The 72,089-nt window shown below is 42.3% G+C and overlaps 2 protein-coding genes and 1 long non-coding RNA gene across 6 annotated transcripts; all 3 read left to right on the top strand.

Moving 5' to 3' along the window:
- The first annotated feature begins 3,994 nt into the window (after positions 1–3,994).
- Positions 3,995–28,297, top strand: LOC147085031 (platelet endothelial cell adhesion molecule-like). 3 transcript variants are annotated; one of them, XM_085979736.1, is made up of 15 exons: positions 3,998–4,109; positions 4,522–4,636; positions 7,809–7,838; positions 9,097–9,348; positions 10,360–10,620; positions 12,183–12,437; positions 13,475–13,753; positions 16,990–17,268; positions 18,265–18,546; positions 19,376–19,477; positions 19,968–19,998; positions 21,981–22,072; positions 23,059–23,115; positions 23,896–23,961; positions 27,984–28,297. In XM_085979736.1, exons 2-15 carry the CDS (start codon positions 4,606–4,608, stop codon positions 28,028–28,030), a joined length of 2,064 nt encoding a protein of 687 aa, XP_085835862.1. In that variant the 5' UTR covers positions 3,998–4,109; positions 4,522–4,605; the 3' UTR covers positions 28,031–28,297. The 3 variants fall into 3 exon arrangements, with proteins under 3 accessions (XP_085835864.1, XP_085835862.1, XP_085835863.1); XM_085979738.1 differs by lacking the exon at positions 19,376–19,477 and having other exon boundaries at positions 3,995–4,109; XM_085979737.1 differs by lacking the exon at positions 7,809–7,838 and having other exon boundaries at positions 3,999–4,109.
- Positions 28,298–39,472: 11,175 nt separating this feature from the next.
- LOC147085032 (Fc receptor-like protein 5) lies at positions 39,473–51,660 on the top strand (the record flags this gene model as incomplete). Its single annotated transcript, XM_085979405.1, has 7 exons — positions 39,473–39,539; positions 40,037–40,297; positions 47,186–47,443; positions 48,494–48,772; positions 49,561–49,839; positions 50,720–51,007; positions 51,551–51,660. Coding segments are annotated over exons 1-7 (1,542 nt in total), but the record flags the coding sequence as incomplete, so codon positions are not given.
- Positions 51,661–51,678: 18 nt separating this feature from the next.
- Positions 51,679–60,063, top strand: LOC147085033 (uncharacterized). Of its 2 annotated transcripts, none has more exons than XR_015075899.1 (3): positions 51,679–51,829; positions 58,818–58,919; positions 59,444–60,063. It is a non-coding gene; the product is annotated as an uncharacterized LOC147085033 (long non-coding RNA). The 2 variants fall into 2 exon arrangements; XR_015075900.1 differs by lacking the exon at positions 51,679–51,829 and adding an exon at positions 58,510–58,624.
- Positions 60,064–72,089: the final 12,026 nt, after the last annotated feature.

Genomic DNA, 72,089 nt, shown 5'->3' on the forward strand with positions numbered 1-72,089 from the left:
GACTAAACAGGAAAGATCGGCGTTGGCTATTGTTGAACACACAGGGGGAAGGGGTCGAATCAATGGTTGAAAGGGTGAAGAAGCACGAAGTTTTGAACTTAAGCATAATGTGAAGATGCCGTGTTTCATTTTTTGAACATGAGCGCCGGGTGTGATACATTTGTTTAGTAAACCTTCCTGTATCTACCATGTCTAGACTCACTTAAAGTGATGGAAATGGCCTCTTGTATGTTTAACGCTGGTTTATGTGAAACTGTTGCACCAGTTAATCTAGGCACAGTAACTGACTTACAGGAATTCAACAGCGGTACAGGTGATTTACTAATAGTTTGAGTCAAGCACAAGTTCAGATGGATGAAAGCATAAATGAAGGCAACGCTATTGATTAGAGGGGAGAATGATATTGAAGCATACTTAATCGCTACTCACTGATTGTTGTGGTGTTAATGATTCACAGCATACTAGGTTCCCCACAGCAAGAGGAAGGCAGGATTGATGCTTGACCCATGGCGTTTTTAAAGCCTTGAAGAAAGACTGGGGAGGATAGTATTTTGTGATTGAATGAGGAGGAGAACTGATGATTCGCAGACAGACTGCATTCTACAGACTCGAACAATAGTATTATCCTTTGCACTTAAAATCGAGAAAAAGGGACATTGACGAGGTTTCATTGGTTTATCACGCATTAGTAACAATATTAATTTTTAAATAAGAACAACGAAACTGCATAAATATAATGATCATTGCTATTCAGGTTGTTGCTAGATAATTGATATTCTGGTGATGCTTAGGACAGTAGCGGAATTATTGATTGTCAGCCAGCCTGCTCAGGGATATGAATTGTCTAAATAAAATAGAAGCAGATAAAGTGAATGAATTGCAGGCAGGTTGTGGATGAAAGTTATTACCAGCTTGCAAATACTAGGACACCTGATGTATATTTTCAGAACTAGCAATGTAGAGGTTTGATGCCAGAATGAGAGCAGGAACTAATAGCGAGACAGGAGAAAGCGACAATATTGGAGTTTGAGCTCTACTTTGCACGGGATTTTATGGTCAGCGAGCTCCCACTGGCAGAATAGATAACAGATTGAACGGAGACATTGCTCTATTCATAGATTATTTGGGCAGGAGACGTACATGTTGATGGACTCATGTACTCTGAAACTTCGCCAGGAAATCAGAGGGATACTGTGGGGAAGTGAGTGTGTGTGTGATATTGATAGGTAATGGAAAAGCACGATCGGGGATTTGCATACACTGAGACGAGGTAATCTACTGCTGGGTGACAGATATATTGTAAACGTAAACCCCTGGTGATTTCTAGGCCTATTGCTCGGGGCATTACTTGTGTACAAAGCAGTGCTTTTAATAGTGAATGACAAATGTCCTACACCAGGCGATGAGCCACCATTGTCACTGCACACAGGTTTGAAGAAGTCTATTTCTGTGATTTTAATCAGGGGAGAGTTATTACTGATGACTGACATTCTGGTGTGGGGGGAGTGTCTGTAATTAAGGCATGTGTTGGTTACCAGCTTCACTTTGACACGGATATTCAGAGTTCACCCCTTCATTGGAAAGTTTCTGACGTACAATGAATAGGTTGCAGTGTTAAATAAACAACTGAGCTTGTTTTATAATTGTAGACTCTGTTTCGATTGGCAGCTCAGAAAAATCTAAAGAGCTAAAATCAATTAATTGCTCCTTATAACGAATAAAATTAGTAAATGTATCCTTGCTATTGAAATGCCAGGTGGTTTTTAGACATCTCTGCTGTGCTTCTGGCCCAACTGAAGGATTTACAACCAATGATCTATTTTCAATTTCGATATGCATACTGCAATAAATAATGAAATGTTGCGATAACTTCAGAAGGTGGCTTTAATTATTTTACAAACTGAAAGCTGACCAGTACCGGTTCAGGTACTGAATGGCATAATCAAAGGGCAGGACCTGTATAGGTCGCATATGCATCAGTCCCAGTATTTCATGTAGTATTGACAGTCCTGTACCAGCAGGACACTGTAGGTACTAATCACAGAGCTGTACAAAGAAGGTAGCGTGGTTAATAATCACAGATCAGTATCAATAGACTTGTGCAGGTAATAATAAAAGCATGCACCTATATGACAGTGCAGTTGTTAATCAAAATCCTGTACCGGTAGGATAGCGTTGGTATGATCAGGAATATGTATATTTTGCAGTTTATGTACTGATACCAGGTCTGTAAAATTAGGGCAGTGTCGGTACTAATCACAGACCTGTAACCAGACGGCACTGTAAGTACTGATCATAGACCACTACCAATAGGACAGTATATGTACTAGTTATACACGGAATAATCATAGTCATGCACCAGTAGTACAATATAGATATTAGTCATAGAACTTTTCCAGTAGAACAATGCCGGAGCTAATCAGAAAAGAGGGTATTATAGTTAATAATTACAGACTAGGACCTCAGCACAGGTACTAATCACAGGCCTGTACCAATAGGACAGTTTCGGTGCACATTAGATAACAAAACATATGCGATCCTGTGCTTCACAAAGAGAGGCGTAGAGTGAAAAAGCCAGGAAGTTAGGCTAAATCAATATAAATCACTGGTTCGTCCCCAGCTAGAATGTTGTTTCCAGTTCTGGGCACCGCACTTTAGGAAGGACGTGAAGTCTTTGGAGAGGGTGCAGGAGAGATTTATTAGAATGGTTCCAGGGATGAGGGTTTACAGTTACGTGGATAGCCGAGAGCAGCTGGGGTTGTTCTTCTTAGAGCACAAAAGGCTAAGAGGAGATTTGATAGAGTTCTTTAAAATGATGAAGTATTTAGGTAGACTAAACAAATGACTGAAGCCTCCATAACCAAACGGCAGATAATTAAGTTGATTGGCAAAAAAAGCAGAGGCGACATGAGGAGAAACTTTTTAACACGAGTGTTTAGGATATTGAATGCATTGCCCAATAGGGTGGTGGATACAGATTCAATAGCAGCTTTCAAAAGCGAATTGGATAAATACGTGATGGAGAAACAAACTGCAGGGATATGGGGCAAGAGCAGGGGAGTGGGGCAAACTGGATTGCTCTTCGAAAGAGCCAGAGCAGACTCGAGGGGACGAATGGCCTCATTCTCTGCTGTACTACCCTATGCTACTATAAAATAATAGACCCGTGCCAGTAGCACAGTATAGATGCAATTTGTAATGCTGGGGCAAATGTTTCACAGTCATACTTAGTAAATGTATTCACAGGCTTATACATCTGCTTATGGCGACACTGATATGGCTAATAGATTCATACAACACATGCTCAGTAATTAGAATGTTGCACCACAACAATAACAACTTGCATGGATAATTTATTTTAATCATATTCAGCACTGTGTGGGTAAGATGTTCCATTGCCCTGCATGCCTGCAATTAGATGGCTAAACTTATCTAGAGTGCAAAAATTAATGTTAAAATATAATTAGATTATTCGTTCTGGTAGAGCAAAGTTAATGGTTACCTGGAGTGAGCCGGGTGGTGGGATTAGATTGGGCAGCTAAAGCAGATACACCAGATGAGCCTGTGTTTAGGCTCCGGCAATTTGTGAGTTGAATCACCTCTTTGTAATACACCGGGTTAAACTCTCGGGACTTTAATGGTTAATGGTGCCAGAGTGAAACACTTTCAGTGGTCACAGTTCCCACTGGTACCAGCCCATCACCTCGGTTCCCCCTCTACCGTTGTGCCAAGCCAGCTGGGGTGACCGCTTCCGTAAGACCGTGAGAAAAACAAGCCTTCCGCCTGGGACCACAGACCAGGCCAGTCTCTGTGTTAACGGTACAAGCTGCGGTTAGAATAAATCATGTTTTAAACAGATTCCAGAGATGTCTCCGGCCTGTATTCCAAATGTTCGCTTCTGATAAGAATTTATTTTAAAACTGCTTGAGCTCAGTTCACTTTTCAGCGTTAGCGTGGACTCGCCATCGCGGTTTAAGTTCCCCTTTTATCCACTGTGGTCAGAAGTCACAGTGATCTCAGTGCGCAGTCGCCTGGTGCATGGGCAGTGAGCTCCACAGCTGCAGAGTGCTCCCGGGGAACTCGCTCCAGCCGCTGTCTCCTCATTCCCCGTAAGTACAGACTCGGGATCTGCGCGTGTGGGCGTTTGGTACTGAAGAAGTAGAACAGTGTCAGCGGGTACAATTGTCGGGAGCAGGACTGGGAAGCGGAACAATGCGCTTGGGAATAGATTGTTCTGTGTTTGACGGAATCAATCTGTTCAGGCGCTCAGTTGAAATGTTCACCCAAATCTGAATAAATAGAGGCGGCATTGAAACAAAGAAAACAATGATCCATGGGTTTTTAATATTTCACATGGCTCTCTTAAAGGCGAGCGACTATCTGCAAAGTGGAATAATGCAATGCTTTAGGGAAAGGGCAGGGGAGTGGGACCAATTAGCAAGTTCTTTCGAAGAACCGGCACAGGCATCAGGGCCGAATGACCTCCTTCGGCGCTGTATGATTTTTGATTTCACTTTACAGATAAAAAGAACTGAAAACAGCTGATCCGAAGCGAGCGACTTCACAGAGGGAGGGGAGCTTCTGCTCGCATCACCCGCTTTCGAAATGAAACACATCTGTTGCCTTCTGATCTTCTGTAAGTGAATCTCAAATATTACCAGTGCCTTTGAAAATCTGCATCACTCACCCCGGACCCACAATCAGATTAATAAGGCTCATTGTCTAAAAGGCAGCGACGCTCTAAATTGATATTGACAGTTTCTGAAAGTAAGACATTTATTTAAAATGTGTTGAAATATCATTTGTAGGTTTCAGTTTTAAGCTGAATTTAGTGCAACAATGCTACGTTTGATTATGCAGGGTAACAGGATCTTTCTGCTCATCTAAAGAGATCCACTTTACTATAACAGGTTGCTTCTAAACAGCATAATATTTTTGCTTTACCAATTATCTAGCCTCACCTGCAGAAACTGCTTTCAAATTTCTAATTCTTGTAGTTTTGCTTATAAGTAGGAATTAACAGTGTTATGCACTTCATATCAAGTGTCAGCGTTGTCCCAGTTGTTTCACTCTTACTAAATGCTATTAATAAATGCGGTGAGCTTTGCAGTGCTTGGTCTCTGTGGCTAGCTGTTAAACTTGGTCTAAAGCATTGCTTCATGATTTTCTGTGGCCCAGACTGGCTTCTTGTTAAACATCTGCTATAGAGAGACTGGTATAAAGATAGATTTATAGAGAGATAGAGAGGGAGAGACTTTCACACAAACACAAACACACACACACAAGCAGATAACTAAAAATGCAGAGAGAGACCGAGACACAGATAGAGTCAAAGGGAGAGAGAGCAAGAGAGAGAGAGATTGAGATGGAGTCAATGAGTCAGAGTGAAAGAGGAAGATTAGCACACGAGAGAGACAGTGAAAGGGATACCTCAAGTCATAGACACAGATGACTGAGGGAGAGACACAAAAAAGAAGCAGAGAGAGGACATGAGGGAGAGAGAAGGAGGTACAGACACAGAGTTAGAGACACAGGTACAATGCAACAACATGCAGTGAAACAGATAGGCAATGAGAGAGAATAAGCGTCAAATAGACAGAGAGAGAGCAACAGAGAGTGACATGCAGACAGTGACACTGACATAAGTTAATTCAGAGAGAGAGTGAGACCGAGAGATCTACGGGCAAAGGGATGAAGACCGGGAAAGTTTTACAGAGAGAGAGTGAGTCGGCGAAGGAGAGACAGACAGAGTGAGAGACAGACAAACAGAAGGCAAACATGCAGGGAGGCGGTGGGCTAAAGATCCTTGAGAGAGACCGAGAGGGGGAGAGGGGGCAGAGCGAGAGACACACAGATAGGGACAGAGCGAGACAGAGAGAGATTACAGTCTTTTTTTCAACTCAACTATGCACAAACACTATGATTATATTTTTTAAATTACTGGTGAAAGGGAGAACAACATACAGCAATGTGTTAACCGGGAACCATTTTTAATTTCAGGCTCGTTTAATATCTGCTGCCTAAACTGGAGTTAACAAAGCTGAAGAAATAACATTTACTTTGATTTAACTTGAGCTAAACTGACGGCTTCAATGATTTTGGCAGCGAAATTTATAATTGTGGATCTTTACTATTAATGTCTGATGCAATTTACTGGAATTTAGACAGAAGTGACTCCTTATGGTCAAATGCCATTGAGACTGCCTTGTTGTGAGGTTGTGACGTCAGCGCTCTGTTGTCTTGTTAGCCACTGGACCACAAGAACAGAAAACAGGAACAAACAGTGTCTGCATCTTTAATGTACCACCGACTCTTTCACCATAACCTCATCTAATTTAATAACATGGCGTTAGTTGTGGGACCATGTTAGCCACAGCTAGTTCCACAGCTTAATGCGGTAAATCTTAAATGATGATTAGTAATGCTTAATTTGTTTGTTCTTGAGCTTATAATCGCCCCCATGTTTTATATGTTGCTCAGCACATAAACCTTGTTAAAATAATTGGCCAAATTGAATACTTGTAACACTCACCCCATTGTATCCTAGCTGGACAAAAGGCCCAGGTTCTACATGTTGAGCAGTGACATTCAGAGACATCTGCATTGATCTTTGACCCTTTTGCAATTATTTTTGCAAAGTTTGCAGCAACAGGCATTGCCTTAGTAATGTGATTCCTCTGGTCTGAGGCCCGACAAAATCTTTCTGCAGCCAGCTGCTTGATCATGCACCTTCTTCACGACGAGCAGTAGCAACCCAGTCAAAACTTGTGATGCTGATTAGGATAAAGACGATTTAAATGAAGATAGCAACATAAGAACAGGAGTAGCCCATTCAGCTCTTCGAGGCTGCTCTGTCATTCAATTATACCATGTTTGATCTGTACATCAACTCCAATGACGCCCCTTTGCTCAGCACATATTGTTACCCTCACTCAACTAGAGGCAGCCGTGGCTCAGTGTGTAGCACACTCGCCTCTGAGTCAGAAGTTTTCTGGATTCAAGTCGCAATCCAGACACTTGAGCACAAAAATCTGGGATCAAATTCCAGTGCAGTGCTGTAGGAGTGCTGCACTGTCGGAGCTGCCGTCTTTTGGATGATACTTTAAAGCGAGGCCCCGTCGGGGAGATTATCCCCGGTGCCCTGGGCAATATTTATCCTTCAATTAAGATAAAAAAACAGATTATCTGCTCATTATTATCATCACTGTGAAAATTGACATCTACGGTTCCTACAGTGACTACACTTCAAAAGTATTTCATTGGCTGCAAAGCGCTTTGGGAAGTCCTGAGTTTGTGAAAGACGCTCTAAAAATGCAAGTCTTTCTTTTTTTAACTAAAATCTATCTTGATCTCCGTATTGAAAGTTCCAATTTACACCCAGATTCCACATCATTCTTAGCGGAGTGAGTTGAATTTTGTGAGAAGGTGCTTCCTGATTTCCATTTTAAATGGCCTATCACTAATTTTATTCGAAATGTTTCCTTCTCCATGACAGAACAAACACACTCAGTGGCTCTCAGAACAAGGACTCATTAAAATCTTTGTCAGTTTCCTTTCATCTGGCAGCAACTTTTCCATGTAGTCCTCAGACAATTAGGATCATCAAAATAAATCTTATCTTTGTTCATGAGAGGGTCAATTGTCATAGTTCGGCACGCATAGACTGGTGGTAAATGTGGTGCTGCATGTTTTATGTCCCTGCCGAAGTCGAATTTCACCCCCCAGTTATTTCCTCTTAGCAGCTGAGGTCAAATTTGAAGATGCTCTCAGTTCATGAAACATATTTTACATTGTCTTCTCTCTTGCAGTGCAAATTATTCATCAGGCGACAACACAAGGTATGATGACAATAATGTCCATTTTTGATAATCCAGTTTGTGGAATGAACGCTTCCAATTTATATCTACAGGGCAGCAGCAATCCAGCAATGGAGTAATTGTCAGCTGTTCGCCCGAGCGAAAAACTGACCTTCTGGACTCGCCACCTATGAGACATGCTCGAACATCATTTTCATTGATTGAGTGGAAATGTAAAGTGGGCGGTTTCTCCAATGGTCGTCCAATCAGAACCCCAGATTTAAGCCTCAGCACCAAGCTTAATGTTTACCACAATATATTAAAGACAAAATGATTTATAAATTGGTCTGGGTAACTGCCAGCTCAGTCACCTGAGGATTGGAAGAGAGCAATCATAATTGAGTAATAAATGGATGGATAAATAGAGAGCTCTTTGATGAAGTAACAGCAAGTGCTGATGAAATGAGTGCTTAATGAACTTCCACATAACAGACCTGTGAGCAAATTTGAAACCCATGTGAATAAGGGGAAGTGGCAGTGTGGATAAGAAATGGGCTGAGACTAAATGCAGAGACTAGTTATGAAGTGAATGTTCAGTGGTGTCTCGCAGATGTCTTTATTGGGTTCACTGTTCTGTCTGATAATTATATATCACCTGGATTTGGGTATACATGTGCACAACTACAAACCTTGCAGAATCATGAAGCTCGGAAATGTAGCAAGCATTGCGAAAGATAGAAAGAGACTTCAGAAAGAGAAAGACAGACGGCCGACGTAGGCAGATACAATATATTGCTGGAAATTGCAGAGGAAATTTACTAATATTGTACCAGGGACACGGGATTTCAGTTGCATGGAGAAACGAGGGCTGTTCTCCTTTGAGCACCGAAGTTTAAGGTGTGATTTGATCGAGCTGTTCAAAATCATGAAAGGTTTTGGTACAGTAAATAAGGAGACACTTTTAAATGTTATGTTAATTGTTATAGTTGAAACGCCTACCGGTGACAATGGGAGGCGATTGTGCCGCCCAATCTTTGGTCCTACTGAAAATGGTAGGGTGCTGAGTGTCTGCGTTAAAGCAATGGTAAGACTACCGACCCCAGTTCGAGACGGTTACCACCCGATTTCACCAAGTTAATGTCACCTCTTAAATAGAAATTTCGATCAATAGACAGCCGTTAGGTAGCTCCCGGTTGGGACACTGAGTAGAAATACCCACTGTATTGACTACAGTAGATAGTGCATAGATTAGAAATTTCAATATTTCTAATCATAAATTCCATTTATTGTCTTTCTGCAGCTCCTGGGCCGGAAGTGCTGGTTAGTTACCCCAGCAGTGGTGTGGTAAAGGAAGGAGAGGAATTTAAGCTGCATTGTCGATACAGTGGCAAAGTTACTTCCACTCATTGGTTTAAAAATAAAGTACATTTAAATAAAACTCACAGTGAGTTTTATGAATCGCTTGCGGACAGTAGCAGTGGAGGCTCTTATCACTGTGCCCTGTTGTCAAACAAATGGGAGAGGAGTGAACCTCTGGAAGTGGTCACCATCGGTAGGTGAACTTTGACACTTAAAATCATAGAAAATAGAAAAATCTACATTTATATGGCATCTTGCACGACCTCCGATTGCACTTCACAGGCAATTAAGTACTTTTCAATATAGTCACTGATGTAATGTGAGATAAGTGACAGCTAATTCGGGCAGAGCAAAGCTCCCACAAACAGCAGTGTAATAATGACCAGGTCATCTTTTCAATTCTATTGGTTGAGTGATTGAGCTTCCAATTATTTTTGTGGGAACTTTAACGCCCACCTAATAGGCGATACAGGGCCTCGGTATAATATCTCATCAAAAAGGCTCCGTTTCCTTCAATAATGACACCGGGAGTCTCTGGAGTGGGGTTCAAACCAACGCCTCACTATCGCAGAAGCGTTTGGGCAGCAAGTGAGCCACACCTATTGTTAGTTATTGACTGCTGAGTCAAACCGCTGGAAGTGGCCACCATCGGTCGGTGAACTTTGACCCACAGTCAGCTCAGCCTTTGTCCCGAAAAGTTAAGTTTTTAAAGAGGTCTCTCAGTAAATCGTAAGACAGTATATCAAACATGTTACATACTTGAACAAAATTGCCAAATGGTCACTGGGATGAAGCGTGTGGCGAGTCCACAAAGCTGAGGTCACTTTTTCCTCAAATCCCTTCAACCAGCTCTGTTCTAAACAATCCCAGCTCCTCTAGCCTCACCACACCTGATGAACAAATACCAGTCGTTCCTTGAGAGAGGGCCGAGTTTGTTGCTGATTGGTAGAATCGGATTTCGAAGTAAAAGTTATTTGATTGACATTTGAAGGACCACATAAGGGGGTGTCAGCTGAACTTAATAAGGGACACGTGACTTTCTAATGCCACACTTGTCGCTGGGGCTTTTTGCATTATAGATGTGGTGTTCGTTACTGAAGTGATTACTATAGCTGCTCTTTAAAGGAAATAAATATAGGATGTCATACCTGTAGTTTAACATATTCCAGTTTGTGCTTACTTAATATTTCTTACATATTTTCAGCTTCTGATATGTTTTTAACTCTTGAAGTAAATCCAAGGGCCGCGCTGACAGGTGAAAGAATTATCCTGAATTGTTTGGTGTCTGACCAGAAAGGGAAAGGATACTTCCTGTGGTATCAGAAAGAAGAGATAATACATGGAACTTCTCAATCTCAGTACATCATAGCTAATGCAAAAATTGCAGATGAGGCATCTTACCGGTGTGAACGCAGAATAGGCTACAGGAAGTGGGTCTCACTGGAAGTAAACATCACCATAGCAGGTTGGTCACTGGCTTTGTTGTTTTCCTCCGAAACGTGCTGCTTGTTAATTTGCTGAAAGATGGAAAACGATTCGAAGAATATTCTTTGGCTAGACAATTTCTGTTGAAATTGGTAAATATTGGCAAGTACTGGGAAAACATTACAAGCTGGGCACTGTAGGCAAGTCTCTGGTTCGCATGTGGCAAAATAACACACTCCGTTAACTCTAAGGGCCCCATGAATCCATAGGAGGGGAGGCCTCCATCTCCTGAGAACTATCGGGAAATGTCGTTGGAGGTCATTTGCGTTTCATTTCCGTGCTCTCACGCTGCTGGGCGATTTCATGTGCATCCCCGTGCTCATATCACTAGGGCTGCATATGGGTTAGTAATAACAGTGTCGTTAGAATGTGGAACTCGCTCCCACAGGGAGTAGTTGAGGGAATTGCATTTAAGGTGAAGCTAGATAAACACATGAGGGAGAAAGGAATAAAAGTATATGTTGATGGGGTAGATGATGAAGGCTGGGAAGAAACACGTGTGGAAAATAAGCACCTGCATGGACTTATTGGGCTATCTGCTGTAAATAATGTGTACAATGTTCTTTGCGTCAGGAGGAGCTGTTCCGGTCTTCCACTAAATTTTCCTATCCATTTAGCTATGGCGGACCACAATAGAGGGGCCACCTGATAAACACTGGTGGTGGAGCTTTCGTCAGAATAATCTGCCAACAAAAGTCTTTTTGAGGATCCAAGGGCATCCTAAATAGAGAATATATTATACAGCTTTTTGACTTAAATACAATCACCGAAACTCCCGCCTGCCGATCGTAGGTCCTGGGGGACTTTGAACTGCTAATTTTCAGCCGCAACCTGAACGTCCCATTTCAGGCTAGTGGCAGTGCTCCAGGGCCAAATGATGTGCGCCTGTGACTGCCGTATGCAAAGCAACGTAAGGCCATCCCAACTTAAACGGATTTGCTGCTAATGAATGGGAGATTGTAGCTGAGTCAGGCTTATAGCTGAGGCCTGGAAGATTTGGCGCACTTTTTCCATTATGTTCACAACGCACCTCTGGCACCCTGTGCCCGCTGGGCGTCTCAGAATGCAAAATGAGCTGGATGCCCTCCTTACCGACTCTGGTGGGGTGGGTGGAATGCTCCTCAAAGAATCTGGCGGAATTTCCTTCTATTGAAATCAATGGATAGCATATATGGCGGGTTCAGTATGCTATAACTGATCCTTTGCGCCGGATTTTCGATTCCCTTATCTGATTAGGCATTGCTTACCCGCTCTACCAACATAGATCATTTTCAGTGTTCCAACCTAGGAAGAGCTGGGCCAAATGGTGGGGAAGTGCTGCACGAGGAGGGCAATATCAATAAACCGCAATTAGAACCATCAGTTAATTCATCACCAACTGTCCACTGCTTCCTTTCTGTTCTGTATTGGGCCCAAACTTGATTGGAGTTGGGATTGGGATTATATAACGTGTCCAATGTATTCGGGCTGTTGTAGAAGCAGTTCTCAGTTTGATTTAAGCATTTGTTGAACTAAACCACGAAATTCTGCTCCCGCTATTAGATGGCGATGTGGCCTTCCATGTCGACCCACCTTCGGGTTTGGAAGGAGATGTTCTGATTCTGAATTGTCGGTACAGAAACTATTATTTGTGGAAAGATGTCGGTTTTTACAAAGGCAATAGAATAATCCACTCAATGAAGTTGAATAATTGGAAAGCTCTGCATAGCATTAGAATGAATAGATCAAAAGAAAGCGGATCGTACCATTGTACTATTGACGATAAGATTTCTCGAAGTGTTCATGTTCAAGTTTATGGTATGTATGCAATAATTCAATTGGTGATATCCCTCTTTAAAATATATTCATCTTTAAGGTCCGAGAAGTTCTAAATCTGTACAAAATTATACATAATTCTGTGATTCCGGAAAAATGTGTTCGCGTTAGTTCATAAGATGTTTATCTAACAACGTGCTACTTTAGCCGATATATAACCCAGGGCGGGTCTCCTCCCGTGCCAGCACCAGCAGCTTTCTTTCTCCTCCCACCCCACCTCAGAGGTGAATTTGGCGGCTACCCCCATTACCACCATGTCACATCTAGAGGCTGACGGGGAGTTTGCTCCCAGGAAACCGAAATATGATGCTGCCTCTGTCCTTAACAACCACGATGAGGAGTTGACAAAAAGTACCAGCAGGTCCTCGTGAGCCCCTGGAACTTCAGTGGTGAGTCCGCTGACGGACTTTGTGGTAGGATAGAATAAGCAGTCTGCTCCTCTCCACTCTCTTTTGCTAGCATCACTTACGTGTCTGGCGTAAGCATCGTCACAGACTCCTAATAAACTATGGGAGCAGATTCCCTTGGATGCCCATGTCATCGCAGCGGGTGTGTTATATCATCACTGATCCATCACCCTGGCCATGACAATCCGGAGTCTTTGTAATTTCAGATGCTGACAGCTGAGCGGGGGGCTGGCTGGGGACAGAGCGGTGTAGCTGTGAACATTTGTGGAGTTCACCGTGGTCATAGTATACGGTGAGATGCAACAGAGCATGGCTGAAAGAGAAAAGATCTATGGGAGGTTTCCTGCTGAAAGATAATTCTTGCCCAGCATGGAATTCCTGTTTCAGCAGAATATATTAAGTAGATTAAGTTCTCCGCAATCAAATAATCGAGAGGAAGTCCATAACACCCGCCCGCTCCAGTTTTCCACAGTACAGCTGCTGGTTACCATGAAGTATAGCCGCCCCTCGTGGCGATTCTTGGTATTGCCTTGCTCTTATTATCAATCACTGCTAGGTGTTTAACTCAGTGATAGGATCCGTTATCTGTCAATCCAGATTCTGTTTTCACAGAACTCTTCGCCAAACCTAAACTGAGGACTGAGCCTGCAGTTGAAATATTTGAGGGAGACCAGTTAAAATTGATCTGTTTTGTTGAAACAATGGTGTCCAGTATTGGGCTGCAATACTCGTTTTACAAAAATGGCAAAGCTCTGAGCTTGAATGCATACAACAACTTTAATCTCACTGAGGCAGCTTCTTTGAAAGACTCGGGGACTTACCTGTGTGAAGCAAATGTTTTATACCGTGGTGTGAAAAAGAAGAGCAATGAGGTTTCCATTGTGATAAAAGGTAAGGACAACCAGCTGTAATTATTGTTCATCTTTCATTTAAACATTTCTTCATGTGATTTATTTAAATCAACGTACCAGAGGAATCCATTCTGGTAAAGAAACATAGAAACACTGAAGCTAGGAGCAGCAGTAGGCCATTCGGCCCCTTGAGCCTGTTCCATGATTTAATGAGACCATGGCTGATCATCTAAATTCAGTACCCTGTCCCTGCTTTCTCCCCATATCCCTTGATCCCTTCCACCTTAAGAAATATATCTAACTCCTTCTTGAATATATTTAATTAATTGGCCTCAACTGCCTTCTGTGGTAGAGAATTCCATAGGTTCACCACTCTCTGTGAAGAAATTCCTCCTCATCTCAGTCTGAAATGGCTTACCCCTTATCCTTAGACTGTGACCCCTGGTTCTGGACTCCCCCGCCATTGGGAACATCCTTCCTGCATCTAGTCTGTCTAGTTCTGTTAGAATTTTATAAGTTTCAATGAGATCCCCTCTCATTCCTCTAAACTCTAGGGAATATAAGCCTAATCGATCCAATCTCTCATCATACGTCATTCCTGCCATCCCTGGTATCAGTCTGGTGACTCTTCGCTGCACTCCCTCCATGGCAAAAACATCCTTCCTCAGATAATGCGACCAAAACTGCACACAATACTCAAGGTGTGGTTTCGCCAAGGCCCTGTACAACTGCAGGAAGACATCCTTGCTCCTGTGCTCGAATCCTTTCGCTATGAAGGCCAACATACCAATTGCCTCCTTAACCACCTGCTGCACCTGCATGCTTACCTTCAGCGACTGGTGCACAAGAACACCCAGGACTCATTGCACGTCCCTTTTCCCAATCTATTGCCGTTCAGGTAATAATCTGCCTTCCTGTTTTTGCCACCAAAGTGGATAACCTCGCATTGATCCACATTCTAATGCATCTGCCATGCATCTGTCCAATCACCCAGCCCGTCCAAATCAACCTGGAGTTCCTCAGCATCCTGCTTACAGCACACACACACACCCAGCTTTGTGCCATCTGCAAACTTGGAGATATTACACCTAGTTCCCTCGTCTAGATCATTAATATATATTGTGACTATCTGGGCTTCTAGCGCTGATCACTGCGGTACCCCACTAGTCAATGCTTGCCACTCAGAAAAAGACGGGTTTATTACAACTCTTTGCTTCCTGTCTGCCAACCAGTTCTCTATCCAAGTCCCAATCCCATGTGCTTTAAATTTGCACGGTAATCTCTTATGCGGGACCTTATTGAAACCCTTCTGCAAGTCCAAATGTGCCACATTCACTGGTTTTCCCTTATCTGTTCTGCCAGTTATATCCTCAAAAAATTCCAGTAGATTCGTCAAGCATGATTCACCTTTTGTAAAGCCATGTTGACTTTGTCCGATCTGGTCACTGTTTTCCAAGTGCTCTGCTGTTACATTATTCATCATGGAGTTTAGCATTTTCCCCACTTCCGATGTCAGGCTTACCGATCTTTAATTCCCCTTTTTATCTCTACTACCTTTTTTAAATAGTGGGGTTACATTAGCTACTCTCCAATCCATGGGCATTGTTCCAGCTTCTATCGAATTTTGGAAGATGACCAGCAATGCATCTACTATTTCTAGGGCCATTTCCTTAAGTGCCCTAGGGTGTAGATTATCAGGCCCTGGGGCTTTATGAGCTTTCAATGCCATCAATTTGCCTAACACCATTTCCCTACAAATAGTGATTTCATTCAATGTCTCCCTCTCATTAGACCCTATGTTCCCCGACATCTCTGGGATGTTAGTTGTGTCCTCCTTTGTGAAGACAGTACCAAAGTATGTATTTAATTGGTCTGCCATTTCTTTTTTCCCCATTGTAAATTCCCCTGATTCTGACGGCATGGGACCTACGCTTGACTTCACCAATCTTTTTCTCTTCACATATCTTATGACGCTTTTACAATGAGTGTATACGTTCCCTGCAAGCTTACCCTCATATTTTATTTCCCCCACTTAATTAATCGCTTTGTCTCCTTTGCTGAATCCTAAACTGCACCCAATCCTCATGTTTGCTGCTTTTTCTGGCCAATTTAGATGTCCTCTCATTTGATCTTATGCTATCCCTAATTTCCCTTGTTAGCCACGGTTGAGTCACCTTTTTGTTTTATTTTTATGCCAAACTGGGATGAACAAATCCTGTATTAAGATCTACCCACAGGTTTAACACGTAATAAATCAATTTTGAGTGCAATCTGTTTAAATCATATCGCCACGTGGCACTTATACAATCCATACATTTGCGAAAAACCGCAAAGTTTGATGACCAGTGCCCACTCCCAGTGGGTAATATTAGCTTCCTGTAAGAATGTGGAATGGGCGGTATTTGATTTGCCTCCAATTATATATCCCGCCAGTTTTTGCCTCCCAACATTTTAATGGATAGGGAAATCGTGCATGGTCTACAGTTGGCACAGGATACGATGCCGCGCATTATACCCCACAGTCATGAGGTGAAGTTACCTCCTCTGTTTCTGTCTGGCTGAATCAGCACAGGGCAGTAACCGGTCAGGAATAGCTGGGAGATAAATCAGACAATGCCTCATTTCTTACTAGTCCCGGAAATCTTTTATAGTTGAAAACGCTTGGGTGAAATTTAAAGTTGAGAGCACAGAAGCGGATCAGCAGACAATGGAATAGAAATTGGCCTGTGTTTATAAAGGGATGACCAATCTGCTACCACGGGTGTTGCACCCAAACCAAACTTGAATTTTCACCTCCTTCCATTTCAGTAAATGGGGAGGAAAAACGCTTGAAGTCACTAAAGTCTGTGCCTCTGAATTCCTCGGGATTTCTTTTCCATTCAGTTAGATCCAGCCAATCATAACTCTAACTTTGCATTTTCAATGGAGCAGGCAATCTGAACACAATGTGACAGTTATCGATCCTGTGTCAGCAGTGGATTTCAGAAGAATTGTAGTGTCAAGAACTGAGCTTTTAACAATAACGTCCCAAAATTTGCAGCTGCTGCAACAATGATGAAGGAGACGTCACTATCTAACGCCTGGGCGCAAAGCATCGCCTGGGCTGAGAGCAGGGATCAAATTCTGGAATAGGGGAGCATTGGGATTTTTTGGAATAATCTCAGAGGACCCACAGGATTTGCCTTCCATTCATTGTTCTGCTGCACAAACACGGAAATTGTTAAGTCTGTGATAGACGAAGAACCTGTCAAATCCCTATTTCATTCTATTTTATAGAGGCCTTCTCCAACCCTACGTTGATGGCTGAGTGTGACGCTCAATTATTGGAGGGCCAACAGTTAAAACTCGCCTGCTTCGTTGAAATATTTCGATCCAATTCTTCTTTGAGATTCGTATTCTACAAAGATGGACAACCTCTCAATTCAGCAGCAGAACACAACTATTACATCAAGGAGACATCTAGGCCGGACGATTCGGGGATTTACCGGTGTGAAGCAACTACTTTGAACAGTGAGGTGAAGAAACTGAGTAATGAGGTTTCCGTTTCAGTCAGGCGTGAGTAAAATTTAAGATAATTGATTATCACTTTTAAAGAGAACCTGAAAATCATAGAAAACGGGCAGCGCTGATTCAACAGATCACCAGGGAAGTAAAATGGTTTGCAGCAGGGTAGACTTGAGGTACTGGGACTAACACTACCGGGTTAGCCATGGCTAAGGGTTATTTCATTAGTGTTGTTTACATGCCAATTGCGAGATAGGGCGATTATGGACAGATATTCTCTGATTACAAAGACAGGAAGGAGGGATCAGTAATGTATAATTATCATTAAAGCAGGAGGGTAGCGCTTAGAAGAACCTTCTTTACATAGACGAGTGCTGGAACATAGAATGATTTGTCAGGTGGAGCGGTGGAGTTAGTTACCATTGCATTTAGGTTTGAGTATTGTTTATGGTACTGGAACAGTGCATGGCACCTGCCTTTGAATAGCAATGTGAAGGGCAACCAAGTGTGGTGTATGATGAGCGGATAATTCCACATCCTGCATTTACACCATCTTGTAAAGATTCAAAATACCCCGAGTTGTTCCTTTTAAAATCAGTGCAAGTTGTACTGTTGGCTCATTGTCACCACCTCATTGAGGCCGGTGACAAACGAACGCTGCACATGAGTGTTTCAGTGCATAAACGAACCTACCAGAAATAATCATCATGTTTGATAGCACCAAAATATTATCGTCCACTTGCTATATTCCCGGTTTGATATACAATCCTGTTGAAAACGTTCAATTTTGGATGAAAACCTACTATTTGGAATTATGTGCAGTAACTTTAGTTAGAACTAATATTCGATATCACTGATGGTACAGCACAAGGGCAAATCTGAACTAAATATTTTCACCAATGCATTTGCAGCTGATCAGCAATTCTTGCACTAGTCTGATTTACATATCTGATTTAATCTATGTTAGTACTCTAAATAATTTCAATTTTGAATTGTCACTTGCAGAATTAGTTCTCTACATCTTCAAAATTATTTGCTTTCCTGTAGCTGGTGCTTCTCTCACTTCCATTAACGACAAAACTGAGATTTCAGCGGGGGACCGTCTCGTTCTCCAGTGCCTGGTGAAGAGAGGCACTGCACCACTTTTCCTCTGGTACCTGAACAACCAACAGTTAGGAAACAACAGCGAATCTTATCAATTAAACACGGACGGGAGTGAGCTCATTATCAATTCATTCCAGATAGGCCACGGAGGTCGGTATCACTGTGTAGCGACCTATGAAGGAATATATAACACAACCAGCAATTATATCAACGTCACGATACAAGGTAACAGAACATTGTGTTTGATCTGATTTTATGAATTACTTTTCTTTCGGCAAAGTAAACAGTATATTGCATTTGCATGCTTTATATTCAGAAATGACACATCGCACCTCAGGTGAAAATTTATAAGAATAGTTTCTGATTAAGTAATTGAACTTAACTAGGTGAAACTCGTTCTGAAATAAACTAGCAATATTTCCCACGGGCGCATTTGAAGTTGAAATCGATAAGGATACAAAGCAGAGCCATGATCATAAAGCGACAGTGAGGGGAATATTGGGAGGGGTGAGCAAAAACCTAGCTGCAAATATGGTTCCTGTGAGGATGTTTGAAGCAGGCTGTAGTAGATGTGGTTTAGGAGAGTAGAGCCAAAGCACTTTCACTAATTGTCTGACAAAGGAATCGTGTACTCCCAATAGGCCACAAATCAATTGACTGAGGGCTGTATGGATGGAGATAAAATTGGAGGAGATTTTTTTAAATGATAAGGAACACGAGGACCAGGTGTTTAAAGTTGTTTCCTTCGAGTACATGAAGCTAGATGGGAAAAATGGCGAGTAGGTTTTGGTGTGGGACAGGGACGTCTGGTTTAGTTGTATTTTGTGGACGGCGGCGTTAGGAGCCCAGAAAGTAAGGCATTGTAATAATCGAGTCTAGAGCTGACAAATCCAGGAATCAGTGTTTCAGAATGACGGGGCTGAGCTGGGTAGAAATGGAATCCATTCAGTGCAGATTTTAAAAACAATTGTAATTCTTCCTATGGTGCGAGGTTGAATTTGTACTGCTTGGAACGGTTTGATGTGATTCATGGAACAAGTTTGTTTGATTCCAGCACAAAGTCAAACAACCGCGATCACAGCAACAGTTATTCCAGTTTTTCTGATCGCTGCCCTGATTGCACTGGTTTTCTTCAAACTTCGGAAGAAGAAACAAGGTGAGCAGTGTCTTACGGGCAGGTGATTGGCTCGACAGCCACGGGATGGGATTCATTACCCTCCATATTGAGTTGCATCATTCGAAATGTAGCAGAATGATTTGAGAGGGAGACGCACATTTTGGGCGGGAGTGCAAAGAGTTATTTACATGGATGAGTTCGGTTGATGAATTCAGCTTACAGGTATAAATCTGTGCGAGGGGGAGAATAATAACAGGCACGTGGTTCGGAAGAGAATGTGAAATCTGCTAGATGATTTGTAATGATTGGTGATATCTTAAAGTTTTCCGTAAGTTCTTTGTGCATTCGTGCTCTGTTTTATTTAATTATTGATATAATAAATGCACGTGTGTAACAGTTTTTAATTATTAGCAATGAATATGCTTACTGTCTGAAGATTATTTAAGGAAACCCAAACCATCTCTAGGCAGTAAACGTGCCATAGTTATTGCACAACTTGCTGAAATATGTCTCTTCCTATTTTATCCAGAGAATTCCTCAAGTGTTTCACAGCCGCAGGGGTAAGTCTGCAAAATCTTTCTATTAGTCCGTTGTAACTATATCCATGATTTTACTGAAAGCTGAAATTCCTCTTTGGCATGGGTGCAAATTATACGCCCCCAATTGGAACTGAATATTGGACTGGACGTAGACGGTCGCTAGTTGCACTACAGCCAGTTATGCCTCCGCGTACAAATGGAATTACACCCCATAGTCTCTGATATAGCTCCGATGGAGACGGTTGGAGTGTTTAATGGCTAAATATTCTATTTTTTTGTTCTTGCTTTTTAGTTTATCAACAGGTCAGTCAGCCTAACATAGGTATTGGAAACAATTATTAGGGAAAAAATAAACATTTATTTGGAAAGACATTGTTTAATCAAGGAGATGCAGCATGGATTTGTTAAAGGAAATCATGTATGACTAATTTGATTGAATATTTGATGAGGTAACAGACTTTTGATCAAGATGGTGTTGTAGATGTTGTATATATTGACTTGCGGAAGGCAGTCATCCGAGACTTGTTAAAAAAGATGTAAACCCATGGGATTAAGAGAAATGGGCTCGGTGACAGGAAGCAGAGAGTGGTGGTGGATGGATATTTCTCAGACGGGGAGGTGGTTTTGCAGTGGTGTTCCCCAACAGTCATTTTGGGGTCCAGTACTCTTCGCAATTTTAATGACTGACCTAGACAAAGGTGTAGGGAGCAACAGTGTAAATCTGCAGATGATACGTAACTTGGCCAGGTAGTAGATTGTGATGAGGATCGTTGTAGTCTTCAGGGTGACATAGACAGGAATGGTTAAATGGGCAGAAGCATGGCAGCTGGAGTTCAACCCGGAACTGTGAAGTGATGTAATTTTGGAGAACTAATCTGGAAAGACAATATACAACAATAGCCACGATTTTGAAAAGTGTAGATGAGCCGAAATAATTTGGTGTGCATATACACAAATCCTTAAATATGACAAGGCAAGTGGATAAGTTGGTTAAAGAAGCATATGGATCACTTGTTTTTTTTTAAATAGCGACTTAGAATGTAAAAGCAAAGAGAACATGCTAGAACTTTATGAATCAGTGTTTAGGGCTCAGCTGGACAATTCAGGGTAGCAACTCATCAAGGCTTCTTCGGCAGCAGCTCCAAAACACGCAAACTCTTCCAACTAGAAGGACAAGGGCAGCAGGGGCATGGGAACACCACCACCTCCAAGTTGCCCTCCAAGACACACACAATTCTGACGTAGAAGTATATCGCCGATCCTTCATCGCCGCTGGGTCAAAATCCTGGAACTCCCTCCCTAACAGCACTGTGGGAGTACCTTCACCACACGGACTGCAGCGGTTCAAGGCGGCGGCTCACCACCACCTTCTCAAGGGCAATTAGGGACGGGAAATAAATGCTGGCCTTGCCAGCGACGCCCACATTCAAAATACAAATAAAACCACACTTCAGGAAACATAGTAAGAGGCAAAGAAAGGATACAGAGGATGCTTACAGGATATTACAAGGGATCAGGGACTTTATTTACGAGCAGTGGTTGGCTAATTAGGACGTGGAACAGAGAAGGTGAGCCATTAGAGATTTTCAAGGGGATGAGAAGTTTTGTTAGTGCAGATAGAGAAACAATATTCCCTCTTGGTCAATAACTAGAGGTCAAAGATTTAACATCATTGTATAAAGATCTTGAGGGGAGATGTGGAGAAATATTTTTCAATCAGAGAGTTGTCGGGATGTAGAATGCTCTACCTGAAAATTTGGTGGAAGCGACTTCCATCAATAACTTTAGCAGTGAGTTGGACGGATCGTTGACTATGAGGACCTTTTTAGGGCTGCGGACAAAAGCCAGGGATATGGGACTAAGGACGATTGCTCCTTCAAGGCGTTCTACGTTCTGTATATCTACTTCTGAATGTTTCTATGATTCGGTAACATTTCGTTAAAAGTGAACTTTGCGTTGTTGATGCATGAATCCTTAATATCTGAGAACATTTTCGTGCACAGGGTGGCAACTGAAAATAGATCTCTAACCCCGAGTGAAGAAACATCTGCGACCAATTTCGAGTGTGCAGTTGTGGGATCAGGCCGAAATACTGGTAAGCGTGAACTGACACATGTGAAAAATATGGTAGATTGTTCATGGTAACATTGGTTCTGCCGCTAACCCATCATATCTCCGGTGGAATATCGGTAATAATTCAGGGAAACGATCATTTCTGCATGACTTGCGGCAATATTCCAATGACGTTGTGACAGGACATGGTGGAAATCACCCATGGACATTGGAGTTTTTCATCTGCAAGCATTCAGCATTCTCTCATGTTAGATTTCCATCTTATTGTCTGGGCATTAAGCATCGCATGGGTCGAGCATACGCAGGGAAATAGTTTGGGGCGCTTGACACAGTTCTATTGAACCATGTTAGTGGAAAGAAAAGCTGGTGGGTTCCGTAAAGGATGTGCCTGCTGCTCCAGCAGACTGAGCAGTCTGCGCTCTTTGCAGGTGACGCTAACTGTTCCTACGCCAAAACAAAAATCTACCCCTATTCCCTTTTAATTTTGAATTCATTATTTCCTCTACACCTCATTTTTCTTTTTTCTGATGGTAGTGGTTCTCAATCGGCCGGGATTGATAGGTGGCCATCTGGGTGCTAGTCCAAAGGTTTTTTCTCGGAACCTGATAATCAGACATAAGGAACAATATCTTGAGTACTAAATTGATTTGGGGAACTGTCTCCTCCCCACCATTACAAATCAACTTTCCAAGCAAAGGATGTTGGAACTGGTCCTCAGCCCGATATCTGGGTGCCTGGAATGGAGAGAATGAGAGAATGTGCTTCTCACCATCACCCTGTTTACAAGCAAGCGACTCAGCCCAGCCCTATGGCTTGGGACCAAAACACTTCATGAATTTGCTCACGGGCCGATGGATCAGCTTGTATTGATCAGGATAATTAGTTGATTAATTTTAATACCAGTAAACACAGCAGTAAATTTCCAATCATGAATTGTAGGTTGTGTCTGGTATCTAAAGGCTTCCTTAATTAACTGTCATTGACAGTTTCCATTTTTTCTCTCTACAGCTTCTATTTCCAATCAGATAATCTACAGTGTAGTCCAAGACAGGAAATCTATGGAAGGTACGGATTCGCCTTGTTACTTGGCTGGAGGGATTTGTATATCTCATAGGGCTTCATAACTACTGTGAGGGTAGCGACTGTCTTCAGACTGTGAGAAGTAATCTGGGAAGGGTCTGAATCGATTGATGCATTATAGGACTGGCACCACAATTACAGTATTTGTAAATGACAAAATCACTATAGACACTTTGTAAGTTCCATCTCTCGGGAGTAGTATCCTTAGAACCTGCACAGAAACTCCCCTGTTCTGGTTTTTAGTTAACTATTGTGTGGAACATCGTAATTGGCCGGACTCTTAATGTCACCATAAAATGCAATGATGATAACAAATCTTTAATATAACTCGATCGATACAGTTGAAGGCAAATAACGTGTACATTTGGCAAACATAATCCATTCTTGGAAATTTAAATCAATGCTGTGCAATTAATGGTTATATAACTGATGGGAATGACATGCTCTAATCACATGCACTATATTCATGTTATGGATACTGATACGATATTCTCAATTCATTATCGCTGTCAATTAATTTATACCAAGCAATCAGTCAGTCTAGCTCTCTAAATAGGTATCCATGTACCCATCAATATCTTTCTATCTATGTGTCAATCTATCTTTATATCTATCTTCCAAATATCTATGTATCTTTCTATCTATCACTCAATGTCTTCCTCCCTATATCTCTATATATATCTATCACCTCTCTATCATCTATATATTAATCCATCTTAATGAAGCGTCCTTATTGTCTTGTTTTCTCTTTTTGTTTCTGTTCAGATGATACCGGAACTGCTGCCCATTTAGTGTATTCGGAGGTCACGATCATAAAGTCACGAGGCTGTGGTAATTTCTGTCAATTGTTCGCAGCTGTTGCTAAGTGAGATGATAATTACAGTTCTAGATAATGTTGGGATATTCCTCTGCTTGATATAGTGGGAATGAGGCACATGGACTGTAAACTAAATAGTGGGGGGGGGAGGGTTCAGTTGAAGGGGAATTTAGAAAGTCAAACAGAAAGGAGGAGGTAATAGTGCAAGGTAGCGATAGGGGTAATGATAACCAGAGATTAACAGGAGGAGACAGAGCATACAGACATAAACGTGCACCTGCAAATAGTTTCAGTGTAGTTAAAAATGGTATAAAAATAAATAAATGCTCTTTAACTGAATGCACGCAGCATTCATAACAGGATAGATGAGTTGCGGGCACAAATCGAAATAAATGGGCATGATCTGATAGCCATTACAGAGACGGGGTTGCAAGGTGACCAAGGCTGGGAACTGAATATTTAAGGGTATTTGACATTTTGGAAGAATAGGCAGAAAGCAAAAGGAGTTGGGTAACTCTTTTAATAAAGGATGTGATCAGTGCAGTGGTGAGAAATGATATTGGCTCAGAATATCAAAATGTAGAATTAATTTTAACGGAGATAAGAAATAATAAGGGAATTAAATCATTAGTGGGAGCAGTCTATAGCACTCCTAACTAGCTACACTGTAGGACAGTGTATAAATCAAGAAATAATAGGGGCTTGTAAGTAAGGTACTGCGATAATCATGGGCGATTTTAATATTCATATAGATTGAACAAATCTAATTGACAAGGTTAACCTTGAGGACGAGTTCATAGAATGTATTCGGGATGGTTTCTTAGAACAATACGTTGTGGAATCAACCAGGGAGATGGCTATTTTAAATCTGGTAATGTGTAATGGGGCAGGATTAATTCATGATCTCCTGGTAAAGGATCCTCTTGTGAAGAACGATCATAGCATGATGAATTTCTAATTCAGATTGAGGGTGAGAAACTTGGGTCTGAAACTTAAATAAATTCAATTCCAAAGGTATGAAGAAAGAGTGGGCTAAAGTAGACTGGGAAAATAGATTAAAGTGTAAGACGGTAGATAGGCAGTGACAGAAGTTTAACGAGATTTTTCATAACTCTCAGCAAAGATTTATTGCAGTGTGAAAGAATGACTCCACGAGAAGGATGACCATCCCGGGCTAACTGAGGAATTTAAGCGTGGTATCAAATTGAAAGAAAATGCATAAAATGTTGCAAAGATTCGTAGTAGGTGAGAGGATTGGGAAATTTTTGAAAATCAGCAAAGGATGACTAAAAAATTAAAAGAGGTAGAAGATAGATTATGAAAGTAAACTAGCAAAAAATATAAAAAAACAGAGACTAAGAGCTTCTACAGGTATATAAATGGAAGATAATAGCTGAAGTAAAACTTGGTCCCTTAGATGTTGGGACTGGGGAATTAATAATGGGAAACAGGGAAATGGCAGAGACATTGAACAAATATTTTGTATTGGTTTTCACGGTGGAAGAAACAAAAAGCATCCCAATGATAATTGATAATCAAGGGGCTATATTCACAATATATATCTAAAATTTGGGTGAGGGTCCCAAATGTAATATTTCCAAGTTTGCTAACATCACGAATCTAGGTGGGATTGTGAGTTGTGAGGAGGATGCTAATAGGCTTCAAGCTAATTTAGACAAGTTCATTGAGTGGGCAAATACATGGCAGCTACAGTATAACGTGGATTAATCTGAAGTTATCCATTTCAGTACGAAAAACAGAAAGGCAGAATATTATTTAAATGTTGATAGATTGGGAAATGTTGATGTACAGATGGACTTGGGCGTCCATGTACACCAGTCACTGAAAGCAAACATGCAGGTGCAGCAAGCAGTAAGGAAGGGAAATTGAATGTTGGCCTGCATTGCAAGAGGAGTTGAGTACAGGAGCGAGGATGTACATTTATACAGGGCCTTGATGAGACCTTGGGAGTACGGTGTGCAGTTTTGTTCTCCTCACCTAAGAAAGGATATACTTACGATAGAGGGAGTGCAGCGAGGGTTCGCCAGACTGATTCCTGGGATGGCAGGACTGTCGTCTCAGGAGAGATTGGGCTGACTAAGCTTTATTCACAAGAGTTTAAAAGAATGTGAGTGTATCTCATTTAAACGTATAAAATTCTGACAGGGCTAGACAGACTGGATGCAGGGAGGATGTTTCCCCCGGCTGGTGGGTCTAGAAAGAGTGGTCACATTCTCAGGAAGGCGTACATTCAAGGGTCTTAAATGAAGTGGCTGCAAAGATAATCGATGCATTGGTTGTAATCAACCAAAATTCCCTGGATTCTGGAGAGCTCCCAGCGGCTTGGAAATTCGCAAATTTAACGCTCCTATTGAAGAAAGGAAAGAGGCAAAAAGCAGGAATCTATTGGCCAGTTAGCCTTACATCTGTCATTGGGAAAATGATGGAATCTATTATTAAGGAATGAATAGCAGGACATATAGAAAATCATGATTTTCTATCAGAGTCAACATGGTTTTATGGAAGGTAAATTGTGCTTGACAAATTTACTAGAGTTCTTTGAGGATGTAACGAGCAGGGTGGATAAAGGGGAACCAGTTGATGTAGTGTATTTGAATTTGCAGAAGACATTCGCTAAGGTGCCACATAAAAGGTTACTGCACAAGATAAGAGCTCTCGGGGTTGGGAGTAATATTTTAGCATGGATAGTGGATTGGCTATCCAACAGAAAACAAAGAGTTGGGATAAATGGGTCATTTTCCGGTTGGCAAACTGTAACTGGTGGAATGCCACAGGGATCAGTGCTGGGGCCTCAACTATTTACAATCTATATTAATGACCTGGCCAAATTTGCTGACGATACAAAGGTAGATGAGAAACAAGTTGTAAGGAGGACACAATTAGTTTGCAAAGGGGTATCGATATGTTAAGTGAGCGGGCAGAAATTCGGCACATGCAGTATAATGTGGGAAAATATGAGATTATCCACTTTGGTAAGAAATCGAATGAAACAAATTATTATTTAAATGGGGAGAGACTACCTAATGCTGCCATACACAGTGTCCTCGTACTTGATACACAAAAGGTTAGCATGCAGGTACAGCAAGTAATTAGGAATGCAAATGGAATGTTGACCTTTATTGGCAGGGGGTGGAGCATAATAGTAGGGAAGTCTTGCTACAACTGGAGTATTGCGTGTAGTTCTGGTCCCCTTATTTCAGGCGGGATACACTTGCATTGGAGGCAGTTCAGAGAAGGTTCACTAGGTTCATTCCTGAGATGAAGGGGTTGTCTAAAGAAGAAATGTTCAGCAGGTTGGGCATTTACGCATTGGAGTTTAGAAGAATGAGAGTTGGTATTATTGAAACATATAAGATTCTGAGGGTGCTTGACAGGGTAGATTCAGGGAGGATGTTTCCCCTCGTGGGGGAATCTAGAAGTAGGGGACAAAGTTACAGGATATGGGAGCGCCCTTTTAAAACGAAGATGAGGAGGAATTTCTTCTCCCAGAGATTGTGAATCTTTGGAATTGTCTACCCCAGTGAGCTGTGGTGGCGGAGTCATTGATTGTATTCAAGGCGGAGATAGACATATATTTGAGCTACAGGGGAGTTAAGAGTTTTGAGAAGCGGATGGGAAAGTGGCGATGAGGCCAAGATCAGATCAGTCATGATCGTATTGAATGGTGGTGCAGGTTCGAGGGGCCGAATGGCCTACTCTTGCTCCTATTTATGTTTCTTATGAAATATCACGTAGATGTTATTAGCAGGTGTAATTTTAACCTAACTCAGCCTGGTCGAAAAGGGACTGGATCTGGTGAAATGCCTGTTGTCAATCGCACCCAATTTTACTCTCCTACTACAAGGGAGAGTAAAGTCCATTGGGTGTACACCCACCCCGAAATTGTCCCGATCCCGTCAGTTTACTGCCAGGGTGGGTGATATTAAAATGACCCCGGATTAGGCTGGATTCATCTAATTCTATTCATCAACTTCCCCAGATTGTTGCCTTTATAATGCATCTGCTTTATTTACAGATAATGATGATGGCGCCTCAGGAAGGAAACAGGTAAGTTATCTTTAGAGGGGAAAGATGCTGGTGAGAAATATCACGACCAATGCGAGTAGATTTCTAACTAACGTTCGCAAAGTAAACTGTCGGCGATCAGTTTTAGCAATGGCCCGATTGAAACACACTCCCTTATCGAAAAGATATTCGTTTGGATTGTGAAAGGAGCAGCACATTCGCTGTCCACCCGTTATGGTCCCACACTGCCCAAAAGCAATTTTAACCCCGATGTCTATTATTCTCTATCATTGGGACAGATATGCTGCTTGCGACTTGGGCTTAAAGAGGGCTATGACGATCTTTCACACAGAATGGAAAACACACATTTTTAATTTGCAATGATTTGAATTAAAAATAGAATCCGGCGGTTCCAATCGAAGCCAGTTTTTAGCCTGGGCCCAATTTCTGAAATCTAAGTCATTCTGTCTGCAAAGGTCACTGCTAAACTGGCTCCACACCACTAAAGTAGCCCCTGATTAGTAATTTAAATCCAGACCATTATTTTAAAATTCAGTTGCCAGTTGTTTACAGAATAATAAAGAACATTGTAGTTTTGTTCCACCGAAAGATCATTGCAAATATGGGTGCAGTAGCTTCGTGGTTACATAACTGGATCAATAATCCAGAGGTCTCGACTAATGGTCCGAAGACATCAGTTCAAATCCCAGCACTGGCAGCTGGGGAAAGTAAACTCAGTTAATTAAATACATCTGGAATAAATAGCTCATAACAGTAATGGTGACCATGACACACTCTGGTTGTTGTAAAACCCAACTAATGTCCTCAAGGAAGGAAATTGGCTGTCCTTACCTGGTCTACCCTGTATGTGACTCCAGACTCACTAGCAATGAGGTTGACCCTTAACTGCCCCTAAAATGGCCGAGCAAGCCAATCAATTGTACCAAACTGCAAGAAAAGGCATTAACCCTATGGGAACACCTCCCCCTCCAAGTCACACACCATCCTGACTTGGAAGTATATTGCCATTCCTTCATCGCTGCAGGGTCAAACTCCTGGAACTCACTCCCTACCAGCACTGTGGGAGCACCTTCACAACACAGACTGCAGCGTTTCAAGAAGGCGGCTCGCCACCATCTTCTCAAGGGCAATTAGGAATGGGCAATAAATGCTGGCCTTGCCAGCGACGCCCACATCCCGTCAATGAATAAAAAATTATCATCGCTTGTTTAAATTTAGTCGGTGGTTTATTCATTGCTCGTTTCAATCCAACCATTTTATTTTGATTTTTAACTATAAAAGTAAATTAATAGAGGAATTATAAGTGAAATTGTGTGAGCTCAGCCAGTTAATTGTCAGTAGTTTTGACCATACTGTAAATCGGGCAATATTGAATTGGCCATCCATTATCCATCTCTCCCGACTTCCCTTCCACTGAAATCACCACTGATTCTCTCTCGCCAGCTGTGCACCATCACCTGAGACAATTTCAGCCCCATATTCTTTAATTCCAGGTTAACAAGATTGGTCCCAGCGACTATTGTGTCACATACGCCACAGTTAACCGCACAAACACTGAAGCTAGTTTGGAAGGACGTCCAATGGAAGAAGGCTGTGTCTACGAAAACATTCCACGGAAATAAGAGTGAAGCAGGATTAAAAAGCATGGATACAACAAGAAAACAGAATGGAGGCAACGACAATCATCTTGTGCTCTGTGCAAACTACCTGCCCTCAGGCACTTTAGTCTGAAGGCAGGTTAGGCCATTGTTCCTTGTGCAAGGCCTTCTAGGCACAGCGTTCCTGCCCGCCAGCCATTCAATTTATACATATGTTTTACTCTGACAGGACTTTATATCTCGAGGGACATCATGTCGCAAGCTTTGCAGCTGATATTTTGCACAGGGAACCTACGTGTGGCTTTGGTGGTGCTACGTGCAAGTCTATACAGTGTGTAAGAATATTGCACCGGAACGTACACCCAGGCTAGCCATGTTCTAATGCAATTAGTTAATGGATGCGTTGGGGCTCTTGCTCTCTTTTTCCGCCAGTGATCCTGCATTCTTCCAAAACTGCAGAGGGAGATCAGTGGATCCCCTGGAGAAATTATGCAAATGCCCGAAGATGACGGGAGAAATCCTGTAGCAATTTCTAGGGTCACTTTTATCTTAAGTCATGTTGTAGAATGAATGTCATCAAACCGATATAGCCCCACGACATATTTCCTTTTCCATTAACGTCAATGTAAAGTAAAACAGGGCATGCTGTATAATGGGAGCCTTGAATGATATCGTCCATTTCCCACTCTCGCCCAAAATTCAAATTATTCCAATCTATATGAATGCCACAAAAAAACTGTGTATAGAGTAAGTGGTTACTGTTTAATCTTCATCGCTTGGGAGTTTAGCATTGCATTGGCAGATCGCAGGATAGAATATCTGGCGGGAAGGATGGCCCATTACTTGCCAAGCCCATCGAATTTTGCTTTCTTTCAACCTTCAAAAAGCAGGCCGTTCCGTTACCAGTATCCCTTGTGCCAAACTTTCCTTCCACGTTCCGGCAGTACAGACTGAACTCTACCTCACCATATATTAGTGCCAAATGCATAAGACATAGCGTTTTGTAATGCTACATGGATGATGGGAATTTTAAAATTTACACAGAATTTAAAGCACAGTAACTGGCCATTCTGCCCAAGTGGTCTGTGCTGGCGTTTATGTTCCACACGAGACTCTTCTCACCTTCCCTCATCTAATCCTATCAACATATCCATTTTGTAACATATAACATAAAAACATAAGAATTAGGAGCAGGAGTAGACCATATGGTCCCTCGAGGCTGCTCTGGCGTTCAGTAAGATCGTGGCAGATCTTCGACCTTAACTCCACTTGCCTGCCCGATTTCCATTTCCCTTGTTTGAACTAGAATCCAGAAATCGATTTTATCTCAGCCTTGAATGTACTCAATGATTCTGCATACACACCAAATTGGGGAAGTGCATTACAAAGACTCACAACCCTCTGAGTTAAGAAATTCCACCTCATGGCTGACCCCATAACCTCAGACTATGTTCCCGAGTTTTAGAATCTCCAGCCAGGGGAAACTGCCTCTCAACATCTATCCTGTAAATCCCCCCAGAATCCTAGATCATCTCTCATTCTTCTAAATCCCAGTGAGTATGGTCCCAATCTACTCAATATGTCCTCTTCGGACAACCCTCTCATCCCGGGAATCAATCTAGTGGACCTTAATGGAACCGCCTCTGTGATGGAGACTACAAAAGGACACAATACTGTAATGTGGTCCAATAACACTTCTATACAAATTTAACACGGCTTCTCTGCTTTTCCATTCATTTCCTCTAGAAATGGACTCCAATACTTCGGCAGCATTTTTAAGGCCTTATCAACTTGTTTTTCTAATTTTAATGATTTGTGAATGTGCACGCCTGGATCCCTTTACTCCTCTACCCCATTTAGATTCAAATTTTTCGAGAATAATGTGGCTTCCTCATTCCTTGTACCAAAATTCACAACCTAACTATGTTAAAATTCGCTTGCCATGTACACGCCCATTCAGCATGTTTATTAACGTCTTTTTGTATTTTATCGTGCTTCAACAATAACTGTTTTTATCGTTGAATAATAAATATAATTTTAAGAAATATTCCCCGTTGTTTACAGATTGACATCAAGTGTAAGTCTATTCAGCACGATTTCAACCAAACCTTCTGCTAATTCAATGCACAAAGTTTGTATCTGGGGAATGACCATACGGTTCTGCCTGTCTTTCCCTGGAGACTCCCTCCAAATGATTGGCTAAGACAGGGGAGGGAAAATGTATTTCTGGTGTCTTTCACTCATATTCTGCTGCATATTTAAAATATATATATTTATTTTAATCAATAAATATTCTGGGATGCGGCACAATACGAAAATGGAAACAATTAATTTTGGTGATGGTGGCAAAACGTTTAATCTCTTTTTCTGAAAGTTAGAGAAAGGAATAACAAAAATTCTGTAGGTTCCTTATGGGCATTCCATATATTGCTATAGCGCATTGTTGGTCTGTTTTATCTACTTATCGATCTATCTTTTTGTGTTTGATTTACTAATTATCTAACTATGTCTGTTTATTCATCATCAGTATCACAAATAATCAAAGGCATGCACCAATAGGACAATTGAAGTTCCAATTATGGATTGTACCAGTAGAATAGTACAGGTTCTAACCATAGACTCTAACCATTGACCCTTAGTGTTAGGGGAATTCAATACGTGGGGTTACAGGGATAGGGTGGGATATGTGTTGGTGTAGGGGTTACGGGGATCGGGTGGGATATGTGTCGGTGCAGGCTCGATGGGCCGAAATGGCCTCTATCTGCACTGTGGGGTTTCTGTGATTCTGTGATTGATCAGTGGGACAGTATAATTGACAAACAAAGGCCTGTACGAGTAGGACAATAAAGTTTCAAAAAGATCTGCAGCAATAGGACAATTTAAACAGTCAACAGAATATCTGAGCTACTTTAGGTACTACTCATAGGCATGCACATATAGGACAGTATAGCAAATGATTAGAGACATGCAGCAGTCGGACATTATAGGCACTATTTATAGACCTGTACCAGAAGGACAGTGAATGTACTGAGCATTGCCCGGCACCCGTAGGGCTATATATGTACTAATTACTAACTGCACGAGTAGTAAATTACAAATTCCTTATCCAGTGTCTCTTTATCGCTCCCAGTCATAGACAAACACCAATTGAACTGCGCAGATTCTAATTAGAGTTCGCCACAATAGTAAAGAGTTGGTATTTATTGCAGATCTGGGCAAAGAGGACAGTATCACTACCAATAGCTGACCTGTACTAGAAGTGGTGTCTACGTATTGATCATATACATTCTGCAGTAGGAGAGTCGAAGCAGCAATCATGGACCTGCACCAGTAGGTGATATCTAGAGTGAGCCTGAGAGAGGAACAATACTGTGCGACTCAAGGAGATGCCCCATATAAGTCTGGTATTAGGCTTCAGTAATTTGAGGTTCGAATCACCCATTTGCTAAACATTAATGACGAGATTGAACTCGCGGGACTTAAATGGTTAATTGTGCCAGAGTGTAACAGGTTCAGTGGTCTGATTTCTCGCTGGTATCAGCACTTCGCCTCCCTTCCCCCTCTAACGTTGTACCAGGCCATATACACAGAGCTGGGGTGACCGCTTCCCTAAGCCTGTGGAAAAAAACAAGCCTTCAGACTGGGGCCACAGAGCAGGCTGGTATTTCAGTTAACTGTATAAGCTGTGGTTAGAATAAATCATATTTAAAACAGTTTGAAGAGATGTCTCCAGCATGGATGCCAACTGTTCCCTTCTGATAAGAATTTATTATAAAACTGACAGGGCTCAGTTAACTTTTCAGCGTTAGGGTGGACTCGTCATCACGTCTGGTTTGATTTCCTATTGTCTCCAATGTGGTCAGCAGTCAGACTGATCTCAGTGTGCAGTCGCCTGGTGCATGAACAGTGAGCTCCACAGTTGTAGACTGCTTCTTGGGGAACTCGCTCCAGCCGCTGTCTCCTCATTCACCGTAAGTACAGACTCGGGATCTGCGCGTGCAGGCGTTTGGTACTGAAGAATTAGAACAGTGTCAGCGGCTGAATGTGATTCTATGATTTCACTTTTCACGTGAACAGAACTGAAAACAGCTGATCCGAAGCACGCGTCTTCACAGAGGGAGGTGGACTGCTGCTCGGATCCCCCGCATTCGAAATGAAGCACATCTGTCGCCTTCTGATCTTCAGTAAGTGAATCTCAAATATTTCCAGTGCCTTTGAAAATCAACGTCACTCACCCCGGACCGTTAATCAGATTAATAAGACTCATTCTGTGAGAGGGATCATCACTCTAAATTAATATTCAGACTTTATTAAGGTCAAACATTCAATTAAAAAGCATTGAAATGTCATTTCTATGCTTCAGTTTTAATCAGAATTGAATGCAACAACAGAAATATGTTTGCTTAGTCAGGCTAACAGGATCTTTCTGCTCATCTAAGGGGAACCTTCTTTACTATTAAAGGTTGCAGCCCAATTAAGATTGCTTCTAAACGGTCCAATGTTCATTATTTTACCAATTATTTAGCCTCACCTGCAGAATCTGGTTGGACATTTCTTATTGTTCTAGTTTTGCTTATTAGGAAAAAAAAAAAAATTTTATACGCTTCATATCAAATATCAGCGTTGGCTCAGTTAACTCACTCTTACAAATTGCTATTAATACATGCGGTGAGATTTACAGTGTGTGGCTTCTGTAGCTAGATGTTAAACCTGGTCCGTATCATTGCTTGATGATTCGAGTACCACAGGCAAGTTTCTTGTTAACATCTGCCACAGAGAGAGAGAGAAAGATAGAGAGCGAGAGAACGGCAGAGCGAGAGAGAGAGTCAGAGCGAGAGACAGATAGGGACAGAGAGAGACAGATAGACAGAGATTGGAAGAAAGTAACAATCTCGATGTGCACGAGGGAGAGTGACAGAGAGAGAGAACGGACAGGAGTGGTTTTCAACTCAGCTTTTCACATTCACTATGAAGGGCTTATTTTATTTTCAGGTGTGAGGGACAAAATAGATATTAGCGGGATGACATCCCTTGAGTTAACAAAGCTGAGGAGAACACATTTACTATGATTTTACTTGAGCTAAACTGACGGCTTTAGGGGGTTTGGCAGGGAATTTTAAAATGCTGGATCTTCAATATTAATTTCTGATGCTGTTTCCTGGAATTTAGACAGAAGTGACTCTTTATGGTCACATGACATTGAGGCTGCCTTCCTGTGAGATGCTGACCTCAGCGCTCTATTGTCTTGTTACCCACTGGACCACAAGACCAGCAAACACGAAAAAACAACAGGGCTTGCATCTTTAATGTACCATCGACTCCTTCACCAGAATCTCATCTATTTTAGTAACTTGACATTAGTTGTGGGACCATGTTGATTAAATCTAGTTCGACAGATTAATGAGGTAGAGCATAAAAGATGTGAAGTTAATCTCAAATTGATCATTCTTAAGCATATAATAGGCCCCATGATTTATGTGTTGCACAGCACATGAAACCCACTTTTTGGAAATATTGGCCTAACTGAATGCTTGAAACATTCACCCTATTGAGTCCTAGCTGGACGAAAGTCCCAGGGTCTACATGTTGAACAATGAAATACAGACACATCTGCATTGATCATTGACCTGTTTGCAATTATTTCTGCAAGGTTTGCAGCAACAAGCATTGCCTTAGTAGTGTGATTCCTGTGGTCTGAGGTGTGACAAAAGCTTTGCTGCTTTCTGCTTCTAGCTGCTGGGTCATGTACTGTCTTCACGAGTATCAGTTGCAACCCTGGCAAAACTTGTAATTCTGATTAGGTTAAAGATGAGTTAACTGATAATAGGAACATTACAACAGAAGTAGGCCATTCAGCCCTTGGAGACTGCTCTGTCATTCAACTATATCATGATTGATCTGTACCTCCACTCCAATTACCCCACTTGCTCAACATCCATTGTTACCCATACTCAACTCGTGTCAGCCATGGCTCAGTGTATAGCATTCTCGCCTCTGAGTCAGAAGGTTCGTGGATTCCGGTCCCAATCCAGGGACTTGAGCACAATCATCTAAGCTGATACTCCAGTGCAGTGCTGAGGGAGTGCTGCACTGTCGGATTGGCTGTCTTTCGGATGAGATGTTAAAGTGACGCCCCTTCCAGGGCGTTTATCCCTGGTGCCCTGGGCAATATTTGTCCATCAATGACGTAACAAAAACAGATAATCTGCTCATTATCAACATCATTGTGTGAACATTGGCTGCCACATTTCCTACAGTCACTTAACTTTAAAAGTCTTTCATTGGTTTTAAAACGCTTTCGGAAGTTCGGAGGTCTTGAAAGGTGCTATAGAAATGCAACCATTTCTTTCATTTTTAACAATAAATTATCGATCTCCATCTTGATAGCAGCAATTTACCCCCAGAATCCACAGCGTTTTTTGCAAAGAGCGTTGCAATTTCTCACTACACATTGTGTGAAAAAGTGCTTCCTGATTTCCATCCTAAATGGCCTATAAACAATTTTAAAGAAATGTTCCCTGCTCCTTGACAGAACAATCACACTCAGTGGCTCTCAGAACAATGAACATTTCAATCTTTGTCAGTTTCCTTTCATCTGGCAGCAGCTTTTCCATGTAGTCCTCAGAGCATTAGGAACTTAAATAAAAACAATTTATCTTTGTTCGTGAGAGGGTCAACTGGAATAATTCGATGTATTAATATTTTACATTTACTTCAACTGAACTGAATACCTGGCGGCACATATAGACGGGCGGCAGATGTGTTACTGATTGTTTTATGTCCCTGCTGAAGTAGAATTTCACGCCCTGGGTTTTTCCTGTATTCAGCTGCCTTACAGCTTAGCAGCTTAGGTCAACCTTGAAGATGGTCTCAGATAATGAAATATATTTTACATTGTCTTCTCTCTTTCAGTGCAAATTACTCATCAGGCGACCACACAAGGTATGATGACAATAATGTTCACTATTGATAATAATCCAGTTTGTGGAATGAACGTTTCCAATTTATAGCAGTAGGACAACAAGAATCCAGCAATGGAGTAATTATCAACTGTTCGCCCAAGCATAAAACTGACGTTCTGGATACGCGAATATAAGAGAGACGCCCGATCATCATTTTCATTGATTTGGTGGGGATGTAAATTGGGTGGTTTCTCTCATGGTCTTCCAATCTGAAACCCAATTTTAAGCCTCCATGCCAAATTTAATGTCTAAAACAATACAATAAAGATAACGTGGCCTAGAAATTGGTCTGGGTACCTACCAAATCATTTCACTGAGGATTGGCAGTGAGTAATAATAATTGAGTAAAGAAATGGATGGCTAGATAGACAGCTCTTTGAAGAAGTAACAGAGAATGCTGATGAAATTAGTGCGGTAAAATGTTATGTATACAGACTTTCAAAAAATGCTTAATGAAGTATCACATAACAGAGTTGTTAGCAAAAATGGTATTGTGATCGTGGTGACTATAGAAACATAGAAACATAGAAAATAGGAGCAGGAGTAGGCCATTCGGCCCTTCGAGCCTGCTCCGCCATTCAATGCGATCATGGCTGATCATCCAAATTCAGTACCCTGTCCCTGCCTTTTCCCCATATCCCTTGATCCGTTTAGCCTCAAGAAATATATCCAACTCTTTCTTGAATATATTTAATGAACTGGCCTCCACCGCCCTCTAAGGTAGAGAATTCCACAGGTTCACCACTCTCTGGGTGAAGAAATTCCTTCTCATTTCAGTCATAAATGGCTTACCCCTTATCCTTAGACTATGACCCCTGGTTCTGGACACCCCGGCCATCAGAAACATCCTTCCTGCATCTAGTCTGTCCAGGCCTGACAGAATTTTATAGGTTTCGATGAGATCTCCTCTCAACCTTCCAAACTCCAGTGAGTATACGCACAATCGACACAATCTCTCCTCATACGTCATTCCTGCCATCCCAGGTATCAGCCTGGTGAATCTTCGCTGCACTCCCTCCAGGGCAAGAACGTCCATCCTCAGGTAAGGTGAACAAAACTGCACACAATACTCAAGGTGTGGTCTCACCAAGGCCCTGTACAACTGTAGCAAGACATCCTTGTTCCTGTACTCGAACCCTCTTGCTACGAAGGCCAACATACCATTTCCCTTCGTAACCGCCTGCTGCACCTGCATGCTTACCTTCAGCGATTGGTGCACAAGGACACCCAGGTCTCTTTGCACTTCCCCTTCTCCCAATCTATTGCCATTCAAATAATAATCTGCCTTCCTGTTTTTGCCACCAAAGTGGATAATCTCACATTTATCCACATTATAGTGCATTTGCCATGTTTCTGCCCAATCACCCAACCTGTCCAAATTGTACTGGAGTTTCCCGACATCCTCCTCGCAGCTTACCCTCCCACCCAGCTTTGTGTCGTCTGCAAATTTGGAGATATTACATCCAATTCCCTCGTCCAGATCATTAATATATATTGTGAACAGCTGGGGTCCTAGGACCGATCCTTGAGGTACCCCACTGGTCACTGCCTGCCACTCAGAAAACGACCCGTTTATTCCAACACTTGGCTTTCTGTCCGCCAACCAGTTCTCTATCCACGTCAATACCATGCCCCCAATCCCATGTGCCTTAATTGTGCACGCTAATCTCTTATGTGGGACCTTATCGAAAGCCTTCTGAAAGTCCAAATACACCACATCCACTCGTTCTCCCTTATCTATTTTACCAGTTACATCCTCAAAAATTTCCAGTACATTAGTCAAGCATGATTTACCTTTTGTAAATCCATGTTGACTTTGTCCGATCCTGTCGCTGCTTTCCAAGTGCTCTGCTATTACATCTTTATAATAGACTCTAGCATTTTCCCCACTATCGTTTTCCCCACTACCGATGTCAGGCTTACCGGTCTATAATTCCCTGCTTTTTCTCTACCACCTTTTTTGAATAGTGGGGTAACATTAGCTACCCTCCAATCCTTGGGTACCATTCCTGAGTCTATCGAGTGCTGGAAAATGACCAGTAATGCATCTACTATCTCTAGGTCCACTTCCTTAAGTACCCTGGGATGTAGACCATCAGGCCCTTGGGATTTATCGGCCTTCAGTCCCATCAATTTTCCCAACACCATTTTGCTACAAATACTGATTTCTTTCAGTTCCTCTCTTTCATCAGACCCTATATTATGGGTTCGGACAGCATGGATAAGATATTGTCTGAGACAAAAAAGCAGAGAGTAGTTTTCAATTTTCGCTTTCTGTGACTGGAAGTGAATATTCAGTGTTAATCATAGAGTCATAGAATTATACTGCACAGAAAGAGGCCCTTCGGCCCAACCTGTCCGTGCCGGCCATCAAGCAGTGGAGGCTCTTACCAGTGTGAGCTGTGGTCGAACAAATGGGAGAGGAGTGAGACTTCGGATGTGGTTACCATCGGTAGGTGAACTTTGACACATTAAATCATAGAAAATAGCAAAATGACAGAAAAATAAGCATTTATATAGCGTCTTTCATGAGGTCCGATAGCACTTCACAGACAACTAAGTACTTTTCAACTATAATAACTGATGTAACGTGAGCTAAGTGACAGCTAATTCGGGCAGAGCAATCTCCCACAAACAACAGTGTAATAATGACCAGATCATCTTTTCACTTCTGCTGGTTGAGGGATTGCTTAACCAATTATTTTTGCGGGGTTTTTAACGCCCACCTAAGAGGGGATATGGGGCCTCGATATAATGTCTCATCAGAAGGACTTTATTTCCTGCAATAATGACACCAGCAGCCTCGGGAGTGGGGTTCGAAACAACACGTTATTGTCGCAGAGGCGAGTTAGCGGGCCACGCCTATTGTTGATTATTGGCTGCTGAGTCAAACCGCTGGAAGTGGCCACCATCGGTCCATGAACTTTGACCCACAGTCAGCTCAGCTCTTGTCCCGAAAAGTTAAGCTTTTAAAGAGGCCTCTCAGTAAATCGTAAGACAGTGTATCAAACATATTACATACTTGAACAAAAATCCCAAATGATCTCTGGGATGAAGCGTGTGGCAAGTCCAGAAAATTCAAGTCCCTCTTCCCTGATACCATTCTGGCTCAACTCCCTTCAACCAGCTCTGCTCTAAATAGAACAATCCCAGCTCCTTTAGTCTCACCACACCCGATCAACAAATACCAGTCGTTCCTTGAGAGACGGACGAGTTTGTTGCTGATTGGTAGAATCGGGTTTCGAAGTAAAAAGTTAATTGATGAACGTTTGACCAACATACGGGGCTTCAGCTGAACATAAGGAGAGACACGTGACTTTCTAAAGCCACACCTGTCGCTACGGATTTTCGGATTATGGATGTGTTCGTTACTGAAGTGATTACTGTAGCTGCACGTTAAAGGAAATCTACTATAGGATTTCAAACATGTCGTTTAACATATTCCACTTTGTACTTACTTTATATTTCTTACATATTTTCAGCTTCTGATATGATTTTAAATCTTGAAGTAAATCCAAGAGCCGCGCTGTCAGGTGAAACAATTATCCTGAAGTGTTTGGTGCCTGACCAGAAAGGGACAGGATACTTCCTGTGGTATCGAAAAGAACAGTTAATACATGGAAATTCTCAATCTCAGTACATCATAACTAAAGTGCAAATAACAGATGAGGCATCTTATCGGTGTGAACGCAGAATAGGCTACAGGAAGTGGGTCTCATCGGAAGTAAACCTCACCGTAACAGGTTGGTCACTGTCTTTGTTGTTTTCCTCCAAAACTTGCTGCTTGGTAATTTGTGGAAAGATGGAAAACGATTCGAAGAACATTCTTTTACCAGAAAAGTTCTGTTGAAATTGGTAAGCATTTGCAATTATTGGGAAAACATTCCAATGTGGGCACTGTAGGCAAGCTTCTGGGTCGCATCTGGCAAAATAACACACTGCATTAACTGTAAGGGCCCCATGAATCCATAGGAGGGGAGGTCTCCTTCTCGGTTGCTCCTGAGAACTATCGGGAAATGTCGTTGGAGGTCATTTGCATTTCATTTCCGTGCTCTCTCACTGCTGGGCGATTTCATGGGCATCCCCGTGCTCATATCACTGGGACTGCTAGGGTTAGTAATAAGACGGTGGTTAGAATGTCGAACTCTCTACCACAGGGAGTACTTGAGGAAACTGCATTAAATGTGAAGCTAGATAAAAATATGAGGGAGAAAGCAATAGGAGGATATGTGGATGGGGTAGATGCTGAAAGGTGGGAAGAGACCAGTGTGGTGGATAATACCCGAATGGCCTGGCTCTCTGCTGTAAATACTGTGTGCAATGAACTATGAGTCTGGAGGGGGTCTTCCAGTCTACCACAAAGGCTTCCTATTCAATTAGCCATGGCGGGCCCAAGAGAGAGGGCTCTTGAAGAATACTGGTGGTGAAGATTTCGTCCACATAATCTGCCAACCAAAGTCTTTGTGAGGAACCAAGGGCATCCTAAAGTGATAAAAAAGTAGGTAGTTCACAGAATCACAGAAATCACAGAAACCCCACAGTGCAGATAGAGGCCATTTCGGCCCATCGAGCCTGCACCGACACATATCCCACCCGATCCCTGTAACCCCACGTATTTAATCCCCCTAACACTAAGGGTCAATTTATCATAGCCAATCAACCTAACCCGCACATCTTTGGACTGTGGGAGGAAACCGAAGCACCCGGAGGAAACCCACGCAAACACGGGGAGAATGTGCAAACTCAACACAGACAGTCACCCGAGGCCGGATTCGAACCTGGGTCCCTGGGTCCCTGGTGCTGTGAGGCAACAGTGCTAACCACTATGCCACCGTGCTGCCCTTGAATTAAATTCTCACCTCCCAAACTCCTGCCTGCCGATCGTAGGTATTGGAGGACTTTGAACTGTTAATCTTCGGCTGCAACCTGAAAGCCCCACTTCAAAGCTAACATGAGACTAGTAGCCGTGATCTCGGGGCTACTGATGTGTATATAAACCAACGTACGACCATCCCAACATAGCAGGATTTGATGCTAATAGATTGGATATTGTAGCAGAGTCAGGCTTAAAGCTGAGGCCTTGAAGATTTGGGGCACTCTTTCCCTTATGTTAACAACGCACCTCTGGCACCCTGTGTCCGCTGGGCGTCTCAGAATGCAAAATGAGCTGGATGCACTGCTTCCAGAATCTGGTGGGGAGGGTGGAATGTTCCTCACAGAATCCGGTGGAATTTCCTAATATTGAAATCAATGGATAGCATATACGGCGGGTTTAGAAACATAGAAACATAGAAGATAAGAGCATGAGTAGTCCATTCGGCCCCTCGAGCCTGCTCCGCCATTCAATGAGATCATGGCTGATCATCCAAATTCAGTATCCTGTCTCTGCCTTCTCCCCATATCCCTTGATCCCTTTAGCCTTAAGAAATATATCCAACTCCTTCTTGAATATATTTAATGAACTGGCCTCCACCGCCAACTGTGGCATAGAATTCCACAGGTTCACCACTCTCTGGGTGAAGAAATTCCTCCTCATCTCAGTCCTAAATGGCTTACCCCTTATCCTTAGACTATGACCCCTGGTTCTGGACTCTCCGACCATCGGAAACATCCTTCCTGCATCTACTCTGTCCAGGCCTGACAAAATTTTATAGGTTTCGATGAGATCCCCTCTCAATCTTCTAAACTCCAGTGAGTATAAGCCAAATCGACACAATCTCTCCTCATACGTCATTCCTGCCATCCCAGGTATCAGCCTAACGAATCTTCCATGGCAAGAACATCCTTCCTCAGATAAGGCGACTAAAACTGCACACAATACTCAAGGTGCGGTCTCACCAAGTCCCACTACAACTGCAGCAAGATATCCTTGTTCCTGTACTCGAACCCTCTTGCTACGAAGGCCAACATACCATTTGCCTTCTTAACTGCCTGCTGCACCTGCATGCTTACCTTCAGCGACTGGTGCACAAGAACACCCAGGTCTCTTTGCACTTCCCCTTCTCCCAATCTATTGCCATTCAAATAATAATCTGCCTTCCTGCTTTTGCCACCAAAGTGGATAACCTCACATTTATCCACATTATAGTGCATTTGCCATGTTTCTTCCCAATCACCCAAACTGTCCAAATCATACTGGAGTTTCACGACATTCTCCTCACAGCATACCCTCCCACACAGCATTGTGTCGTCTGCAAATTTGGAGATATTACATCCAATTCCCTCGTCCAGATCATTAATGTATATTGTGAACAGCTGGGGTCATAGGACCGATCCTTGTGTTACCCCACTAGTCACTGCCTGCCACTCGGAAAATGACCCGTTTATTTCAACTCTTTGCATTCTGTCCGCCAACCAGTTCGCTATCCAAGTCAATACCATGCCCCCAATCCCATGTGCCTTAATTTTGCACGCTAATCTCTTATGTGGGACCTTATCGAAAGCCTTCTGAAAGTCCAAATACACCACATCCACTGTTCTCCCTTATCTATTTTACCAGTTACATCGTAAAAAATTCCCTAAGATTGGTCAAGCATGATTTACCTTTTGTAAATCCATGTTGACTTTGTCCGATCCTGTCACTGCTTTCCAAGTGCTCTGCTATTACATCTTTTATAATGGACTCTAGCATTTTGCCCACTACGATGTCAGGCTTACCGGTCTATAATTTCCTGCCTTTTCTCTTCCACCTTTTTTGAATAGTGGGGTAAGATTAGCTACCCTCCAATCCATGGGTACTGTTCCAGAGTCTATCGAGTTCTGGAAGATGACCAGCAATGCATCTATTATTTCTAGGGGCACTTCCTTAAGTACCCTGGGATGTAGATTATCAGGCCCTGTGGATTTATCGGCCTTCTGTCCCATCAATTTTCCTAACACCATTTCCCTACAAATACTGATTTCTTTCAGTTCCACCCTTGCATCAGACCTATGTACCCCGGTGTGGTAAACCACTGTTATACCTGTCCGTATGTGTATGTGTATTCCACTAGGTACAGGTCTGGACATGCCTCGGCTGACTCCTCCCACTATTCCAGGTATATTAGTGACTACCTCCCAGTCCCTTAGTATTTTGGACGGATCGACCACTCGAGACTAGACCTTCATTCTTTAGTTAATAAAAGCCTGGTTGTTACTCGCTTAACCTCAGCCTTTTGAGTAATTGATGGCGCATCGCCCGGCACCTCTGGGAGGTTATTTGTGTCCTCCTTTGTGAAGAGAGGACAAAAATATGTATTTAGTTGGCCTGCCATTTCCTTGTTCCCCATTATAAATTCCCCTGATTCTGACTGCAAGGGACCTACGCTTGACTTCACCAACCTTTTTCTCTTCACATATCTATAAAAGCTTTTACAGTCAGTTTTTATGTTCCCTGAAAGCTTACTCTCATATTCTATTTTCCCTTTCTTAATTAATCCCTTTGTCCTCCTTTGTTGAATCCTATACTGCTCCCAACCCTCAGGATTATTGCTTTTTCTGGCCAATTTATATGTCCTCTCCTTGGATCTTATGTTATCCCTAATTTCCCTTGTTAGCCACGGTTGAGTCACCTTTTTTGTTTTATTGTTATGCCAAACTGGGATGAACAAATTCTGTAGCTCATCCATTTGGTCTTTGAATGTTTGCCATTGCCTATCCACTGTCAACCCTTTGAGTGCCATTCCCCAATCAATCTTACCCAACTCGCTCCTCAGACCATCGTAGTTTCCTTTATTTAAATTGAGTACGCTAGTCTCTGAGTCAGCTACTTCATTCTCCATCTTAATGAAGATTTCGATCATATTATGATCGCTCCGACCCAAGGGGCCTCGTACAACACGATTGCTAATTATTCCTTTCTCGTTACATAATACCCAGTCTAAGAAGGCCTGATCTCTGGTTGGTTCCTCGATATATTGGTCCAGGAAACCATCCCGTAAACACTTCAGGAATTCCTCCTCCACAGTATTGTTACTAATTTGGTTCGCCCAATCTATATGTAGTTTAAAGTCACCCTTAATGCACGCTTCTTTAATTTCCCTTTTAATGCCATCCCCAACCTCTGCCTTACTGTTTGGAGGTCTATATAGCACCCCCACTAACGTTTTGTTCCCCTTAGTATTTCCTCAATTCTACCCATACAGATTCCACATCATCAGAGCTAATATCCTTCATTACAATTGTGTTAATCCCTACTTTATCCAGTAATGCTACCACACCTGCCTTTCCTTTTTTCCTATCTTTCCTGAATTTCGAATACCCCTGGATGTTGGGTTCCCAGTCTTGGCCATCCTTGAGCCACGTTTCTGTAATCCCACGCAAATCATATTCGATTACCTCTATTTGCGCAGTCAATTCATCCACCTTATTACAAATGCTCCTTGCATTAAGACACAAAGCCTTCAGGCTTGTTTTTTTAACGCTCTTAGACCTATTAGAATTATTATTTACTGTGGCCACGTTTGATTTAAACCGTTGATTTCTCTGACTGCCACTTTTGTTTTTCTCCTTCCTATCTTTTGCTTTTATCCTTGTTTTCCTTTCCTCTGTCTCCCTGCTCAGGTTCCAAACCCCCTGCCATTTTAGTTTAATCCCTCCCCCACTGCACTAGCAAACACTCCCCCAGGACATCGGTTCCAGCCCTGCCCAGATGCAGACCGTCCGGTTTGAACTGGTCCCGCCTCCCCCAGAACCGGTTCCAATATCCCAGGAACTTGAAACCGACCCCCTGGCACCATTCCTCTAGCCACGTATTCAGCTGAAGTATCCTTCTATTTCTGCTCTGACTAGCACGTGGCACTGGTAGCAATTCTGAGATTACTATCTGTGAGGTCCTGTTTTTTAATTTATCTCCTAACTCCCTATATTCTGCTTTTAGGACCTCATCCCTCTTTTTACCTATATCGTTGATGCCGATATGCACCATGACAACTGGCTGTTCACCCTCCCCTTCCAAGATGTTCTGCAGCCACTCGTAGACATACTTGACCCTTGCACCAGGGAGGCAACACACCATCCTGGAGTCTCGTTTGTGTCCACAGAAACGCCTATCTATTCCCCTTACAATAGGACCCCCTATTACTATAGCTCTGCCCCTCTTTTTCCTCCCATTCTGTGCAGCAGAGCCACCCCTGGTGCCAGGAAGTTGGCTGCTGCTGCCTTCCTCTGATAAGGCATCCCCCCCCAACAGTACTCAAAGTGGTGTATCTGTTGGAGAAGGGGATGGCAACAGGGGACCCCTGCACTTCCTGCCTGCACCTAGTACTCTGCCTGTTGCTCACCCGTTCCCTTTCTTCCTGTCCAACCTCTACCTGCGGTGTGTCCAACTCCTTAAACGTGATATTCATGATGTCCTGAGCATCACGAATGCTCCAGTATGCATCAAATTGCAGCTCCAGTGCCGCAATGCGGTCTGTCAGTAGCTGCAGCTGGATGCACTTCCTGCACATCTAGTTGTCAGGGACACAGGAAATGTCTGAGTTCCCACATAGCGCAGGAGGAGCATACCACGGGGCCAGGCTGTCCTGCCATGACTTAGCCTTTAATTAATTGAATTTAAATTAAATCAATCCCACTAATTACACTAAAGTTAACTGGTTTACCAACAGTCCCCGCTATACCAGAGAGACCTTAGAAACTATAAACCACAGAGTTAAATTTTTAAAAAAGAGAGATATACTCACCAACCAATCACTTACCTGCTTCCTGGTGACGTCACACTTTGATTACTTTTTATCTCTCTCCCTGCTGTTGAATTGGTAAGCCGCTCCTCACTCTCCCACACAGGTCCGATGCTCTGGTCGGGCCTCGCTGCCAGTTTTAAGCTCCGCTGTTCCTCACTGCTCCCACACAGGCCCGATGCTCTGGTTGGGCCTCGCTGCCGCTCCTCACTGCTCCCACACAGGTCCGATGCTCTGGTCGGGCCTCGCTGCCAGTTTGAAGCTCCACCGCTCCTCACTGCTCCCACACAGGTCCGATGTTCTGGTCGGGCCTCGCTGACGGTTTTAAGCTCCGCCGCCCCTCACTGCTCCCACACAGGTCCGATGCTCTGGTCGGGCTTCGCTGCCGGTTTTAAGCTCTGCCGCTCCTCACTGCTCCCACACAGATCCGTTGCTCCGGTCGGGCCTCGCTGCCTGTTTTAAGCTCCGCCGCTCCTCACTGCTCCCACACAGGTCCGATGGTCTGGTCGGGCCTCGCTGCCGGTTTTAAGCTTAGCTGCTCCTCACTGCTCCCACACAGGTCCGATGCTCTGGTCGGTCCTCGCTGCCGGTTTTAAGCTCCACCGCTCCTCACTGCTACCACACAGGTCTGATGCTCTGGTCGGGCCTCGCTGCCGGTTTTAAGCTCCGCCGCTCCTCACTGCTCCCACACAGATTATTTTCAGAGTTCCAAACTAAGAAGAGCTGGGCCAAATGGTGCAGAAGTGCTGCAGGAAGAGAGCAATATCAATAAACCACAATTGGAACCATCAGTAAATTCAATACCATCTGGCCACTGCTTCCTTTCTGTGCTTCATTTGTCCCAGGCTTGTTTGGAGTTGGGATTGAGGTTACATAACGTGTCCAATGTATTCAGGCTGTTGGAGAAGCAGTTCTCAGTTTGAGTTAAGCATTTGTGAAACTATAACCATGAAATTTTGTTCCCAACATTAGATCGCGATGTGGCCTTACAGGTTGACCCACCTTCAGTTTTGGGAGGAGATGTTCTGAATCTGAATTGTCGGTACAGAAATTATTTTTGGTGGAATAAAGATGTTGACTTTTTCAAAGACAATAGAAGGATCCACTCAATGAAGTTGAATAATTGGAAAGTTCTGCATAGCATTAGAGTCAATAGGTCAAAAGACAGCGGATCGTACCTTTGTACTATTGACAATAAGAAGTCTCGAAGTGTTCATGTTCACGTTCAAGGTACGTATGCAACACTTCAATCTTTTGAATATGTTTCCATATTATAGGTGTACAATCCGATAAATTCTGAATCTGGACAAAATTAAACATAGCAGCATGATCTCAGAAGAATTTGTTCCCGTTAGGTCATATAATGTTTATTTAAAAACGTGCTACTTTAGCCGATATTTAACCCAGGGTGGATTTCCCCCCCTGCCAGCGCCGGCAGATATCTTTCTCCTCCTTTCCCACCTCGGGAGATCAGTTGGCAGCTACCCACTTTATCACAATGCCGCATCTAGAGACTGACGGGGAGTTTTCTCCCACGAAACCGGCCTATGATGTTGCCTCTCCACAACAACCAGGAAGAGGTGTTGACAATAATCACTAGCAGGTCCTCTTGAGTTCCTGGAACAACAGTGGTGTGTTCGCTGACGGACTTTGTGGAAGGATAGAATACGTTTTGTGCGCCTCTCACCTCTCTTTAGCTCTTTTCCCTTATGTATTTGGCGTGGACTTTATCACAGACACCTACTAAAATCTTGGAGAAGATCCCCTTGGATATCCTTGTCTTCTCAGTGGGTGCAATATATCATTCACAGATCCCACGCCCTGGCCACCAGAACCTCGATTCTTTATAATTCCAGTTGTTTACAGCTGAGTTTGGGGCTGGCTGGTAACTGAGCGATGTAGCTGTGAACATTTAGGGAGATCACCCTGATCATTGTAAATGGTGGGACACAGCAGGGAATGGCTAAGAGAGAAAAGTTGCACTGGAAGATTCCTGCTGAAGCATATGTTTTGCCCAGAGTGGATTTTCTGTTTCAGCAGATATAGTAAGCAGATTAACTTCGCCACAAACATAAATAAGAGGGGACTTCCATTACAGTATGATAATGTTGCCTGTTCTAGAGTTCCACAATAGAGCTGCTGATTAGCCAGGGAATCGTTCAGTATGACCGCCCCCTGGTGGCGATTATCATATTGCCTTTCTCTGATTAATATCGTCACCAATTTGTTTAACTCTGTCATAGGAACCTTTATCTGTCAATACAGATTCTGTTTTCACAGAACTCTTCTCCCAACCCGAACTGACGACTGAGCCTGCAGTTGAAATATTTGAAGGACAACATTTGAAATTGACCTGCTTTGTTCCAATATTCTGGCACAATGTTATGATCAGATACACATTTTACAAAAATGGCGAAGTTCTGAGCTTGAGTTCATACAACGCATTTAAGCACATGGGGGCAGCTTCGTTGAACGACTCGGGGACTTACCAGTGTGAAGCAAATGCTTTGAAACGCGGTGTGAAAAAGGAGAGTGATGAGGTGTACATTTCGGTAAATGGTAGGGACAACCAACTGTAATTATTGTTCATCTTTCATTTAAATAATTCTTCAGGCAATTATAGTTAAGTAAACATAGAGGAGGGATCCAGCCTCGTAAATAATGTTGTCACGTAGTAAATCAATTTTGGAGCAGCCCTGTTTAAATCATAGCGCCATATGCCTCTTACAAAATCCATGCATTTGCTGAAAATCACACTTTTAATAGATTCAAAGTTTGAAGACCAGTACCCATTCATAGTGGGTAATATTAGTTCCCTACAACAGTTTGGAATGGGCGATAATGAATTTTCCTCCAATTATATGTCCCGCAGTTTTTGCCTCCCAACGTCTGCAATGGACAGGAATATCGTGCGTGGTGTACAATTGGCGCAAGATTCAATAGCGCACATTTTACCACAATGACCCAAGGCAAAATTATCACCTCTGTTTCCGTCTGTCTGATACAGCACCGAGCAGAACCTGGTCAGAAACAGCAGGGTGTTTAGTCAGACAATGTCTTATTACTTATGGGGTAACAGTTAAAATTATGTGTGCTAAAGCGTATCGGCAGTCAATGGAATAGAAATTGGGCTGTGTATATAACGGATGACCAATCTGCTGCCATCGGTTTTTCACAGCGGCCAAACATGAATTCTCCCCCCTCTAATTTCAGCAGCGTGGGGAAGCAAAACTCTGAGCCTCTGCTGCCTCGGGTACCCCTTCCATTCCGTTAGCTCTTGGCAATCATAACTCTATCTTTGAATTTTCAAAGGAGCAATCAAATGCATATTTTGTTCTATTTGATAGAGCTCTTCTCCAAACCTACACTGCGGGCTGAGCCTGAAGCTCAATTATTTGAGGGCGAACAGCTAAAACTCGCCTGTTTGGTTGAAACATTTCCCACCAGTTCTTCTTTGAGTTACGTATTTTACAAAGATGGACAAGCTCTCATTTCAGCAGCAGACCACAACTATTACATCAAGGATGCATCTGGGCCTGACGATTCAGGGATATACCGGTGTGAAGCAATTACTCTGAACAGCAAGGTGAAGAAACTGAGCAATCACGTTTCAGTTTCAGTCAGACGTGAGTAAAATGTACTGCAATTATTTATCATCTTTCATTCACTAAATTACCAACACATGCACACAATGGGATTCTTCCTTCTGGTACACGGCTTACCTATATGTTTAAAACGCACTGCATAAATTAATTGAATAGTAGATAAATATTTGTATGTTGATACAAAACATTCGTTGTGCCACAGATAACATGTGCAATTGGGGGCAGTGATTTGCAAAAAGAACATTAAACTCATAGAAAACGGGCAGTGTTAATTCACCAACATGGCGCCATGCATGGAAACACTTATGATCAGGCTAGGCTTGAGCTACTGGGACTGATATTATAAGAGTAACCAAGGCTTAGCGGACATTTATTAGTGTTTTTTACAAGGTAAGGGTGACGATAGAGCGAACAGGGAAATTTATGTCCTCTGAATGCGAAGTCAGGAAGGAGGCACCATCGATGCTTAATTATCACTATAAGCGGGAGGGTAGCGTTTGGAAAAAAACATCCTTATGAGAGGATTGCTGAAACATAGAATGATTTGCCAGATAGAGCGGTGGAGTTAGGACCACTAATTTTAGGTAGAATAGTGTTTATGATTCTGGAATAGTGCAGCGTTCCTGCCTTTGACTAGCAGAGTCAGTAGGAATCTGGGCAGGCTAAAGTTAGTAGGGTGTTCATAAGTGGATTGCAGTAGGAATCATTGTAGTTCCAGGATCACGATTTCCTCTATTAAATGCGCCTACTGCCAAAGTAGGAGATGGAGTAGGGCACCTAATATTGGTGTGGTAACCTAAATGACGAGGTGCTTTATTATGATGAAAGCCCTATTTCACTTTGAAAGTAGCACCATAAATTCTAACAAAGCAGTGTAATTAACATGTGGATATATTTATAGGAATGACAGTATCCAAACCGGAACTGGCAATCAGCCCTGGTAAAGAGTTAATGGAAGGAGACACCGTGTCATTAACCTGCTCAGTGTCCAACGGTTCTACCCCGATTACGTACATTTTCTACAAAGACTCAAGTAATGAAATCTACCGAGAGGAATCCGACCAAAGCGAAATTACTCACCAAATCGGTAACGTCAACAAAAGCATCCAAGGAGATTACAGTTGCGGGGTTTCAAATGAGGCGACAGAACCTCCTCTACGCAGCGAATTCTTCTCGGTTACAGTGATAGGTGAGTTGTTATACGTACCTCTGCAGCAGAACGAAACAAGTGATTCAATAACTGGTCAGCCCGGGAATTGTTGCTGGTGCCGTAAGCTTATAAGCTGTAACATTTTCCTTGACATCTATCTGCTGTCGCTATCCCAAAATGCACGCTCCTGAAAGGTGCCGTAAGCTTGGAAGCTGTAACATCTTCCTTGACATCTATCTGCTGTCGCTATCCCAAAATGCACGCTCCTGAAAGGTGCCGTAAGCTTGGAAGCTGTAACATCTTCCTTGACATCTATCTGCTGTCGCTATCCCAAAATGCACGCTCCTGAAAGGTGCCGTAAGCTTGGAAGCTGTAACATCTTCCTTGACATCTATCTGCTGGCGCTATCCCAAAATGCACTCTCCTGAAAGCAGAGCGCAATCAATGATTATTGTAAGGGTCCTTCTCTGAGCCGCTGTACATATTTCACTGTATGATCATTAACATGTGTTGTGCTAACACAGAAATTAAGTCTGTGATAGATGCTATAGTTGGCAAATTCATATTTTTTTTTTTAAATAGAGGCCTTCTCCAAGCCGGAATTGAGGGCTAAGTCCGAATCTCAATTATTTGAGGGTCAACAGTTAAATCTCGAATGCTTGGTTAAGGTATATCGCTCCAGTTCTCCTTTGAGAATCTTATTTTACAAGGATGGACAAGCTCTCGATACAGCGGCAGGCAACAATTATTACATCAAGGAGACATCTCGGTCAGAAGATTCGGGGATTTACCAGTGTGAAGCAACAACGTTGAACAGCGAGTTGAAGAAACTGAGTAATCAGGTTTCAGTTTCAGTCAGACGTGAGTAAAATTTACTGCAATTATTTATCATTTTTATTCCACAAAAGTACCAACACATGCTCACAATGGGATTCTTCAGTCTGGTACAGGGCTTATCTATAAGTTTAAAAAGGACTTAATAAATAAATGAATAAATCCGGGCATATAGAACAAGGGTAGATCAATTTTTATATATGTGGTAAACCACTTTTATCGTTCACTATCGTTACACTATGGTTATCACTGTTATATCGTTACACTATGGTTATCACTGTTTACACTGTTGTATCACTACACGAGGTCGCCTCTTGTCACGCTGTTATACATGGGCTGACCACTGCTGACTCCGCCCATGGCTCCACCTACTTGCCCAGGTATAAAGGTGGTCGACTGGCTGGTATTCCTCCTTGTTGGATCCGATCACCCACGAGGGTGGGCTCTGTTATTTAGCCAATAAAAACCTATAGTTACTGTCTTAACTCGTCGCTTTTCATTGGATGAATTGATAGGTATATCAATATATTTATACAAAACATTCGTCAGGCCACTGATAAAGTGTACAATTGGAGTACTTCCATTCTAAAGAGAGCATTATAATAATAGAAAACGGGCAGTTTTGATTCACCAACGTGGCGCCAGGGATGGAAAATGTAATGATCAGGATAGTCTTGAGCTACTGGGACTGATAGTAGAAGAGAACCCAAGGCTAAGAGGACATATATTAGTGTTTTTTTTAACAATGTAAGTGTGATGATAGAGCGAATAGGGTAAGTTTTATCCTCTGAATCCGAAGGCATGAAGGAAGGATCATCAATGCATAATTATCAATCAAAGCGGGAGGGTACAACTGAAAAGAACGTACTTTAGGTAGACGAGTGCTGTAATATAGAATGATTTACCAGGTGGAGCGCTTGCGTTAGATACCATTGCATTTAAGTAGAGTAGTGTTTATGTTACTGGAATAGTGCAGAGTTACTGAACTAGAAATTTGATTTGGGCGTTTGTGAAAAACCGGCAGTATTGATCGGCCGCCCGTTATACCTAGCACCAGAAATACAGTGGGCTGCATTTTCCGACTCCCACGGTTGTGTACGAGGTGTGTACGCATCTGTAGGGGCCTCGCAAGTGCCGGTTTCAGGCATGCGAAGCGCATGCGCTGAAAAGCACTTGTGATCTGTCAAGAAACCGCTTGATGTATCATCCACCTGCCCGGGAGAAGTGCCTCTGCGGGCAGGGAGTTACGGTTGCTGCAAATCTTCCGCCCGCTTAAAACCTTTAAAAATCTTACACCTGTTAAAAGCAGGTGCAAGGCCTGTTTTTACCAGCATTAGAGTTTACATAAATAAAAAAATTAAAAGATTTTACTCATTTTTAAGTTAAAAATACCTTTTCAAAATGTATGTTTATTTTTAGGCCAGTAAAAAACTTTAATTACGTTTTTCAAACAATTAAATTTTTATTTAATATTAAATTTAATTTAATTTTAACTAATTTTAAATACATGAATTTTTCAATTGAATAAATATTTATCTGTTTTTAAATGTGATCCCCATTCATACTTTTGAGAGATCTACGCGTAGAGATCTGCCAAAAGTATAAATGGGGATTTCCTTCTTTGATTGGTTCCCCATGGCCCACGTGATCCCAAGAGCGCATGCTGATGACATGCACCGATGGGATACCTGGGCCTCTGCGTATTTCGTTCTGCAGTGGCCTCGGATCGGAAGTCTCGGGACATAGGGATCCAGCAAGTAAGTGCGTAGATTTTTTCCGATCAGAGGCATCCGCACGCAGGAAGCCTCCAATCGGAAAATCAGGTCGACTGTGATTGACTGCACTATTACTGAATATCAGGCGCTCATTTATCACCACTGCCCGTTATTCACCAGCGCCTGAGACAAATTAGCATAGTCAGTACGAATCAATACCAGGCTGGAGATAGTAGAGTAGTCTCAAGTGGACTGCATTAGGAATTAATGTAGTTCCAGGATCAGGCTTTCCTATATTAATTCCAACTGCTGCCAAAGTAGAAGATGGAGACGGGCGACCAATATTGGTGTAGTAACCTGAATTACAGTGCTCTATACTGTGCTGAGAGCCTCATTTGATTTTGAACGGAGATGGCCTATCGGGGGAAGGCAGCAGTAGCCAACTTCCTTGCTCCGTGGGTGGTTGTGTTGCACAGGACGGGGGGGGAAAACGAGCGGGAGAGCTGAAGTAATGGGGGATTCTAGTGTAAGGGGAATAGATAGACGTTTCTGCGGCTGTAAACGAGACTCCAGGATGGTGTGTTGCCTCACTGGTGCTAGTGTCAAGAGTCAAGGGTCTCGGAGTGGCTGCAGGACATTCTGCAGGGGAAGGAAGAACAGCCAGTTGTCATGGTGCATATAGGTACGAACGATATAGGTAAAAACAGGGATTTGGTCCTGAAAGATAACTACAGGGAGTTAGGAGGTAAATTAAAAAATAGGACCTCAAAAGGTAGTAATCTCAGGATTGCTACCAGTGCCACCTTCTAGTCGGAGTAGAAATAGAAGGATATTTCAGATGAATACTTGGCTAGAGGAATTGTGCAAGGGGGAGGGAATCAAATCCCTTGGATATTGGAACCGGTTCTGGGGGAGGTCAAACCAGTACAAACTGGACAGTTCACACCTGGGCAGGACAAGGACCAATGTCCTAGGGGGAGTGTTTGCTCGTGCTGTCGGGGAGAGCTTAATTAAAATGGCAGGGGTTTGGGTACCTGTGCAGTGAGACAGAGGCTAGGGAAGCAAGGATAGCAGCAAAAGACAGGAAGGAGACAAGCAAAGTGGCAGTCATAGAAATCAAGGGTGTAAATCAAAGATGGCCACAGTAAATAATAATTGTTTCCTGCATAAGACTGTTTATAAAAAAAAAAAGCTTGAAGTCTTTGCGTCTTAATGAGAGGAGCATTCGTAATAAGGTGAATGAATTAGCTGTGCAAATAGATGATATAATTGGGATTACGGAGACATGGAGCCAGGGTGACCAAAGCTGGGAATTCAACATCCAGGGGTATTCAATATTCAGGAAAGGCAGGCAAAAAGGAACAGGAGGTGGGGTAGCATTGCTAGTTAAAGTGTAGATTAACACATAATTAAGGAAGGATATTAGCTCTGATGATCTGGAATCTGTATGGTTGAAGCTGAGAAATAGCAAGTGGCAGAAAACGTTAGTGGGAGTTGTATACAGGCCCACAAAGAGTAATGCTGAGGTGGGTGATGGCATGAAATGGGAAATTAGAGATGTGTGCATTAAGGGCACAGCAGTTATCATGGGTGACTTTAATCTACATATAGATTGGGCTAACCAAATTAGTAACAATACTGTGGAGGAGGAATTCCTAGAGTGTAAACGGGATGGTTTCCTGGACCAATATATCGAGGAACCAACTAGTGATCAGGCTATCTTAGTCTGGGTATTATGTAATGAGAAATGATTAATTAGCAGTCTTGTTGTGCGAGGCCATTTGGTGAGGAGCGATCATAATATGATAGAATTCTTCATTAAGATGGAGAGTGAAGCATTAGACTCAGAGACTCGGGTCCTGAATTTAAATAAAGGAAACTACGATGGTATGAGTTGTGAATTGGCTAGGATAGATCCCAGATCGTTACTTAAAGGGTTGACGATGGATAGTCAATGGCAAACATTTAAAGATCGCATGGATGAACCACAGAATTTGTTCATACCTGTTTGGCATAAAAATAAAACAAAAAGAATGTGACTCTACCGTGGCTAACATGGGAAATTAGGGACAGCATTAGATCCAAGCAGACGACATATAAATTGGCCAGAGCGGGCAGCAACCCTGAGGATTGGGAGCAGCTAAATATTCAGCAACGGAGGACAAAGGGATGAATTAAGAGGGGGACAATAGAGTATGTGAGTAGTCTTGCAGGGAATATAAAAACTGACTGAACAATCTTCTATAGATATGTGAAGCGAAAAAGATTGGTGAAGTCAAGCACAGGTCCCTTGCAGTCAGAATCAGTGGAATTTAAAATGGGGAACAAAGGAATGGCAGACCAAGTACATACATATTTTGTTTCTGTCTTCACAAAGGAGGACACAAATAACCTCCAAGAAATGTCGGGGAACATAGGGTCTAATGAGAGGGAGGAACTGAATGAAATCAGAATTTGTAGGGAAATGGTGTTAAGAAATTGATGGGATTGAAAGCTGATAAATCCCCAGGGCCTGATAATCTACATCCTAGGGTACTTAAGGAAGTGGCCCTAGAAATAATAGATGCATTGCTGGTCATCTTCCAAAATTCTATAGACTCTGGAACAGTTCCCTTGGATTGGAGGGTAGCTAATGTAACCCCACAATTTTAAAAAGGTGCTAGAGTGAAAAAGATGAATTATAGACCGGTAAGCCTGACATCAGTAGTGGGGAAAATGCTAGAGTCCATTATAAAAGATGTAATAGCAGAGCACTTGGAAAACAGTGAGAGGATCGGACAAAGTCAACATGGATTTACAAAAGGTGAATCAAGCTTCAATAATCTTCTGGAATTTTTTGAGGATATAACCAATAGAAGAGATAAGGGAGAACCAGTGGATGTGGTGTATTTGGACTTTCTGAAGGCATTCAGTAAGGTGCCGCATAAGAGATTAGCGTGCAAATTTAAAGCACATGGGATTGGTGGTAAGGTACTGCCTTGCATAGAGAACTGTTTGGCAGACAGGAAGCAAAGAATTGGAATAAATTGATCATTTTCTGAGCGGCAGGCAGTGAGTAGTGGGGTACCGCAAGTTCGGTGCTAGGACCCCAGTTATTCATAATCTATATTAATGATCTAGACCAGGGAACTAGATGTAATATCTCCCAGTTTGCAGACAACACAAATCTGGGTGGGCGTGTGTGCTGTGAGGAGGATGCCGAGAAACTCCAGTATGATTTGGACTGGTTAGGTGATTGGGCAGATGCATGGCAGATGCAGTATAATGTGGATAAATCCACTGTGATGGCAAAAACAGGAAGGGTGATTATTATCTGAACGGCAATAGATTGGGTGAAGGGGAAGTGCAATGAGACCTGGGTGTCCTTGTGCACCAGTCGCTGAAGGTAAGCATGCAGGTGCAGCAGGTGGTTAAGAAGACAAATGGTATGTTGGCCTTCGTAGTGAGAGGGTTTGAGTACAGGAACAAGGATGTCTTGCTGCAGTTGTACAGGGCCTTGGTGAGACCACACCTTGAGTATTGTGTGCAGTTTTGGTCGACTTGTCTGAGGAAGGATGTTCTTGCCATGGAGGGAGTGCAGCGAAGATTCACCAGACTGATACCTGGGATGGCAGGAATGATGTAAGAAGAGAGATTGGGTCGATTGGTCTTGTATTGGCTAAAGCTTAAGAGAATGAAATGGGATCTCTTTGAAACTTATAAAATTCTAACAGGACTAGACAGACTAGATGCAGGAAGGATTTTCCCGATTGCAGGGGAGTCCAGAACCAGGGGTCACTGTCTAAGGATAATGGCTAAGTCATTTAGGACTACGATGAGGAGGAATTTCTTCACCCAGAGAGTGTTGAACCTGTGGAATTCTCTACCACAGAAGGCAGTTGAGCGCAATTCATTAAATATATTCAAGAAGGAGTTAGATATATTTATTAAGGCTAAAGGGATCAAGGGATATGAGGAGAAAGCAGGGACAGGGTACTGAGTTTGGATGATCAGCCATAATCTCATTGAATGGCGGAGCAGGCTCGAGGGGCTGAATGGCGTACACCTGCTCCTATCATCTATGTTTCTATGTATCTAAATTGGGCTGTGTATATAAAGGATGACAAATCTACTGCCAGATGTTATCCACAGCGCCCAAATTGAATTATCTCCCCTCCAATTTCAGCAGCATCGGGAAGCAAAACTTCTGAGCCTCTGCTGTCTCGGGCACCACTTCCATTCCGTTAGATCTTGGCAATCATAACTCTATCTTTGAATTTCCAAATGAGCAATCAAATGCATATTTCGTACAATTTTCTAGAGCACTTCTACAAACCTACACTGAGGGCTGAGCCTGAAACATAGAAACATAGAAGATAGAAGCAGGAGTAGGCCATTCGACCCCTCGAGCCTGCTCCGCCATTTAATAAGATCATGGCTGATCATCCAAATTCAGTACCCTGTCCCTGCTTTCTACCCACATCCCTTGATCCTGTTAGCCTTAAGCAACATATCTAACTCCTTCTTGAAAATAATTAATGAATTGGCCTCAACTTCCTTTTGTGGTAGAGAATTCCACAGGTTCTCCACTCTCTGGGTGAAGAAATTCCTCCTCATCTCTGTTCTAAATGGCTTACCCCTTATCCTTAGACTGTGACCCCTGGTTTTGGACTCCCCGACTATCGGGAACATCCTTCCTGCATCTAATCTGTCGAGTACTTTTAGAATTTTATAAGTTTTATTGAGATCCCCTCTCATTCTTCAAAACTCCAGCGAATATAAGCCCAATTGACCCAATCACTCCTCATACGGCATTCCTGTCATCCCAGGTATCAGTCCAGTTAATCAGCGCTGCACTCCCTCCATGGCAAGAACACCCTTCCTCCGATAAGGAGAACATCCTTCCTCAGATAAGGAGAACATCCTTCCTCAGATAAGTTACTTGAGGGCCAACAGTTAAAACTCGCGTTTTTGGTTGAAATATTTCGCTCCAGTTCAGTGGCAGACCACAACTATTACATTAAGGAAACATCACGGCCTGACGATTCGGGGACTTACCTTGGTAAAGCAACTACTTTGCACAGCGAGGTGAAGAAACTGAACAATCAGGTTTCAGTTTCAGTCAGACGTGAGTACAATTTACTACAATTATCTATCATCTTTCATCCACTAAATTACCAACACATGCACACAATGGGATTCTTCAGTCTGGCACAGGGCTTATCTATATGTTTAAGATGCACTGTATAAATAAGTGAATAAATCCGTACATACTTGAAACCGTATTATGTTATTCATGGGATATGTTTATTTTATTCCAGTGCAGATTCACACAACCGCGATCAGAGCCTCAGTTTTTACACTTTTTCTTGTTGCTGCCCTGATTGCACTGGTACTCGTCAATCGTCCCAACAAGAAACAAGGTGAGTCATGTTTTACAGGCAGGTGATTGGCTCTATAGTCACGTGAAGGGCTTCAGTGTATTCTATATTCAGTTGCGACATTCAAAATGCAACCATATTATTTGGGCAAAAGAGGGATAGTCTGGGCTGGAAAAAGAAAAATGTTATTTGAAATGACGATCTCAGAACAGACAGGAGCTTAAGACTGGGGCGAATTTGCCCAGTTAAGTGTTTTTATTTCCCTTTGTGCTGTTCAGAATTGATATGCATGTGGCCGAGGGGTAGAACAATAAGTGGCAGCATCATTCGTGGTTAGTGTGAGGAGACGATGCATCCTAAAGGATTTGTAACACGGTATATGGTAATATCTTACATGTTTCTGTATATCTTTTCTGTATTGATTCTGTATTAATAAGTCATTTAATGCACGTTTGTAAAAGTTTAGATTTAATGTGAATGAATACGTTTGCAGTTAAACAAATCCACCTGTACAGCAATATTTATTGTACAACTTGCTGAAGTAGGTCTCTTCCTGTTTTATCCAGAAAATTCTTCAAGAATTTCACAATCGTTTGGGTAAGTCCACGCAATTTTTAGCTGAATAAGCCGTAGCTATATCCCTGAATATACTCAGTCTCTGTATAGCTGAACTAAACGCGGTAAATGCTTGTGCGGTAGATTTTATCAATTGCATTGAACTTTAATCTGGCATTACGGATCAGCCTCCTGTTATAGAAAACACCATATTTTAATTTAATTTGAGTTGAATGGGATTGAAAAACATGTGGTTTCTACAACGCGTGTCTGTTCTGCTACACCACTTTTTATTCCGGGCACCGAGTTGGAAAATCTGCCCCATTGAAGATAAGCCTTTACTGTAGCTCGCACTCAAACGATTACACTCCCTGCAGTCTATAAGGAGTGATCATTTTCTAAGTTATGTCAGTTGTACCTGAACTCCCTAACTTAAACAGAGTGAAATTCGCCCTGCGTGGCACAGTAAAAGGGGTGATTACAAATCGTTTTACAGTCCGTAGATTAGATTCCAGTGACTTGTAAACAAATATTGGGCGGAGTGTAAAAACTGTTGGAGTTTCGTTTAACCCTGCTCTCCACCACCGCCCAAGAAGAAATTATACCCCAAACTCTTCAATCACTCAGTGAGCTGGACTATTCTTTAATCCTCCAATTTAATCCTTATGTAAATCATAGGGAACTGAAGCATTCTAGGATTTGGTGTGCAGGGCGATTGCGCATGTAGTTAATTTTAGTAACATTCACACAGTGACTATCTCAGGCAGTGGTCCATTTAACTGAACAAGCTTTTCTGGATACAGTTCTACTATTGATCAGCTTGAACAGTGTTTGTTGGCTTGGAATATCTAGTCCCCTTGTGAATCCAGTCGCTGTTTATTTTCCGACTCCCCTATGCTGGACATCATTCCACATGTGTTTTAACCTCTGACTGAATGTTGCTTGAACTTTTGATACGCTTGTGTGGCCGTCAATTTGAAACTGTGGCACTCTTCTAGAGCTTCGGTATGGAAGCACATCTCTATACGCATTACCCAATCCTGTCATAACCATAAATAATAATTTTTAAAACTTCTCCATCTTCTTTCAAGATTGATTTTTTTTTTAAATTACTCCAACTCCTTTCAAGGCTTTATCTCCCTGGTTTTGTAACTAATCTAGTGACCCAGCCTTTATATTCAACAAGCGTCTAGTATGTTTCTCTTATTAAAAAGATATCAACATTGTATTCACTGCGCCAGATGTGGGACATCTGCTGGGCAGAGCACAGAAAGGAAGATCTGGTCGGAATGATCTCTTGCTGAAAGCAGAAACGCTTGATTTCTGTTCCATTAAGTACCGTGAAAGGAAAATCCTGCATGTTCTGTAAAAGATGTGTTAACCTCTCCACCATATTCTCATCTTTGCATTCCTTCAACATGATTCTTAACAAACAAATGGCAGGAAAAATCATTGATACCCCATGAACTTGCATCAATACCAATTATAAATTTACGGTTATCTTTCTTGATTTCTGTGGCCCTCAATTTGTAACTGTGGCACTCTTCTTGAGCTTCGGTATTAAAACGCATCTCTAAGCACATTCCACCATCCTGTCATAATCATAAATAATATTTCAAAAAACTTCTCATTCTTCTTTCAAGACTAATTTTTTCAAAATACTCCAACTCCTTTCATCACTCTGTCCCCTTGGTTTTGGAACTAATCTAATGATCCTGCCTTTACATTCATCAAGAGTCTAATATGTTTCTCTTATAAAAATGATATCAACACTGTACTCACTGCGCCAGATGTGGGACATCTGCTGGGCTGACAGCATAACGTATGTTCAGTTGGAAGGTATCCCTTGCTGAACGCAGAACCGCTTGATATAAACACATATAAAACACATCTGTATGCACATTTCCCAAAAACCTCTTAATCATAAATAATTATTGCTAAACTTCGCATTATTCTTTCAAGACTGAATTTTATCACAATACTCCAACTCCTTTCAAGGCTCTATCGCCCTGGTTTTGAATGTAAGCTCGTGACACGCCCTTTATATTCAACAAAAGAATCAATGTTTATTTTATTAAAATGATACCAGCACTGTACTCCCTGCGCCAGATGTGGGACATCTGCTGGGCAGAACACAGAAAGGAAGCTTGGTTGGGAAGGAGCTCTTGCCGAAAGCAGAACCACTTGCTCCCTGTTCCATTAAGCTGCGTGCAAGGAAAATCCTGCCTGTTCTGTAAATGATGTGTGAACCTCTCCACCAGGTTCCTCTTTGATTTCCTCCAACGTGATTTTTAGCACAAAAATCATAGAAAAAATGTTTTTAACAAAGGACATGCTCCAATACCAACTATAATTTTAAGGTTATCTCCCGTGATTTATAAGTTACACGGTGGTGATATATCTCAACATTCTCTACAGTTCCTAATTCACTTTCAACACTGCACCCACTTTTTTTTTTAAACTGATACCCAAATATCAATGATACATTCTTCCTTTTATTTGGTATTGAATCCTCCCTTCCATTTAGGACACAATGGGTCAAATTTGCTTTTCCAATGGAGTTGAAAGCAGGTGGTAAGGGATGGCCGGCCAGTTTTACACACAGCCTACTTTCCATTTCCAAATTCGGCTGGAGTGTAAAACGAGCGGCTGAGCCTTTACCACCCATATTCTGCTGGACGGTAAAAGTGAATATTAACTTCAACTTTCCAACTTGCCGCTCGGGCAAAAACTGCCGTTTCTGGTCAGCCGTCCAATTGAGATTGCGCCCGATTATCCTGTGAAACAATTTCGAAGCTATGAAAATCCGGCGAGTGCTGTTTCTTACTGCCCAGCAGTAATGTGGATCATATACCCCCCGCCAGGAGACACTCTTACTACGTTACAATCTTCAACCATAATCAGTATAACTTAATTTGGGGCCGCAGCACACAGCGAGCACTAACGAATCTATTGCACATTTTGGACTCGACCGATTTTATTTTCCATAAATTTCAATGGATCAAAAATGATCTAGAGGATTTCTAAATGGACAGCCGATTCGCTACATTTCGCTTTGCGGTGTCTTCAAGGACCAATTTCTACTGAAGTGAGTCATGATAAGGGAAATCTGGAAAATATCTGAGGTAATTCAGGATCTGCTGAGAGAACGACGTTAGACCCCTGGGGAGGAAAGTGCCACGGATCGGCAACCTGTCTACCTTGAGCTTCTTCAACTGGTCCAATGGATGTGGACTTGCAAGTTTAAGGTTATGTCTCTTGTAAACTGCTTGCTTGTTTTTGATATTTATTCTACTGTTTCATCTTATTTGAAAGTAACATTTCAGTTGTACACGATTATTGTTAAACTTTAATCTCTGTGAACATTTCCGCACTTAGGGAGGCAACTAGAAACAGACTTCCAAGTGAAGAGAATTCTGCAGACAATTCCGAGTCTGCAGGTGTGCGATCAGCTCAAAGCACCGGTAAGTTCAACCTGATCAGCATGTGATGAACCGTAGATTGTTTGGGGTAACATTTCCATCGGAAGTTCTCTCCAATATCGTTATCACTTCGGCAGAAGTTAGGCTACAACTCCAGAGAGATCACCCTTTCTGCAAGTTTTCCACGGAAATTCCACCAACGTTACGACGAGACATTGGGAAAAACCACATAGAGTTTTTATTTCCTTCTCTGCGTACACTCAGCACAATCTAGCGTTAGGTTTTCTTCTTCACTGTCTGGATATTGACCTATTATATCTCTAACATTATCTCAAAGTCTATGTCAATGGCTGGTCTACATCTATATCTGTGTCTATGTCTATGTCTCTCTCTATGTCTATTCCTATCTCGAACTCTATGTTGATCTCTATGTCCACCTCCATCAATCAGTCTTTACCTATCTCCATATCTATGATTAGCTCTATCTTTATATCTCTACTTCTTTATCCACCTCCATCTCTCTATCTCTACGTATATCCCAGTCTCTCGCAATCTATCATCATGCCTCACTATATTTCTTTACATTTATCTCGCTTTCCATCGCTCCATCTCTCTCTCTATCTATCTATTTGTATCTATCTCTATTGATCACTCTGTCTTGCTGGTTACAACTCTATCTCTCTCTGTCTATGTCCATTTAGATATCGATCTCTAGCTCCCCTATCTCTACGTCTATGCCAGACTCTTTCTATATGTTTATGCACCTCTATTTGTATCAAATAATTTATTAGTATCTCTATCACTGGCTCTAGTTATTTGTCTACCAGTAACTCCAAATTTATGTCCGTCTCAATCATCTCTCTGCCTCTGTGCCTATCAATATCTATTTCGATTTATATCCCTCTTTCTCTATATTCTATCTCTATCTTTATCTCTATCACTATCACTATCTCTGTCTCTATCTCTACCTCTGTCTAAAATCTCTACTCCCTATCTCTTTCTCTAAACTGCCATTAATCTCTGATATTACAGTCGTACTCTTATGGACACCTGTTGCTTGCGAAACTGTGTAAATCCTGAGTGAAATATGATGGCTCTCTACAGAATAAAATTGTGCCTTATGTAAAGAATCAGAAAGTTAAATTATACTAATATTGCAGTTAATTTACTTGGATATTCTTAAGAGCCGAGATGGATTTCCTTCTCCACCACTCGGTCGAACGAAATAAAAGTGATCTTACTGTCCTTAGATATCTTTTTCTTAATCTTTATATTCGATCTGATAATTAATTCCTTGTGAAAACATATCGAACGAGTAACAGAAATGGACTCAAAATGTGCAATACAATAGAGAATTTTGCATTGATAGAATGTTAATTTCCTTTCATGGAAAGTTTGAATCTTCTGTCTGTAACGAGGCTCATGTGACATGAATCATCAGCAACTGGAAGGCAATCGAGAGCCTGAGCACCAAGAAGATAAATACAGATGTTCGGAGTCCACAGGAATCTACAGAAAGTTCTGAAGGCAATAGTTGAAGCAAGCATGTTATTCCTACAAGTGACTAAAGAACGATATTGCTGGGGAGCACCTCAGTTCGTGATGTTCATTCAAAGCAAAAACTGTCAATCGTCACGATTCAACCACGATTTGGATTTTTCTTCACAAGAGCCTCTATGTACAGAACCTGATTCATTTCATTGCTGTATACAGCTGTTGATGCCTCATCACAGAGAATAAGGGGCCCAAGTTGAATAACTTCAGCATCTGTTTCTGGATGTAGATGCCATGAGGCCAATGATCTAATGAAACTTTTGGTAAACTAGCTTCCTGACTGTGCCCGAAATATTTTCATTCTGACCTAAATGACTTTCGATCGCTTGGACATTTCGCTTGTATACGCCAGATTAATAACTGCTTACCTCCCAGATGTTTCGGGGCATCTTCTGATTGATTGATTTCGCCTGGAGTTTCTGTATTGGTACTAATTGTCTGCTTATAAACCTGGATGTATCATTTCAGCTACTGAAGAATTGGATTAGGTTCTGGACAGTTTCATGTGCAAGCCTTATTCATAAGAACATAAGAAATAGGAGCAGGAGTAGGCCAATCGGCCCCTCGAGCCTGCTCCGCCATTGAATTAGATCATGGTTGATCTGATCCTAACCTCAAATCTACTTCCACTCTCCATCCCACCCGAACCTATGTGATCTCCCAGGAGAGGAGAAAAACCAGATAAAAAACCCAATGGCCAATTTGGGAGAAAAAATCTGGGAAATTCCTCTCCGACCTATCTAGGCGATCGAAACTCGTCCAGGAGAGCACTCTGTCCATGTCATTCCTACAGTACTTACCTTCTGTAAAAGGTGATCTCCACCCCAGCCAGCAACAGGCCCAATTTACTCTTGAAGGACACCTAGCTGGCAGCCTGTTCCCGAGGTCTCCACTAATTCCTGTGAATAGAACCATCTCCTGAAATGTAGCACAGAATTAGAACACAAGAAGTAGGAGCAGGACCAGGCTACACGGTCCCTGGGCCCACTCCGCTACCCACAGGGCCATGACCGATCCGAACCTAGACGCATGTCCAATTTCCTGCCCGCTCCCCGTAACCCCTAATTCCCTTTACTTCTCGGAAACTGTCTATTCCTGTTTTAAATTTATTTAATGATGTAGCTTCCACAGCTTTCTGGGGCAGCAAGTTCCACAGACCTACTACCCTCTGTGTGAAGAAGTTTCTCCTCATCTCAGTTTTGAAAGTGCAGTTTCTTATTCTAAGATTATGCCCCCTAGTTCTAGTTTCACCCATCATTGGGAACATCCTCACCGCATCCACCCGATCAAGCCCCTTCACAATCTTATATGTTTCAATAAGATCGCCACTCATTCTTCTGAACTCAAATGAGTAGAGTCCCAAAATACTCAACCACTCCTCATATGTCCACCGGGATTAACCGAGTGAACCTTCTTTGTACTGCCTCGAGAGCAAGTATGTATTTTCTTAAGTATCGACACCAAAACTGTATGCAGTATTCCAGGTGCGGTCTCACCAATACCGTGCATAACTGCAGCAATACCTCCCTGTTCTTATATTTTATCCCCCTAGCAATAAAGGCCAACATTCCATTGGCCACCCATGCCAGACTATTTCCCCAATTCCATGATCACCTGCTGCACCTGCATACTAACATTTGGAGTTTCGTGCACCAGGACCCCCAGTTCCCTTTGTACTGCAGTACTTTCCAGTTTCTTGCCATTAAGATAATAACTTGCTCTATGATTTTTCCTGCCAAAGTGCATAACCTCACACTTTCCAGTATTGTATTCCATCTGCCAAATCTCAGCCCACTTATTAGCCTGTCTATGTCACTTTGCAGGTTTTTTATGTCCTCCACACTCACTACTTTCCCTCCCATCTTTACATCTTCTGCAAACTTTGCTATGTTACACTCGGTCCCCTCCTCCAAATCGTTAATATAGATTGTAAAGAGTTGAGGACCCAGCACTGACCCCTGCTGAACACCACTAGTTACTGATTGCCAGTCTGGGAATTAACCATTTATCCCAACTCTCTGCTTTCTGTTAGATAACCAATCCTCCACCCATGCCAGACTATTACCCCAATCCCGTGATTTTTTATCTTGAGCAATAATCTTTTGTCTGGCACCTTGTCAATTGCCTTTTGGAAGTCTAAATACACTACTTCCACTGGTTCCCCTTTAATCACCCTGTATGTTACGTCCTCAAAAAACTCAAGCAAATTTGTCAAACATGACTTCCCCTTCATAAAAGCATGCTGACTTTGTCCTATTAAATTATGTTTATCCAAATGTCCCGTTACTGTCTCCTTATTAATGGACTCCAAAATTTTACCAACCACAGATGTTGGGCTAACAGGTCTATAGTTTCCAGCCTTCTGCCTACTACCCTTTTTAAATAAGTGTGTTACATTAGCAGTTTTCCAATCTGCCGGGACCTTTGAATACAGGGAGTTTTGGAAAATTATTACCAATGCATCCACAACCCCTACCGCCACTTCCCTCAAGACCCTAGGATGTAAGCCATCAGGCCCAGGGGATTTATCCGCCTTGAGTCCCATTATTTTACCGAGTACCAATTCCTTATTGATTTTAATCGTATTTAGCTCCTCCCCCGCCTAGAGCCCCCTGTTTGTCCAGTGTAGGGATATTCCTAGTGTCCTCTTCCATAAAGATTGAAACAAAATATTTGTTCAGCGTTTTTACCATCTCCATGTTTCCCACCATTAATATCCCTGTCTCATCCTCTAAGGGACCAACATTTACTTTAACCACCCTTTAACTTTTTATATAACTATAGAAACTCTTGCTATCTGTTTTTATATTTTATTTAATTTACTTTCATAATCTATCTTCCCTTTCTTAATCAATTTTTTAGATATTTTTTACTGTCTTTTGAAGGCTTCACAATCTTCTATCCTCCCACTAGATTTGGCTACCTTATATGCCCTTGTTTTTAGATGGATACTTTACTTAATTACTTTACTTAGCCACGGATGGCTGTCATTTCTTTTACACCCTTTTTTCCTCAGTGGAATATATATTTTTTGAAAGTTGTAAAATAACTCCTTAAATGTACACCACTGCTCATGTACCGTCTTACCCTTTAATCTATTTTCCCAGTCCACTCTAATCAATTCCGCACTCATAACTTCATAGTCTCCTTAATTCAAGCTCAGTACGCTTGTTTGAGATCCAACCTTCTCACCCTCTAATTGAATATGGAATTCAACCATGTTATGGTCACTCATTACAAGGGGATCCTTTACTAGGACATTTTTAATTAATCCTGACTCATTAAACAGGACCAGATATAAGGTTGCTTGCCCCCTGGTCGGTTCAGTTGCATACTGCTCAAGAAACCCATCCCTAATGCACTCAATAAACTCTTCCGCAAGGCTGCCCTGCCCAATTTGATTTGTCCAGTTAATATGATAGTTAGAATCCCCCATAATTATAGCAGTTCCCTTATTCCAAGCCCCAACTATTTCCTGATTAATACTCCGTCCAACAGATTTGCAACTTTTAGGAAGCCTATAGACTACGCCCACTAGTGTTTTCTTCCCCTTATTATTCCTTATCTCCACCCAAACTGTATCTCACAATCCTGATCCTTTGACCCAATATCATTTCTCTGTATTAGTGATTCCTTCCTTTATTAACATAGCCACCTCACATCCCCTTCCTTCCTGCCTGTCCTTCCTGATTGTTAAATACCCTGGTATGTTTAATTCCCAGTCATGGTCAACCTGCAGCCATGTTTCTCTAATGGCCACAAGATCATACCCATATGTAGTTATTTGTGCCGTTAACTCGTCCATTGCGTTACGAATGCTACGTGCATTCAGATAAAGAACATTCAAATATGTTATGTATACTTAGTCCTTGCTTTTTCCCCTTTTACTACTTTACATTTTACTCCATACCTTCTGTCCCTTCCTGACACGCTCTGATTTTTAATTCCCCTACTGTTACCTAGGTCTATGACCTTCTCCGTTGTCATTTTTATTATTTGCTCTCTAGAAACCTCCCCCCTCCCCCCCACCACTTATTAGTTTAAAGCCCTCTCTACAGCCCTGAAGCTATTCTTTCTGAAGCATTCCGAATATTTGTTACCCTAATAATTCTCTGCAGGACAATTTATTTCAGTGCTATGTTTCCTTGAATATAACATATTAACGTTGGAGCACTCCGATTGGCCGATTTTAACTTGGCTGTATCATTTCAGCTCCTGATCAGTTAGGTTCGGGCCTCGATATTTTCACGTAATAGCTGATTGGCTTTATGTAAACTTGGCACTCTATTTTGGCAGCTGAATACATAATTTTAACCGGAATGATTCTCTGCTGGCTGCCCTCTTTCAGTGACGGGATATTCGAACATTTCTCATGGCATTCGGAGAAAACTGATTGGCTGATTGTAAGCACAGTGGGCTCCTCCAATATAAAAATAATCGCAATTACTATTGCAACACATATGATCAGGAGATGGTAACGTACCCGTCTGAAGTCTGTTCCCCATTACTGAATGAACAACACAGTACTGAGCGCATTCTGCTTTTCAATGGCAGGTGTAATCAATATCTTAGGAAGGGAATATTCTGACTGATCTGTAACATGAATCGTCTTTCTTATAAGATAACTAATTAGATGAATGATTAACTATTAGAAAGCCTGAACATGAAATAGCTACGTTGGTTATTGTTGAACAGACTGGGGAAGGGGACGAATCTCTGGTTGAAAGGGTGAAGAAGTGCGAATTTTTGAAATAAATCTGAGTGTGGAGATGCCGTGTTGGATAGTTTGAACATGAGCGCCGGGTCTGATACACTTGTTTATTAACCTGACCTGTATCACCCGTGACTTGACTCACTGAAAGTGATGGAGGGGTGGAGGGGGGGACTCTTGCATGTTTAACGCTGCTGTGTATGAAAATGTTGCTGCAGTTAGTCCAAGCACAGTATGTGACTTAAAGGAAGTCGACAGCGGTACAGGTGATTTACTGATACATTGGGTAAACATAGAGATAGGAACAGGAGTAGGCCATTCGGCCCTTCGAGCCTGCTCCGCCATTCAATGAGATCATGGCTGATCTTCGTCTGAGATCATAGCTGATCTTACCAGTTCAGTACCCCGTCCCCGCCTTTTCTCCGTAACCCTTAATCCCCTTAGCCTTCAGAAATATATCCAAGTCTCTCTTGAAAATATTTATTGAATTAGCCTTCACAGCCCTCTGTGGCAGGGAATTCCACAGGCTCACCACTCTTTGAGTGAAGAAATTCTTCCTCATCTCTGTTTTAAATGATTTGCCCGCTATTTTTAGACTGTGGCCCCTGGTTCTGTGCTCCCCTGCCATTGGAAACATTCTCTCTGAATTCAGCCTGTCCAGGCCTGCCATAATTTTATATGTTTCGATGAGATCCCCTCTCAACCTTCTAAACTCCAGTGAGTACAAGCCCAAACTATTCAATCTCTCCTCGTAGGTCATTCCCGCCATTCCAGGTATCAGCCTGGTGAATCGCCGCTGCACTCTTTCCATGGCAAGAACATCCTTCCGCAGATGGGGCGACCAAAACTGTACACAATACTCCAGATGCGGTCTCACCAGCACCTTGTACAGCTGTAGTAAGGTATCCCTATTCCTATACTCGAACCCCCTTGATATGAAGGCCAACATACCATTTGCCTTCTTAATCGCCTGTTGCACCTGCATGCTCTCCTTCAGTGACTGGTGCACAAGAACACCCAGGTCCCTCTGCACTTCCCCATCTCCCAATCTATTGCCATTTAGATAATAATCCACCCTCCTGTTTTTACCCCCAAAGTGGATAACCTCGCATTTATCCACATTATAGTGCATCTGCCACGTATCCGCCCATTCCCCCAACCTGTCCAAATCGCACTGTAGCCTCCTGACATCCTCATCAGAGCCCACCCCTCCTCCTAGTTTACAATTTCAGATGGATGACAGCATAAGTGCAGGCAGCATCATTGATTAGTGAGGACAATGATATTGAAGCATATTTAAAAGCTACTCACAGTTTGATGTGGTGTAAATGATTCACAGCATAATAGTTTCGCCACAGACTGAGGCAGGCAGGATTGGTGCTCGACACATGGCATTTTAGTGCCTTGAAGAAAGACTGGGGAGGATAGTATTTTGTGACTGAATGTCGAGGAGAACTGAAGATTCGCTGACAGACTGCATTTTACAGACTGGAACAATGGTATTATCCTTTGCAGTTAAAATCCAGACAAAGCGACATGGACAAGATTTAATTGGTTTATAACATATTAGTAAAAATATAACTTTTTAAATACAGGATAACAAAACTGAGTAAGTGTTATAATCATTACTATTTAGATTGTTGTTAGACAACCGATATTCTGGTAATGCTTGGGACAGGAGTACAATTATTGATTCACAGCCAGCCTGCTCAGGGACACGAATTATCAAAATAAAATAGAAGCTGATGGTGTGAATGACTTGCAGGCAGGTTGGGGATGAAAGTTATTACCAACATCCAAAGACTTGGACATCTGAAGTATAATTTGAGAACCAGCAATGGACAGGGTTGATGCCAGTACGAGAGCAGGAACTAATAGAGATGCAGTGGAGAGGGTCAATATTGGGACTGTACCCAAACTTATAGGGCAATTTAGAGAGGGTGCAGAAGAGATTTATTAGAATGGTTCCCAGGATCAGGGTTTACAGTTACGTGGATAGACTACAGTAGCTGGGGTTGTTCTCCTTAGAGCAGAAAAGGCTAAGAGGAGATTTGATAAAGGTATTTAAAATCATGAAATGTTTATGTAGATTAAATAATTGAAAATCTTTCCAATGACTGAAGGATCGATAACCAGGGGGGAGAGAATTAAGTTGATTGGCATAAAAACAGACGCGACATGAGGAAAAATTATTTTAATGCAACGAGTGGTTATGATATTGAATTCATTGCCCAATAGAGTGATGGATGCAGATTCAATAGCAGCCTTCAATAGGGAATTGGATAAATACTGGTAGGAGAAACAAACTTCAGGGATATGGGGCATAAGCGGTGCTGTGGTACCTTGAAAGAGCCGGTGCAGATTCGATGGACCGAATGGCCTCCTTCTGTGCTGTACTATCCCATGCTTCTATAAAATTATATACCCGTGCCAGTAGGACACTGATATGGTTAATAGATTCATACAACACATACTCAGTAATTAGAATGTTACACCACCACAATAACAACTTGAATGGACACATTTTTTAAACACAGTCAGCACTGAATGTGTAAGATATTCCATTGCCCTGCATGTCTGCAATTAGATGGCTAAACTTATCTAGAGTGCAAAAATTAACGTTAAATTATAATTAGAATATTGGCTCTGTAGAGCCAAGTTAACGGTTACCTGGAGTGAGCCAGATGCTGGGACGAGATTGGGCAGCTAAAGCAGATACACTGGATAAGCCTGTGTTTAGGCTTCAGTAATTTGTGAGTTGAATCGCCTCTTTGTAAAACACCGGGTTAAACTCTCGGGACTTTAATGGTTAATGGTGCCAGTGTGAAACACGTTCAGTGGTCACAGCTCACATTAGTTGCAGCCCTTCACCTCGGTTCCCTCTCAACCGTTGTGCCAGGCCACACACACACAGAGCGGGTCTGACCGCTTCCGTAAACCCGTGAAAATAACAAGCCTTCAGCCTGGGGC

Source organism: Somniosus microcephalus, unplaced genomic scaffold, assembly GCF_052327205.1.
Source record: "Somniosus microcephalus isolate GS21.2 unplaced genomic scaffold, FLI_Smic_1.0 unresolved_chr9, whole genome shotgun sequence".
Taxonomy (NCBI): Eukaryota; Metazoa; Chordata; class Chondrichthyes; order Squaliformes; family Somniosidae; genus Somniosus; species Somniosus microcephalus.

Excerpts from the sequence above, each read along its gene's own strand:
- LOC147085031 (XM_085979736.1), top strand. The coding sequence starts at position 4,606 with ATGAAACACATCTGTTGCCTTCTGATCTTCT. Across the intron at positions 10,621-12,182 it reads AGTAAACATCACCATAGCAG|ATGGCGATGTGGCCTTCCAT; the intron begins GTTGGTCACTGG and ends TCCCGCTATTAG. Across the intron at positions 17,269-18,264 it reads GGTTTCCGTTTCAGTCAGGC|CTGGTGCTTCTCTCACTTCC; the intron begins GTGAGTAAAATT and ends GCTTTCCTGTAG.